At 43.3% G+C, this 60,948-nt stretch overlaps 1 long non-coding RNA gene across 1 annotated transcript; it reads right to left on the reverse strand.

The window, feature by feature from the left end:
• Positions 1 to 52,809: 52,809 nt before the first annotated feature.
• LOC139180347 (uncharacterized) lies at positions 52,810 to 60,569 on the reverse strand. Its single transcript, XR_011564617.1, has 2 exons — positions 60,411 to 60,569; positions 52,810 to 59,133 (listed from the first exon to the last, which is right to left on the reverse strand). It is a non-coding gene; the product is annotated as an uncharacterized lncRNA (long non-coding RNA).
• Positions 60,570 to 60,948: the final 379 nt, after the last annotated feature.

The raw sequence follows: 60,948 nt of genomic DNA on the forward strand, positions 1-60,948 counted from the left end.
ATTCTCACTGAAGCCCTTGCTAAGAGGCTCCAAAGAGCAACTGTCTTTCTCCCGTTCTGCTTGTGTCCTAACCATGGGTTCTTCTTCCAGGGAGAGGGACTCAAGGACCAAGTAAGTGGGCCTTCTTTTCCCTCTGACCTTACATCTGTCATGCTTAGGATTATAAAGATAATAATAGCTCAGGGGGTTCTATCATTTATTCCCAGCCTCTCTCACTCTACCCCCATCCCTCTGCTGCTGCTAAGTCGCTTCAGTTGTGTCTGACTCTGTGCAACCCCATAGACGGCAACCCACCAGGCTCCCCCGTCCCTGGGATTCTCCAGGCAAGAACACTGGAGTGGGTTGCCATTTCCTTCTCCAATGCAGGAAAGTGAAAAGTGAAAGTGAAGTTGCTCAGTCGTATCCGACTCTTAGTGACCCCATGGACTGCAGCCTATCAGGCTCCTCCATCCATGGGATTTTCCAGGCAAGAGTACTGGAGTGGGGTGCCATTGCCTTCTCCACCCATCCCTCTACAGCTCCAAATCTCACCCAGATTCTTTCTTTGGAGTTTATATGTCATTCTAGCCAACCACTACTTTACTTTCATTCTTTTTCCTCAATGGTTCCCAAACCACTTTCACTTGGTTATTCCTGACCAACACAGCCTTCTCCATTGTCCCATCCTAAAGAAGGGATGCTCTTCCAGCAGCTTTGCTTATTTAAGGGCATTATTTCATGGTTTGGTTGCAGGGCTATAGAAGGATTGTTGCAGATGTAAGCAGAGCGAATTATTGTTCTCTTCCTGCTGCTTTGCCTACTCTGATGATTCCTCTTCCATTGCAAGCAAAATCCCCTCCTCCCAGGCCCCCAGTTCCAATCAGCCCTGCCCCTTGTTGGAGCCTGATTATTTGCATATCCAGAATAATCTGGTTATCCTGGACACTTCACCATCCACTTGGATGCTCAATCTCCCTAACCTACACCATGCATATGGAAAACTCAACTCAAATCAGGATATCCTGACTTCCTCTATGAAAAAAATTCATTTTATTCCCACTTTTGGGGACCTTCTCTCATGGCCACATCTTGGATTCTCTTTATCTAGAACTGTTAAAGCTCTCATTTCTAAGTTCAAAGGTCATATCCTTGCTGCTGCTGCTGCTGCTGCTAAGTCGCTTCAGTTGTGTCCGACTCTGTGCAACCCCATAGACAGCAGCCCACCAGGCTCCCCCGTCCCTGGGATTCTCCAGGCAAGAACACTGGAGTGGGTTGCAATTTCCTTCTCCAAGGCGTGAAAGTGAAAAGTGAAAGTGAAGTCGCTCAGTCGTGTCTGACTCTTCTTAGCGACTCCTCCTCCGCCCATGGGATTTTCCAGGCAAGAGTACTGGAGTGGGGTGCCATTGCATATCCTTGCTAGCTTAGTCCTTCTCTCCCACTAGCCAAGACTTCTTCCATGTCTTTTCTCTGTAGTGACTTATCTGTGGACCATGATCTTTTCTCCTTTCATTTTTTATATCTATGGCCCTGGACCACAGGGTCCATCATTTCAGTGAAATTTTTCTTTATATCCTCATCCTTACTCTCCCCATCCTTCTACAGTACCCTCCAGGCCAACATACACAGTCCCATGTATGATGATGGATACAGGAGACTTAGAAAGATGAAAGATAAGTTGAGCTCCACCCAACCTAATTATAATGATAAGGGCTACAGAATTCTTGGCCCCTCCTTCAAAAATCTGCCTCACTCACAGCTTCTACAAAGAAAGCCATTGGTCCTCTTCCTCAACCCCCATTGTCAACTGTACTAAGTTGGGCTCCTGACCCTGTAACCACATCCAGTAGATGACCTATGAGGTAACCTAGTATAAAACACACTGCTCAAACCAGGACAAGCTAAGTTAATCCGATTTGTATTCTCAGGAATTTGAGTTGTGAAATACGGAGAAATCAAGCAGTCATAATGGGGAATAAGGCAATCTAATAGAGAGAAAGCTGAGCGCCCAAGAATTGATGCTTTTGAACTATGGTGTTGGAGAAGACTCTTGAGAGTCCCTTGGACTGCAAGGAGATCCAACCAGTCCATTTTAAAGGAGATCAGTCCTGGGTGTTTATTGGAAGGACTGATGCTAAAGCTGAAACTCCAATACTTTGGCCACCTCATGTGAAGAGTTGACTCATTGGAAAAGACTCTGATGCTGGGAGGGATTGGGAATAGGAAGAAAAGGGGATGACAGAGGATGAGATGGCTGGATGGCATCACCAACTCAATGGACATGAGTTTGAGTGAACTCCAGGAGTTGGTGATGGACAGGGAGGCCTGGCATGCTGCGATTCATGGGGTTGCAAAGAGTCGGACACAACATAGCAACTGAACTGAACTGAACTGAATAAAGAGAAAAACAAATTCTGAGAAGTCCTAATGTAGATCAAGGGCCTTGGGGAGCCACAAGGGCCAAAAACAAGGTGAAACTTTAGGAAACAGAAGTTTCAACAAAACACAAACTCTAAATATACTATTCATTCTTTATATTAGAAAACTTAAACTCATTTTTAACTCTTTTCTCTCTCTCTTCTGAAACATCTCTTTGTTTATTTATTTAGGCCATACCATGCAACACACAGGATCCTAGTTCCCTAACTAGGGACTGAACCAGTGCCCCTGCATTAAAAGGATGGAGTCTCAACCACTCAACCACTAGGGAAGTTCCAACTCTTCTCTCTTTATGCCTCTTATCCAATTGGTCACCAAATCCTATCAGTTCTACCTGCGATTTCAACGCCTCCTTCTCTTTCATCTGTCACTCTCTTCCAAGGCTGCTTTCTTTCAGATGAACTTTATCTTAGAGGCTTCCAATTGGTCTTGCAGCCACTAATCTCTCTTCCACAACCTCCACATTGCCCCTAGAGTTATTTTCTAGAAAACAAATTTTAGTTTTTCCTTCTATCTTTAACATTCATATGTTGAAGCTCTGACCCCAAATATGATTGCATTTAGAGGTGGGGCCTTAGGGAGGTAAAAAGGTTTAAATGAGGTCAATGAGATATAGCCCTCATAATGGGATTCATGTCCTTACTTATAAGAAGAGAAAAAGAAAAAAAGTGAGCTCTCTCTCTCTGTCATGGGAGGATAGAACAAGAAGGTGACCATCTGCAATTCAGGATGTAAGCTCTTACCAGACACCAAATCTGCCAGTGCCTTGATCTTGGATGTCTCAGCTTCCAGGACAGTGAGAAATAAATTTGTCATTTAAGACATCCAGTCTATGGTATTCTGTTCTAGCAGCCCACACTTACTAAGACAGTGCTGTGTGTGTGTGTGTGTTAAGTTGCTTCGGTCACATCCAACTCTTTGTGACCCCCATAGACTGTGCCCACCAGGCTCTTCTATCCATGGAATTTTCCAGGCAAAAATACCAGAGTAGGTTGCCAAGCCCTCCTCCAGGAGATCTACCTGACCCAGAGATTGAACCCACATCTCTTACATCTCCTACATTGGCAGGCAGGTTCTTTACCACTAGCGCCATCTGGGAAGCCCAAGACTTGTACACCCTCAAATGAAACTTTATTTACAAACACAAGCTTAAGCTGGTTTTGGCCCAGGGACTGTAGATAACCAACCTCTGGCCAAACTAATACATGGGGAAAATAAAAGCCACACAGGGTAGCTGTGGTCATTAAATAGATAAAGGTGTAAAAGTCCTTGGAGGACAATAAAGTATGAGACAGTTAAGAAGAGAGGAGGGCTGAGAGGGTAGGGAAAGAATAGTAAAGATTATCTGTCATTTGCTGAAGGGCCCACTTTGCATATTATGGCACATGACATATGAGGTCGCACTGAATACACGCACTCTGGAAGAAGCTACAGTCTTGCTTCTAGAGGCCAAATTTGAAATAGTATTTAAAGTCCTGTCACCTGCAGCTTGAGTTAAGATTTGCTTTATTGCTTTTCAGAGCCTAAAAGGATACAGGCTGTAGCTTTCAAGACTCAATTAAAACATCTGATACAATTAACCATGCAAAAAGTTTTAGACAAGGAATTCTCAGAGCTCTATTCTTTTAGCAATCAACAAAGAATAACTGGTATGTCAGGCACTGTGCCAGAGGGTTGTGGATACAGAAATAAGTAAGACATCACCTTAATGCAAGCTCATGGTTGATCTAGCACAGGATGCACATGTATAAAGACAATGATAGTGAAATGCAAGAACTGTTTATAAGAGAGACTCCCTAGAATTCTGTCATTAATTCTGCCCCCTCCTCGTCTTTCAAATATTTTTTTCAATATTTTTCTAGTTCTCGCTATATTTCTAGTTCTAGCTTTGAATTCTGCCTTCTCAATGTAAAATCAAAAGTGAAAACATTCCAACTCTCCTTTGCTGCTAGAATATAAGCCTGTGACTTTGTTCCTATCAATTGGACATATCTACACAAGACCCAGATTTGGAAGTGAGTTATATAGGAAAATAGGAAAAGGGTACCGGGCACCCATTCAGCAGTACAGGTGGCAGCAGAGGCAGCCAGGTCTGGGACCAGGGGCACAAATTAGCTTCTTTACCAGAACCAGACCATGGCATGTACCTAGGAACTGCTTCTAAGAAAGCGAGTCTGGAGCCCCTTCTCTAGCCTTTCCAACAACTCAGGAAGCTTCCCAGTGTCCTCAATTAATCCATTCCTGCTTAAGAGTAGATTCTGTTGTCTGCCTCTGAGAACCTGAGTGATACATGAGAATGCTCAGGGTTACCTGGGATTAAACAATGCAAGAAAGCATCTCAGAGGCAGTGATGTTAAAGATGAGTCATTCTAGTCTAGTCATTTAGACTAAATGAACTCCATCTGCAAAGGGTCTGAAATACAGGACAGTATTGTTTGGGAATGATGGCAAATAAGGTTGAAATATTTGGAGCGTGAGGAAAAGTGACTAGCAATGGTGCTGAAAATGTGGGCAGGGATCATGAAGGCTTCTCAATGCCTTGATAGGACACTTATATGCTATATAAATGGTGCACCATTGAATGAATTTAAGCAAGAGGCTGTCAGTATCATCTTTGCATTTTAGGAAGATCCTTTGGCAGCAATGTGAAGGATTCAATGCCCAGAGAGAGACCAGGGCAGGGAGAACTAAAAGGATAATATTTGCAAGTCATCCAGGTGAGAGGTAGTAAAATCGAAGTTGAAGCAGTGATGGTTTAAAAGGGGAGAAAAGCTGATTGATTTGTTCTGCTGAGATTTTGATTTAATCAGGAGAGAAGACACACAACAGTTTCACCAATATGTGGCCTCTTGCCTGGAGAAGATAATGTTCCTTTAAAAACAACTGAATTGCAACCTTGGATCTCTATTTCCCCAGGGCAATGTGGCACAAAGCCAACCTGTGCAAACCCCTGTGGCTACTGTCCTGAATGTTTATGTGTCTCTAGAAATGGACTGGGAAGCAGTGAGATAAAAAGCTTTATTTTATGACTACTGCCCAGAGCATTTCTTTCAGGAGGACAGAAACCTCTGGGACAAGCTGTGAGATAAATCTTAGAAAGGTGACACAGTTGTTCATTTCCACAGAATCTCATTTTTCATGGTGTTTCTACACCCAACTTCCATCCTTGTCTAGGGCAACTTACAGAGAAATGTCCCTACCTAAGGATGTTGCGAGTTACTAACCACACATGCTGTTGGCTTATAAAAAGTGCATGACATGAGAGTTGTGATTTAAGTTTTATCCAAAACCCAGGAGACAGCATTTCAGGTAGCTCTGAGAAACCCCTTCAAAGAGGTGGAGGGGAAGGTCAACATATATGTATTTTGGTGAAGGGGGAGTTCATGCAATCAAGTACATATCTTTGCAGAAAGTTTCTGCTAGTCACGAGGAAGAGATGTCACCATGAAGGAATTCAGTGCTTGTTTAGATATGAGATACAAGAATTGGGCTCATAAAACCAGCTCCTGAAAACATCTATCTGAAGGCCTGACAGCGCCCCCAGCCCCCTCCCCCACAGCACAGATGGCCTTGTTTCTGCTCTCCACCTTGACTTTCTCTCCTTGGATGCTGAAGGTCAGCAGCTGCAATAGCACATGATTTAATCCTCCTAGAGGTAGATGGCAAGTGCCCCTGGCAAGTGCCAATTTGTAGCTGACAATGCCTTCTAGCACAAGGGCTGCAGATTTCTGAACAATTTTCTTATTCACAGTAGAGGACAAAGGAACAAGAGCCTGGAATTCCAGGAACAGAAGGGTGCCAAGAGAAAGGAAAGAAAGAAACAATAAAGACGTTCTTAGGTGACCTCCCTGCTACATATTCACGTAATGTCCTTTTTACCCCTTCTCTCTGCATTTCTTTCCTTACTTTCACATAAAAATAATAGAATATTCTTCCCACTTACCAGGTTTTTAGCCATGGGCAAGGAATCTCTCTTAGCCTGAGTTCTCTTAACTTCAAGATAAGGAAAATACTAATGTCTGACAGAGATTTGTGGAAGATCAAATAATGTGTGCAGGATGACAGCACATAGTAAGCACTAAATAAATCAATGTTTTTATGGTTATTAGCACTCAGTTAATCTTTAGTCTGCAACACATTATGTCCAGCTATCATCTTTAACAGCTGCATAATATTCCATCGAGTAGATAATTAAAATATTTTATTTGACCATCTTCTCTTATTTGACATAAAGGCTATTGCCAATTAATCTCTATTAAATATAAAGTAAAATGAGCATCTTTGTTCATGCCATTCTTTTTTTTGGGGGGGGGAGGATAGAGTCCTTAATTTCCTTAGGCAAAAAACACAAGAAATTGTATTGCTGTGTCAAATGATTTTGACATCTTCATGGCTTCTATACAGTCCTAATTTCCCAAGTCATTCTCTGCAAGACTATTATGAATCTCTTCTCTCAATGAAAAGGGCCATCAACCAAAACTTCTGACAGAATTTCAACTGCTTTTTACATCTCAGGCAAAGTGACTGCAGAATTTTTACTCAGAATATAAACTTATGAAATAGCAAACTAGTTGAAGCTGCATTTTGTTTGGGGCCAACTGTGTTGTACACACACACACACACACACACACACACACACACAATGGTTCAGAAGTCTAATCCAGTCAATTCAGAATTTTGATTTCACAATTGGGGTCATTTCCTAGTTTTCCCTATTGTATTAAAACAGTTTATGGTTCTAGCTGCCAAGTCTTAAAAATATACATAAATTTAAATAATATTAAGTGGAAATTGTTTTAACACATTAACACCAAAGAAAATCTAATAAATAACCAAAAATAATTGCATTAGAAAAGGAAAAAAAAAAATGTCACTCAGTCATGTCTGACTCTGTGCGAACCCATGGACTGTAGCCCACCAGGCTCCTCCTCTGTCCATGGGATTCTCCAGGCAAGAAATACTGGAGAGGGTTGCCATTTCCTCCTCCAGAGGATCTGCCCAACCCAGGGATCAAACCTGGATCTCCGTCTGAGCCACCAAGGAATTGTCTTAATAGTGGTTAGTTCTAAATGATAGGAAAATAAGGATTTATCTTCTACAGTCTTTTCAGAAGATATATGTATTTTCCACAATAAGCATTCTTTTTTTCTTTTTTTTTTTTTTTTTTTGGTCACAATGCACAGTATTGTTTCCCGACCAGGGATGGAACGAAACCATACCCCCTGCATCACCAGTGCATATTCTTAATCACTGGACTGCCAGCAAAGTCCCACCACAATAAGCATTCTTTAAAACAGATGTTCACATCCATCTGGGAGAGACTGCAGGTGAATGGAAAAAGTTTTGATGTTTGTCAGACTGATGTGGACACAAGACTGGGTCAGTCACTTACTGGCTAGATGACCCCTCTGAACCTTACTTGCAACTTCACAGGGGTTCTGTGAAGATTAAAAGATACAAAAGCAAACAGGAACTTCCCTAGTGAGGAGTAGGCACTCAGTGAATAGTACCCTCCCCTCCAAAATGAAAGTGAGCCAGGCTCCATCCTGGGTGTCTGCAGCAGTCAGCCTCCTTCCTTTTGGCCAGGTGAACATTCTCCCACTTCACTCCACAGGGGCCACCTTCTTGAAGGTTGTGCCTCAGAAGGTTTAAGAATAAAGAGCAATTACAGAACAGATACTGGGCAATCAGTTAATTAGCATTTCAGAGATAAGGAAACAGAAAATTCAAATCCCACATGGAAAATGAACAGCAGGCAGTGTCAAAAGAATGCACCTCATAAAAGGCTCCATTCAGAGCCTAAGGAAGCCTCCCCACCCCGCCGGTCTGCTCTTCTGCTTTCTTCTCTCCTCTCGCTAAAGTCTTTAACATCCTCTCCCTCACCTCCACCTTCCCTAACACTGTACTGTCTCTTTTCCCTCTTGCCCACATTCCCTCTTCCCAGATTTTTTTCTGTATTCCTCTAGTTTCTCTCCCCTTGATTCACTGAGCCATTGGGGGTTATATTCTTTATTTTAATACCAAGGGAATGGAGCCTTTGATTTTGGTACTCAAAAATGTTTCATAGAGCCTTTTAGTTTAACAGATGTCTATAATATGAAAGGAGTGTTTTATTTGAGTCAGTGGAAAGTCACAGAAGGAAAGCTTCCCCAGTGCGTTAGTGTTGATCCTGGATATTTCAAGCCTGCCAATTTGCTCTGTGAGCTTGATTTCCAGATACATGAGCAAGAAAGCCCTGAGACTACTCTTAGGATTCCCCAAAGGACTAACCCAGGAGACACAGAAGGGATTAGCCTCCCTCCACTTCTGGAAGATTCTGTCACAACTCTTGTCACAGTTTAAGGGGCTTTAGTCAGGGTAATAGATTGTCTCTTCAGACCCAACCAGCCTGGCTGGGGGCCAGAGGGCTGGTAACGATAGGAATCGAGGCAGGTGGCTCACAGCAACCACATGACCCTCTCTTACGGTGAGCTCAAGCCCTCCCTGCCCACATTGTGGGCAGTGAAGGGAGAGGCACGGCTAACAGTCCCTGCTGTTCTCAGGTGACCTGTGGTCTTCTAATCAGATCTAAATTAAGAACACATAATGGCTGGTGTCTCCCATGGACTTCAGACAGCATGGGTTGTTAGCTGCCATTTGCAGTAGAAGAGACAGCGATGGGCAGAGAGGTAAGATCACATAAAAGTACATTTTTAGGACAAGACTTCCCTGGTGGTCCAGTGGTTACGACTCCACGCTTCCCCTGAAGGAGGGCATGAGTTTGCTCCTCGTTGGGAAACTAAGATCCTGCAGGGGCTGCCTGGCATAGTCAAAAAAAAATTTTTTTTAAGTAAATTTTTAGAAGAAAATAAGTCTCTGATCTTTATCTTTTCTTGAGACATCTCTTTGTAATTCTCTTTGGACTGAACTTTGCTTCTTGCACACTAAAGGTCAATAGACACGTCATCCCAGATACTTAGAATAAGAGATGCAAACGTGTGTGTGTGCATATTTGTATTCCAAGTATTCAGAACAGCCTATCAGAACCCCTGGTCTTTCAAAAGAAGCCAATAGTAGAGACCACAGTTCACAAGAAGAGTTCTGCCTTGCTGAGCAGTCATACTCCAGCTCCTGTAATCGGGTCTTAACCTTGATTCCACCAGCTCTGATGACAGGGCAATCCAGACTTCCTCCCCTCAGATCCAGTCCCACTTATAGAAATCCTCTAGAATGTGAACTGGAGCAACCTCAACTCTACTCAAGCCACACCTCCAGGCTTTGGAATCCTGCACCTACTTGCAAGTTCCCAACGACCGGGAGTCCCTGCTCTGGCTAGGTCCTCCTACATCAGCACTGATGATGTGGTGCTGGTCCTGTCTTGACACAAGACTGAGAAAGAACAGTGTGGAAAGCACTGTCTCAGAATGCTTCTGTAGAAGAAAGAGGTCCCTGATGGTCAGCCCACACAGCCCAGTCACCTGACCATGGGTGTGGAAGGTCCCTCAGCCTGGAAGCCAGAATGAAAGGAAAGGGGAAGACGCTGAGTAGACAGCAGATTAGGGCTATGGCATAGTCACCAAGCAGAGAAATAGACAGGCTAGGTCACGTGTCTAACACTGCAGACTCACCATGGAGACTACCCCAAACACAACCGAATGTGTACATACATGTGCACACACACACAGGCACTCACACCATGATGATGACAGCAGGAATTAGTTGGACAAACGCCCACGGAAAGCTGAGTCCCTGGAGGAGCAGTCAAGACCACATGTTCAACTTCCAGAACAATCTCAGCAAAAACTTGTCAGCATCTTGAGTTTGTTTCTGCTTTTGAGGAAATCTGTTTCCTCATGTGATGGGCATTGTCACTGATTACAACAAAACTTTGTTGTTGTTCAGTTGCTCAATCGTGTCTGACTCTTTGTGACCCCAGGGACTGCAGCACACCAGACTTCCCTCTCCTTCACTGTCTGCCAGAATTTGCTCAAACTCATGTTCATCGAGTCGGTGATGCCACCCAACCATCCCATTCTCAGTCGTCCCCTTCTCCTCCTGCCCCCAATCCCTCCCAGCATCAGGGGCTTTTCCAATGAGTCGGCTCTTCGCATCAGGTGACAAAACTAATATGGTTCAAAACTTTCAAGACAATAGCTGGAGTCCAATTATTAGCTGATGCTGCTTTAATCCTGATGTCATTAGGCCTCAAAAAAAAAAAAAAATTCACATGAGAATAGACCCAAGCCTCTCTACTGCCATGGGACTAGCTCTTCCTGGTCCCCATAGTACTTACCCACGTACCCAGAGTACCCACAGTTACTTACCCATAGCAAGTAACCTGCTGAAGCTTCTGAGAACTTAAACTGGCAACTAAGTCAACCTCTGTGTTAACGGAAAACTCAAATGAAAGGGAAATTTCATGTGCCTCTCTACTTACCTCATCACTGAACCATGCTAGGAGAGTTTTGTGGGTATCGCTACTGCATTTTCTACCTTCTATTTCTTTTGTGGGTAGGGAAAATTCTCATACACACACACAAATACATTTAAACTAAAATAAATACTGAGATAGACTCAGCCAAATGCAAGCAGGACGTTTGCAATCCAAATAACAAAGGATTCCAGAACCCTAATCTGGCAGCAATCTAATGAGCTCCACTTTCAAATATACAGGAAATAGAAAACACAATGAGCCATACTGCATGCTTTCAATGTTCAGTCTGATAACTTACTTACACTCTCAGCACAGCTCTTTCCTGCTCCTCACTGGGGTAAGGCAAATGGGAGGGACACCAGCCCAGTTAGTCAGCACCAAAGAAAGATCACTTAAAATCACAATTGATGTTGTTGTTGTTAGTCACTAAGTCATATCCTACTCTTTTGCAACTCCATGGACTGAAGCCCACTGGGCTCCTCTGTCCATGAAATTTCTCAGGCAAGACTACTGGAGTGGGTTGCCATTTCCTTTTCCAGGGCATCTTTCCTACCCAGGGATCAAACCCACATCTTCTGCACTGGCAGGTGGATTCTTTACCACGGAGCCACCAGGGAAGTCCTAATAACCCCAAGTGCTGTTCCAAATTCCCTAGGCAGATGCTAAGTTGGAGACCTTCAGACCATCATCTCTCAGTGATGCCAACCTGGCTGACTTTTCCTCTAGTTTGGGGAGACCTAGCTGTTTCTCCCATTAGACTTGAAGGTGAAGCATTTAGTCTGCACGTCAGAGCCGCGTGATACAATGACCATGCATTCAGCCACTGGACTCCCGTTCCATGCTGTGAGAGGCATCCCCCAGGAGGAGTCATCAGAAACTGAGCCCCAGGGAAGGAACAGAGGCTATTTACCATGTGGTACCACTTTCAAATATATAGGAAATAGGAAACACAATGAACCATACCACATGCTCTCAATGTTCAGTTAGATGAGTTACACAGACTCTCAGCACAGCTCTTTCCTGCTCCTCACTAGGGTAAGGCAGTTGGGAGGGATTTGCCTCCCATTTGGGTCTGGGTCGGGGTCACAGTCACTGAACGGAATGATGGGCTGAACCACCTGCTCTAGCCCTGTCCTTCTCTCCTTCTACCTCCTCCTGACCTCTCTCTGCCAAGCTCACGTTGTCGAGTTCCTACAACCGAAATGCACCAAGGGTGCAACTCCACTGTACTCGGCCTCTTTCTCTCTGCATATCTGACAGCTTTGTCCTAACTTTTAGGAGACAGTATGGTAACTGTTTAAGAGTGGGGGTCTGACTATTCTAGATTCAAACCTGGCCCCTCCACTTATGAATCTGCAATCTTTAGAAGATCCTGAATTTCTCTGTGTTAAGTGTTCTCATTTGAAAAATAGGGATAATAAGGTTCCCTCCATACGGTTGTTGTGAATGAAGCAGTTAATAGAGTTCCTAGTTCACAGGACACCATCAATAAATGTAGTCATGAGTAACAGTAGGAGGACTGTTACTTTTGTTACTGTTACTACCACAAATCAGATTTACAGCCCAGTCTTAGCTCAACCACGCCTGGCCCATCCACAGGCAGAAAGGCTGTAAAGTGTCTCCTCATTGGCTCAACACTAGGTCCATATTGCTGTGTATTCCCCTGATCTTAGAATCTATAGATACTGAACCCTACCGAACAGACATCGTCTTGCAGCTCACGCAGAACCCATGCCCAATCCCCCAGTGCCAGGCTTTCTGCCCAGGACCCCAGTTGTCCTTACCTACTGCATTTTGACCTTGACACCCTCTTATTAGGCTCTCAGCAGCCTCTTTCTTATCCTGCTCACTCCCTCTATTGGGCTTCCTGCACTCATCACTGCCCAGGATCACCTATGATCACCTTTACTGGCCATTCATGGACCTGGTACCCAACTTCCCAGCCCCTCAAAATGATAGTAAATGAAAAGATACCAGTTGCTGAGCACATATTGGGCACTGTTCTAAGAACTCTACATGAAATAATTCAATTCATCCCCCCATCAACCTACTGAAGTATGTACCGTCATTTTTTCACTTTTACTGATAAAGTGACTGAAACACAGAAGTAATTTTCCTAAGAAAACACAGCTCCTAGATAGTGATACCAGAATCAACCCTATAGAATGCACTCTAGCTGCAGAATCTATACTATAGCCTACAGAAAAGTGTTAGTCACTTAGTTGTATCCAACTCTTTGCAACATCATGGACTGTAGCCTGCCATGTTCTTTTGCCATGGGATTCTCCAGGCAAGAATACTGGAGTGGTTGCCATTTCCTTCTCCAGGGAATCCTCCTGACCTAGGAATCGAATACGGATCTCCTACATTGCAGGAGAATTCTTTACTGTCTGAGCCACCAAACATACAAGAAAGCCCACCTCAAAAAAGTATGTGGGTGTATATTTTACATATATATATGTATATATAATATATAATGTATAAGATATGCTATATGCTATTTGTATATGTGAAAATATTTGATATACATTTATGCTATGTTATATATATGTATCATATATATGATACAACATTAATGATACAAAAGGAAAAATATTTTGGAAGGTGCTCTTTTGTTCTTGCCCAGAGTCAACGTCCCTGCCTTGGCATCTTGGTTCCTTCAGGGACTGGATTTTCTGGACCTGAATATCCTTGTCCTCTGGATTGCAATCTGAAAGCCTTCAGATGGACCTCCCAGCAGTGACATCACCTCCTATTGGCATCCTCACTAGTATTCTGCCTCACCACCCCAGGGAGAGATGTTTGGAACCTGGGGCTTGCTGTTCCTCCAGCTTTGCTGAAATATAATTACTGACTTACAGGGCTTCCCTGATGGCTCAGTTGGTAAAGAATTTGCCTACAATGAAGGAGACACAGGAGACGCAGGTTCAATCCCTGGGTCAGGAAGATCCCTGAAGGAGGAAACAGCAATCCACTACAGTATCCTTGCCTGGAGAATTCTATGGACAGAGGAGCCAGGCAGGCTACAGCCCAAAGATCACAAAGAGCGGGACACAGCTGAGCGACTAAGCACGCGTGCATACACACTGACACATACGCAAGCTTAAGGCGCATAAGGTGATGATTTGATAAACGTGTATATTCCAAAATGATTACACACTAAGCTCAGCTTTCATTCCAATCCCAAAGAGGGGCAGTGCCAGAGAATGTTCAAACTACCACACAACTGCACGCATTTCACATGCCAGCAAAGTAATGCTCATAATCCTCCAAGCTAGGCTTCAACAGTACGTGAACCGAGAACTTCCAGATGTACAAGCTGGATTTAGAAAAGGCAGAGGAACCAGAGATCGAATTGCCAACATCCGTTGGATCATTGAAAAAGCAAGAGAGTTCCAGAAAAACATCTACTTCACTGACTACACTAAAGCCTTTGACTCTGTAGATCACAACAAACTATGGGAAATTCTTAAAGTGGTGAAAATATCAGACCACCTTATGTGCTTCCTGAGAAACCTGTATGCAGGTCAAGAAGCAACAGGTAGAACCAGACATGGAATAACAGACTGGTTCCAAATCGGGAAAGAAGTATGTCAAGGCTGTATATTGTCACCCTGTTTATTTAACTTACATGCAGAGTACATCATGCAACATGCCAGGCAGGATGAAGCACAGGCAGGAATCAAGATTGCCTGGAGAAATATCAATAACCTCAGACATGCAGATGATACCACCCTCATGGCAAAAAGCAAAGAGGAGCTAAACAGCCTCTTGATAAAGGTGAAAGAGGAGAGTGAAAAAGCTGGCTTAAAACTCAATATTCAAAAAAAAATGAAAGTCATGGCATCCAGTCCCACCACTTCATGGCAAATAGATGGGGAAACAATGGAAACAGTGACAGACTTCATTTTCTTAGGCTCCAAAATCACTGCAGATGGTGACTGCAGCCATGAAATTAAAAGGTACTTGCTCCTTGGAAGAAAAGCTATGATAAACCTAGACAGCATATTATAAAGCAGACACATTACTTTGCCAGCAAAGGTCCATACAGTCAAAGCTATGGATTTTCCAATAGTCATGTAACAGATGTGAGAGCTGGACAATAAAAAAGGCTGAGTGCCAAAGAATTGATGCCTTCAAACTGTGGTGTTGGAGAAGACTCTTGAGAGCCCCTTGGACTGCAAGGAGATCAAATCAGTCAATCCTAAAGGAAATCAACCCTGAATATTCACTAGAAGGACTGATGCTGAAGCTCCAATATTTTGGCCACCTGATGTGAAGAGCCAACTCATTGGAAAAGACCCTGATGCTGGGCAAGATTGAAGGCAAGAGGAGAAGGGGACAGCAGAGGATGAGATGGTTGGATGGCATCACCAACTCCATGGACGTGAGTTTGAGCAGGCTCCAGGAAATGGTGGAAGGACAGGGAAGCCTGGTGTGCTGCAGTCCATGGGGTTGCAGAGAGTCGGACATGACTGAGCGACTGAACAACAAGGTTAGTTAACACCTTATCTTTTCACCAATAACCATTTAAGATGTACTCTCTTAACAACTCACAAAAATATAATATAGAATTGTTAACCATCATGACCATGAAGTTTCCCTAACAACTGTGATACGGTATATCCCTTTCTGCAGACCTGACAAAGAATTCATGTGCACATCATTCCATGTCTCAAATCCCAACCTTAGACTTGCTCCATGGTTGAAACCCAAGATCTGTCCAGGGTGGATGTGCCTGTCATGCTGCTGTCCAGCTGTCCCGAGGACTTTGACAGAGGCATATGTGCAATCTGCCACGTCTTACAAGCTCCTTGGAAGATGCCAGGTCACTGAGTACCAGCCAACCCTTCCTATTGCTGCTTTTCTTTAGAAATAAGTCCTTTGATGTTTTATTTTTCCTTTTTTATGTTCGCTGCACGTGGGCTTGTCTCTTTTCCCCACACGTGAGAGAGCTGGGACTACTCTCTAATCGTGGTCCAAGGCTTCTCATCTGTGGCGGCAGCGTCTCTTGTTGCAAAGCCTGGGCTCCAGGCGCCTGAGCTTCAGTAGTCATGGTGCCCAGGCTTAGTTGCTCAAGGTGTGTGGAATCTTCCTAGACCAGGGATCAACCTCGTGTCCCCTGCACTGACAGGTGGATTTTTAAGCACCAGACCACAGAGAAGTCCAACGATGTCCTTTTCACAGACACCATCATCACTTATTAAACACTTAGCCTATTTACAGAGGTTTAAAATGGCAACCCACTCCTGTACCATTCCCGGGAAAGTCCCATGGACAGAGAAGCCTGGTAGCCTACAGTCCATGGGGTCGCAAAGAGTCAGACACTACTGAGCGACTTCACTTTCAAAATCCCATGAACAAAAGAGCCTGGAGGGCTACTGTCCAAGAGGTCACAAAGAGTCGGACACGACTGAGCAACTCTCACACACACACACAACCAGATATACATCTCATTCAATCTTTACTTCATCAGGCAGTCTGGAAAGCATTTTCTATGAACACTTAAAAGGTATATTGAAAGTATGCCTTAACATGCCATGTGATTAGAACTCAGTTTAAATTCTAACTAAAATATGCAAATAGCCAAAGCATGCCTTTAAGATGAGATATAGCATCATCATCATCTTCTCAGTCCTGTACTTATTACTCCTTGCTGGGTAGAATCTAATCCAAAATCGATTCTCATCATCTAGAAATCATCAAGCAAAATGACATAAAAACTGTCATTGGGAGGATAAATAATTTGGAGTACAAAAATAAAAAATAAAAACCACATTGAAATTACACAGCTTCTCTGGGAGAAAGATAAACACATGTTTCCAGATGACTAGGTCTGCTTGGAACCACCCAGAGTTTGGGCAAAGATGCCAAGCACTATCTCAGCTCAATGAACATTTATAATAACAGTAATGAGACATTGCAATTACAGAACTCTTCACGAAGAGGGCCTAATCTCCTTTAATCCTACAACGACGCTGTGACATCAGTATCATTATCTTCATTTTAGAGTTCAGAGAACAGAGGTTAGAAGTCATGAGACTTGCCCAATATTACACAGCAAATTAGCTAATCGCTTTAATAAACATTTATTTGGAAATCATCATGTGCCTGACACTGAAGCACAGGCTGGAGAATCAGTGACAAATGAGATATTTCCCCTAAGTAGTATTTGGAGGTTATCAAGCTATGGGATTTCTTCCTACAACACTTTCTCCCTCCCTGGCCTTCCAGTTGTCGTTTACAAAATCCATTGGTTAATTCTGAGCTCGTAGTCTCAGGTGAGATGTTTGGCAGGGAGGAATCAGAGGTAGCTCTTATGTCTTTTTGGTTCTGAAATCCAAAAGCCTAAAATTACTTGGAAAAATCTTAGACATTACAGGAAAATATAGTGTGCCTTGAAAAAACATAAAGGAAAAATTCATCCTAGACTAGACCAAGATTGCTCTTGTGCTTGAAGAAAAGGAGACAAGGAAGAGAGAAGTGTAGGGATCCTGGGAGAGGAGATGACCCGCATCTCCTTTCCAGTAGCACCACAAGGGAAGTTACCAGCTTCTCAGGTGATGCTATTGGTAAAGAACTCGCCTGCCAATGCAGGAGATGCAGGAAATAAAGGTTTGATCCCTGGGTCGGGAAGATCCTCTGATGGAGGAAATGGCAACCCACTCCAGTACTCTTGCAAGGATAATTCCACGGACAGAGGAGCCTGGCAGGCTACAGTCCATGGGGTCACAAAGAGTCGGACACAACTGAAGCAACTGAGTACACATACAGAGGGGAGAGAGAGGTTCCTTTGTCCATCTAAGAACTAAGAGAGTCTCTCACCTGTGTGGTTAGGAGCAGCAGAAAGCCAAGTGACCCGATGAAACCACACTCACAGGAGCAAAAGACCTGTTTGGACCAATGTCTGTGTTATGTCATATGATCCTGGAATTGTGGAGCAAACCAGGAATAAGGAAAGCCCTGAAAGGGCTGTAATCGGGAATTCCAAATAGAAATAAAACTACAGAACTCAAGTTCTTCTATACCCAGTCTGTGGACTGAGATTCAGACCCACTACCCAGGTAATGACGAGCAGTGGGCAAGGGAGTCCTACTTCTGGTAAGGTGATGGAATTTTCCCAGCACACTGACTCTCTTGAAAACAATTAATATAAATTCTGGGCACACTACTAAAATACTGCCTGAATCCTCTGTAGGGTGAACAGAGGCTAGCAGTAGCTGAAATTTGAAAGAAGGCGACTGACACCAGGTAAGTTCCCCATCTTTATGGCTTTGGTCCTAGAGTGAGCTGTGGTCACAGCAGCAGGAAGTTGCTTCTGAAAGAAACATGTTACCTCTCTGTCCAAAGGGAAAAAGAGCCCAGGACTGCCACAGCCACTGGTTGGTGAGGAGGGGGCACTCCAGAAAGAGGAGAACTGAAGAAGGGGAGCCCAGTGTGTGTGTAAGCTCTGCCCCATTCTCTGGCTGACTCCTGAATCACTAATAACAGTGATTAACATCCCAGGTTTAAAAAAAAGTTGGAGGAGGGGAGGGGTGGAAAATTGAACTGAAATTTGGACTTCAGGCCACCTATTATTACTATGATCAATGAAGTAAAGGAAAATACCCTCACAATGAAAGAAATCTTAGCTGAACAGAAAACATAAAAAAGTTTAATGGAAACTTTAGAAATGAAGACTGTAACATCTGAAAATTGCAAACTTAATGGGTGGTCTTAATATCAGGATGGATATGACAAAGGAGTCAGTGACCCTGAAGATGAAAGGAAGAAGGAAAGAAAGAAAGGAATCTAATTTGATGAAGAGAGACATAAATGACTGATAAAAAAATTAAAGGAGCCCAGGGACTTTTGGGAAAACCCAAAGAGCATAATATACCTCAAGAAAGAAGGAATAGAGGGAATGGAGCAGAAAAGAAATACATATGAAACAATGGTCGACCTCCATTCTGGCATCCCCACCATTCTTTTGCCCCACCTCCACACAGAGACAGACCTGGGACTCAGGCTTGCTTTGAAGCTTGGCTAGTAGCCCTCACAAATTTGGTGAAAGATGTAAATTTACAGGTTCAAAAAGTTCAGCAATGCCTAATGGGAAAAATACAAAGAAAACTACGCTTAAGCTTGTTATATAAAACTGCTGAAAACCAAAGATTAAAAGTAAAAATCTTGAAAGCAGCTAAAGGAAATCAACATATCGACTTCAAAGAGATAAATAACTCAAATGACTGCAAATTTCTCATCAAAAACAACGGAAGACAGAAGACTGTCAACCCAGAGTTCTATATCCAACAAAAACACCTCTCAAGAATGAAAGCAACGGGAAGACATGGATAAATAACATAAAACTAAGAGAATCTGACACAAAAGCACACCGACACTGTAAGAAAGGCAAAAAAAAAAAAAAGTTACTGAGGCTCATGGGAAATGATACAGGATACATTTAGATCTTTGGGGAAGAATAAAGAGAATCTAAATATAATAGTAAACATCTAAGAAACATAAAAGGCTACTATTTTCCTCATAATTTCTGTTAAGCAGATACGACACTGCCTTGTATGGTTTACAGAACAGGTGGAAGCCACGCGTGTGGCACCAGCATAAAGATAGGGTGCTGGGAAATGGACGTCTACGGTTACAGGGTTTCCACATTCCATAGTAAATGGTACATCAGTACCTCTGAGCAGCTAAGGATATTTTATCAGTCTGGATCCAGTCAGGAGACAGAACCCATACCAGGGATTTGAAAAGAGCAAATGTAACAGGAAAAAAATTTAATTAGCAAAACGTGGTTAACTATTTAAAGGTGCAAAAGTGTACTGTAAGAAACAGCAAATGCAGGACACAGCTACTACCTCTAGAGCTGAGAGAATTTATAGAAGGGAGGAACTACAAGTTTGGAAGGCCCTACCTCCTTTCAAGGCTGAGATTAAGATCTCATTGAAGAGGTTATGGCCCCCACAGGAACATGCAGCCTTCCAGAGGCAAAGAAATTTGCCAGCGTATATGAGACTCAGCTGGTCTTTGGAACAACCTGTTAAATAGCTTCACAAAAGGTAAAAGCAGGCTGACTATTCATAATAGCCATGACATGGGAGCAAACTAAATGTCCATCAACAGATAAATGGATAAAGAAGATGTGAGATAGATAGATACAAGCAGTAGAATATTCGTGATTTTTCAAACAACAAAATACTGCGATTTGCAGCAACATGGAAGGACCTGGAGATGATCATGCTAAGTGGAGTGAGGCAGAGAGAAACAAATAGCATATGATACCACTTATATGTAGAATCTTTGAAAAATAATGCAAATCAACTTATTTGTAAAGTTGGAATAGACTCACAGATATAGAAAACAAACTTCTGATTACTAAAACGGAAAGGCGAGGGGGAGAGATAAATTAGGGGTTTGGGATTAACATACACACACTACTATATATAAAATAACAAGAATTTACTGTACAACACAGGGAACTACATTCAATATCTCATGACAACTTATAATGGAAAAAGAAGCTGTACATCTGAAACAAACAACATTGTAAATAAATCAACTATAGGGTTAAAAAAAGAAAACAAGTTAGACTTAGTGTATAGGACAAGGCCAGCTGGGATGCTGGTGGGCCTGATCTTGCGGCAAAAGAGGCCTCCTGGGTGGCCGAAGCTCTCTGGACAGAGTGAACACCCCCTGGACCTTCTTAGTATTAATATGCTGACAACCAAGAACCAGGAAAAGCAGCCCTCACCTTGGCCATAGACTTGCAGCCCTCCACTGCCCTCTGTTGGCAAAGCCTAACATTGCACCAGCTGTCAAAGGAGAAATACCCACGAGTTCCAGCTCCAGTTCCATAAAGCAGGAAAAAAAAAAAAAAAAAGGTGAGGAATGGATTTGGAACTGAGCGGCAATAAACTGACAACTTGGCCAAACATATAGTCCAATCCCTAAAGATGCCATTAAAAAATAATGTAAAGAGATATAGCTTAAAAGCTAGTAGATAAATTCAAATTCTGAAAAACATATTTAAATAACCGCAAGACAGGAGGGAAGGAGGAACAAAGGAACAAGAAATAGAAGAAATATACAAAAGATAAAGTTAAATGATAGACTTAAATAATCTCAAAATCATTTTCAGTGGAAAAGCCAGACACAAAAGAATGCCAACTGGATGACTGTATTTATATAAACTTCTAGAAAATGCCACCTAATATATAATATCAAAAAAGGATCAGAGGGGGACTTGCCTGGTGGTCCAGTGGCTAAGATTCCAGGATCCTAGTGCGGGGTCTGATCCCTGCTCAGGGAACTAGATCTCACACGCCACAACTAAAACTTCACAAGCCACAACCAAAGATCCCCCAAGTTCTGCAACTAAGATCCAGTGCAGACAAATAAACAAGTAAATATTTTAAAAAAAAAAAAAAAAAAGATCGGAGATTTTCTGGGACTAGAAGCGGAAGAAGGTTACTAACTGCAGAGCATTCATGCAGCAAATTTCAGGGGTGATGAAAAGGTTCTGCATGTCGACTGCAGTGGTCATTTAATAGGTATACACATTTGTCAAAGATCACTGACTTGTACACTTTAAATGGATGCATTAATGGTACATGCTTTTTCTACCTCAATAAAGCTTTTTTAAAGGCGGTAGATTAAATGTTCCAGTAGGGAGAAAGAGTCTGGGAAACCAGAAATTTGGGGAAGAGCTGACCGGACATCCAGTGGACCCAGACCTATGCTGTGCTGTGCAGCCTCCTACTCCATCAATGGGGCCCGATGTCTTATGAAGCCTAATTCCACCTGGAGTGAGGCACAGCCTCAAATATTCAACTTCCCAGATTTAAGCACGATGGAGCCAAGAGTGCGTAGTAGTATTTCGCTGTCCAAGGTGCCTGCTGTACTGACACAACCGCCTGTGGTAGAATGAGAGCATCGCCATCAGTAGGGCCTGGATAGAGACATCTGGACACGCCTGAGCTCAGACTCGGCCTCTGGGAACTGACTTTTGCTTTGATGGACAGATAACTCCAGGAGCCCACAGCCTCCCTTGGAGGATCGCTGAAATGTGAAGGTATAGTCAGCAGAGACAGGAAGTTAAAGTCAGAAACCACATTTAGAGTCAGCTGTAATAAATAACAAACATTCCCTTCCCTTTCCCCCTTGGATGTCTCTGAAAATCAAAGCAAATAAATTTGTCCTTTTGTGACTCACAAGTATGGCAAAGCCTTACCCACGCCCGCCGGCTTCTGAGAGCTTGAAATTGGCCAATTTGGGAAGAGAATGAGAAAGGTTTTCTCGGCCTAATAAAATAGACTGAGAATTTCTTTAGAGGAAACAAAAAAGGAAGACACTTTCTAAAAATACTCAGTTAAAAATAAAACATATTAATACATTTTATTTTGCACCTATAAAGCCCTGAACTAATTGCTAAGAGGTAATGGAAGCCTTTTGAAAGGACGGACCTTTCAAATCACAGTGATCTGCTTACAGTAATATAAATAGAAGTATGTAAATGAAGCCACACAAAAAATGTTTTTCTTTTAGTAGATAAAATCTTAAGAGGTCCAAATGAGTCCCACTCCTTTCAAAGTTACCATGTTGAGAAATGTGCATTTATTCCCAAATTTAGAAATTCTGTTTTGGAAGTGAATTATCCAATCATCATCCCGACTCTTCTTAATATTCACAAGGCCTCTCTATGCTGCCTGCAAGCTGAACACTAGTCCAGAACAAACAGAGTGTCTATGTATGATGTCATGGTTGGTATATTGGAAACTGTATGAGTTTTAAACCACAAGCCCTGCCTCTTGTTATCTCTGTGACATTCAGCAGCTTCTCAATTTCTCTCAACCTCAATATCCTCTTCTGTAAAAACAGGAATAGAAATATTCATATAATAAAGATGTGGAGAGAGTTTTTTTAAGTCGCTCAAGTATTGATAATCAATAAATGTTGGAATCTTCTATCTGTCCTCAGTAGTGATAAACTTTCTTTTCTGTTTTCAGAAGACTTCATTTGGGCAATATACAGAAATGACTTGGAATCAAAACCATGCACTTGTGAACTCTTTTTATTTTTTTAACTCCACTGTGTTACAGGTACTAGCGTAAGTACTGGGCAGGCCAGAATAGCTTAATGCTATAAAGTGAGTTTCAGAATCTTCCCTGGCAATGTGACCTTAAGCAAGGGTAAACAATTAACTTTCTCTCCATAGGACGTAATAATAGTAATGACCTCAAAACAGTCCCCTAGAACGCTGTGTATTTATTCCAGAATGAAAGGGTATTTGGGTCTGAAATATGGTTGTTCCCCCCCACCCTAAATTCATTCACCCTTAGGTACTGGAGTCCTAACCCCCAGTTCCTGTGAATGTGACTGTATTCACATTCAGGCCTTGTGAATGGGATTGTATTCAGAGAAAGGGCCTTTAAAGAGGTACTTAGGACAAAATGAGGCCATATGGGCCCTGACCCAATATTCTGGGGTCCCCATGAGAAGAGGAGATTAGAACACAGACACGCACAGGCCAAGGGCCGAACATAGCAAGAAGACAGCCATCTATGAGCCAAGGAGGGAGAAAACTCAAAACAGAACCACCCTGCTGCTATTTTGATCTTGGACTCTGAGCCTCCAGAACCATGAGAAAATAAATTGCTCCATTTAAGCTACCCAGTCTATGGTATTTTCTTACAGAGGCCCTAGAAAACTAATATAAAAGGAGAAAATATTTATTCTGACTCTACCTTCTCCAGGCAAGGCCACTCCTCCCCAGCTTCCCCACTACCGCTGGCAAGAGAGAAGAGGAAATCCCAGCACATACACAACAGTCCCAGCCAGATCCCACCACCTCTCCCTTCCTCCCCTACCCTCCAGCCCTTAACGCTTCACCAGTCTGCCTTGATTCCAGCAAAGTTTTATATAGTCATTTTTCTAGTCATTGCAGAAAGTCCACGATGCTCAGACTCCTCACTGCCCAGATTCTCCCCGTAACTGTTTAATTGTAATTCTACTCCAACTCCAGAGCCTTTTCCTCTATGACCTATACAACCACAGTGCATCATCTGCAGGATCCCATTGCAATCACCTTTTCTCTAAGTGTCCCCTTTATTTTTCTGCGTTACTGAAACATGGTTCTCCCTGAGGACCCGGCTTCCCCTGCAAGCCTCTCCAGTGCTTGTTATTTTCTCAGCTCCGTGCTGCATACCACAGAGCCTGACGATGGGGCAGGACTCTTGTTTCTTCTTCGTTACAGATTCTAAATCAATTTCCCTTTCTCTTCCCTAAAAACCCAGCCTTGAGGCTCACACCATTAAAGAACACGGCATTGTGTCTATTACCGTCATCAGATTTTCTCAACCCTTGAATTTTCTCTCCTCATTTCTTGTCACTCTCTCTAAAACTATTCACTATAATTTCTAGTGATTTCAAAGTTCTGGGGAGTAAATCTCTTCAATCTCTCAGGTGCTTGATCTCTTTTTTTCCACTGATTTGTCCTTTACCACCGACCATATATTTTCAAGCCCTACCCTAGACTTTGTCTAACAGTCTCCATAACTATAACATGAGAAACAATCAAAAAAATAAATAAAAAAATAAAAACTAGAGAAAGACTACAAATAATTGTGATAATTATCAGGCACAGATTCTAAAGCAAGTATGCTTCCTAGTTTAAAGAAATAAATGGCAAGCTTAAAAATATTAACAGAAAATAGGAATCTTTAAAACGCCTTACACTCTGTTCATCATTCCCTTTATTTCATTTTCTCATTCAACAGATTACTATGTACCAGGGTCTGTTCAAGATGTGGGTGATGTAGAACTGATGAAGATGAGCAAAACTCTCTGACCTCATGAAATTTGCATGAGGTGGACAGAAGACGGTAAACAAAACATACTAGTTATCACAAAACATATTAGTTTGTGATAAATGCTATAAGGAAAAATGAAGCAGGAAAAGGAATTAGGGAGTACTGGAGAAGTTAAGGTTGTCAAAAAGTGGCCAAGGTTAGCCACGTACACACATACATACAAAGATATTTTGAGCGAAGACTGGGCTTCCTTGGTGGCTCAGACAGGAAGGAATCTGCCTGCCATGCAGGAGTTGCAGGTTCAATCCCTGGCACGGGAAGATTCCTTGGAGGAGGGAATGGCAACCCACACCAGTGTTCTTGCCTGGAGTACTCCATGGACAGAGGAGCCTGGCGGGCTACAGTCCATGGAGCTGCAGAGAGTCTGACACAACTGAGCGACTTTCGCACACACTGAGCAAAGACCTGAGTGCTGTGGGACTGAGCTAAGCAGATGTCTAGAAGAAGAGCGTTCTTCAAAGAGGCCACAGCAAAAGCAAAGGACCTGAGATGGGAGCTCAAGGAAGAGTGAGTAGAGCAGTGTTGTTTGAAGAGGACTGCTGGGGAGAGCAGTTTAAAAAAAAAAAAAAGGCTGTGTGTGCTGTGCTTAGTCCCTCAGTCTTTGCAATTCCATGAACCCCATGGGTGTCCAGGCTCCTCTGTCCATGGGGACTCTTCAGGCAAGAATACTGGAGTAGGTTGCCATGCCCTTCTCCAGGGCATCTTCCCAACCCAGGGATCTAACCCAGGTATCCCACATGGCAAGTGGATTCTTTACCGTCTGAGCCACCAGGGAAACCCTCCCCACCCCACCCCAAAAAAAAGGCTGGAGATGTGAAAAGAGGGTGGGGAAGCAGATCTTGCAGGGCACCCTGATGGGCCATGGGAAGGACTTCTACCATGAGGATGCATCCTCACTGGGGATTCTGAACAGAGAAGGGATGTGATCTTAAAGTACATTTTGTAGTCCCTCAAACCCCAGAATCCTTTAACCCCACTACTACACTGATGGCTCCCCACTGTCACTGTCCCTAACACCTTTATGTCCTTGCTTTCTCCATTCCCAAGCCTGGATTCACTGGCCCATTGTATCGTCACTCACTTGCAAATTCCCTCAACTCCTTCACCTCTCTCACTCTTTATTATACACGTGACAAAAATAACCCCTAGTTAGGTCCAGCTCTGTGCCTACCCTGAACCCGCACCCACGCAGTTAACCACGGTTAGAGACCAACCACAAGCAAACTAATTGTGCTCTATCACAGCTATCATCTAAAGCCAGTCCTGAGCGGGCCCCAGCAATCACACTACACGTCTATACTTCCTTATCCTCTAGGATCATTTTACACCTTCTCCTCCCCGGGCAACCATCCACCACTTCCTCTCCCTCCTCCCAGTGGACGGTCTTGCTTCCATTCCCTAACAAATAGAAGCAAACAGAAGACCTTCCACAGCAGCCCACTGCCATGTTAAACAATCCACTTCATCTGTGCCTGTCTATCTGCCTTCCCCCGTCACTATGGATATGGTGTCCTAACTTCTCTTAGGTCCATGCTTCTGTTTAGTCAGTAAATCCTATACCCTTTTACCCATTCAAGGACATCTCTTGAGTAATTGTCCCTCCTGACCCCGAATCACCAATTTTTCCCTTTTCTACTGGGTCTTTGAAACCAACATACAAACAAGCTCCTCATTATCCCATCTTTATACATATATATATATATATATATATATATATATATATATATATATCTCCTTATAGTAAACTCCATTTCTTTTTCCCATTTAGGGTTTGCCTATACTTGCTGTTATAGGCTGATTTGTGTTCCCCCAAAACTCATAAGTTGACGTCTTAACCCTCACTACCTTGGAATGAATCATATGGAAATAGGGTCTTTGCAGATGCAAATAACTACTGGAGTAGTGCATGCATGCTCAGTCGCTAAGTCATGTCTGACTCTGTGAGACCCCTAGGACTGTAGCCCTCCAGGCTCCTATGGAATTCTCCCGGCAAGAATACTGGAGTGAGTTGCCTTTTTCTTCTCCAGGGATCTTCCCAACCCAGGGACTGAATCCACAATCTGTCTGCATTAGCAGACAGATTCTTCTACCACTGCATCACCTGGGAAGCTGCCATATTGGAGTAGAATGGGCCCCTGATCCAATATGACTGGTGTCCTTACAAAAAGGGCACATTCAGACACAGAAGCACACACAGAGGGAGAATGCCATTTAAAGAGGAAGGCAGAGACCAGGGTAACACCAGAGATTGCCAGCAAACCCCAGATGCTAGGAGAGAGGCGAGAAACAGATTCTCTCTCATGGACTACAGAAAAACCAACCACACTCAGGCTTCTCTCTAGTTGTGGCACATGGGCTCAGTAGCCCTCAGCATGTGGGATCTCAGTTCCCTGACCAGGGATCAAACCTATGTCCCCAAACCCATGTTCCCTATGTCAAATCTATGTCCTCCCACCAGGGCTTCCTTTTTAATTTTTTTAAATTGGAGGAAAATTACTTTACAATGTTGTGTTGGTTTCTGCCATACAATGGGAATCGGTCATAATTATAAATATACATACATACATGTGTGTATTTATATCCACACACATATATATATCCCCTCCTTCTTGAGTCTCCCTCCTCTCCCTGCATCTTACCCTTTTAGGTCATCAGAGAGTAACAGGCTGGGCTCCCTGTGTTATATAGCAGCTTTCCACTAGCTATCTAATTTACACATGATAGCTGCTTTCTCAATACGGCCCACCGTCTCCTTCCCCAGAAAGCAGATTCTTAACCACTGGACCACCAGGGAAGTCCCTTGCTGACATCTTGATCTCAGACTTCCAGCCCTCCAGAACCGTGAGATAATACATTTCTATTGTGTCAATCACTGTCTGTGGTACTTTGTTTGGCAGCCCTGGCAAACTAATGGCTATCTCTGATTTTTCTCCTCCTATCTCTTCTCAACCCACTCAAATCAGGTTTTGTCCCTACTTCTCTAAAAGCAATTATGTCCAAGTTTTCAATGGCATCTACACTGTTGAATCCAGATGTCAGCACTCAGTCTTTGCATTAAATGACTTATCAGCAGCATGTGACACAGTTCTTGGTCCATCTTCCTTGACATGTTTTCTGGACTTACCTTCCGAGACACCACTTCTGTAGGTTTTCCTCTTATCACATCATCCACATGTTCTCAATTCTAATGCAGGTTGCTCATCTGTTCTTTTTTCATTTAATATTTTTATAGTGATATGTAATATGCTTGCAGAAAAGTAAGCAAAGCCTATATGCTTGGTTCAGTAAATAGTTGGAAAGTCTATGACTATGTGATCACCACCTAAACCAAATTATAGAATGTTCTAGAACTCCGGAAGCTCTTCACCTAATGAAAACCTCTTTCTCCTAATGAAAACCTCTCTCTCTCCCCAAAACGTACCAGCAGTCTTAAATTAATGGCAACAACTTCTTCCTTAAGAAACACATTTAAATCTCTACCATGATTGTGTATTTTTCTATTCTACTTGAAGGTCCATCAACTTCTGCTTTATGTATTGTGAAACTAAATTATTAGAACCAAAAGAAATTTAAATTTCCATATCATGTTGGTGAACTAAACCTACATTATTTTGCAGTCACTCATTATTTCTAGTAATACTTTTAGCACTGAAGCCCATTTTACCTGATAATAATTTAGTTATAACAACTTTCTTTTGATTAGTATCTCCATCTTTTTTACTTTCAAATTTTCTAAATCTTTTCATTTTAGGTATATCTCTTATAAGGATCACTTGATGTTACATGCAGTTTTAAGATCCAGTGTGATCCTCTTTGTATTTTAACTTGAACGATCAGTACATTTACTCTAATGCTATGAAGTTTGGACCTAACATCTTATTTTTCACGTTGTATTTGTTCCACCGGTTTTATGCTTCCTTTTCTCTCCATTCTTGCATTCATATGGATTGACAATATTTTCATTTCACTCCTTTACCCCTTCTGTGAGTGAAGAGATCTATTTCTTAGGGTCTGTCTTAGTTTTCTCAGGCCACCGAAGCTGGGAAGTCTAAGATCTAGGTGCTGGCGGGACTGTTGTCTACGGAGAGCTCTCTCCTGGGGTTGCAGATGGCTCCTTCTCACTATGTCCTCACATGGCTTTTCCTGGGTACATGTACATGTGTGTGGGAAAAGCAATTTCTTCTTCTTTTTAAAGGTGACTGATCCCATTATGAGGGCCCCACCCTCATGACCTAATCTAACTCTACTTCCTACAGGCTCATCTTCAGTTACTGTCACGCTGGGGGTTAGGGCTTCAACATATAAACTTCGTAGGGGAGGGACACAAACATTCAGTTCATCACAGCGATTACTCTAGAAATTACAGCATGCACATTCAACTTCTGTTCTTTCCTTCTTTCTATGTTACATCGTGGTTAGTTTCTTCCGATATATATATATGGTAATTCACTAATTGTCTGGTGAGTCTAGTCTGGCCAAAGATATCCAGTGAATTTTTAATGTTAATTATTAAACTTTTTATTTTTGGAAGTTCCATGTAGTTCTTTTGCAGATCTTCTCTGTCATTTTTATAGATTCCTATTCTCTGTTAATATGTTTAAGCTTGTCATTTAGTTCTTTAAACTAGGAAGCATACTTGCTTTAGAATCTGTGCCTGATAATTATCTGAGTTATTTGTATTCTATTTCTACACTTGATTTTTAATTATTTTTTAGCTGGTTCTCACTTACGTTGCCTTCTTCCTTTGTGAGCTTCTTTGTGTGCTGGACACTGCCTTTAAGAAACTTTTTACATAGAGTGAGTGAGGTTTCAAATGAATGTGCTCTTCTCCAGAGACCCATTTAGTTTGCTTCTCACAGATCCTCAGGGAAGAGGACCGCTTCCAGCCAGCCTCACAGTCTGAGGTGGACTGGCCCACCTAGGGTGTGTGTATATACGTGATGCGTATCTACGTAAACATCAATCTGCCATCACAGTTTTTCAGGAAAGAAAGGAGGCTTTTTTGTCTTTACTCCTTTGTTTGTTTCCCACTCTCTTTAGTACAAAAACAAACTTCTCCATAGACCCCTGTCATTGGATAGCAGGGAGGCAGTTTGGTTTGGTGACACATTATCCTTATGCTGGGCTTCCCAAGGGGTGCTAGTGGTAAAGAACCCACCTGCAGAAGATGTAAGATACGCAGGTTTGATCCCTGAGTCAAGAAGATCCCCTGGAGGAGGGCATGGCAACCCACTTCAGTATTCTTGACTCAAGATCTCATGGACAGAGGAGGCTGGTGGGCTACAGTCCAAAGGGTGGCAAAGAGTCAGACATGACTGAAGCGGCTTAGCACACACACACTATCCATACCTTAGATTTACCCTTTGGGAGTCTCAGTATAATGCGGGAAGAGGTTCCTTTAAGACATCTCACCTGCAGTGGACGCTGGACATCTGTCTCCTCTGATCTTTAGGTCACCTACCCAAAGCCCAAGTTTGCAGTAACAGAAAAGCCCTGCAGGTTTCGCATTCCAACAAGGCATTTATCTTTCTAACTTCAGACTTTCTCACAGATTTTAGACTATCTTCTCAGGTCTTTAATGCTCTTAAATTGGGCAAGGTGATTTTTTTTCATAATTTATCCAGCATTTTGTATTGTTTTCAACAGAAGGGTCAGTCAGAACAACCAAGTCCACTTACTAGAAATACGAATCTCTTTCTCCTTTACCTCTTGGTCTTTAAATGCCCCAGGTCCCCATCTCTAGACCGCTCCTTATCTCTGCCTATAGTCAATCCCTCTGTGATCTTTTCCACAGTCATGGTTTTAAACATTGATGTAATAACTGTATGTCTACCTCCATACAGATATACAGATACTGCTATATATACACACACACACACAAGTGTTATGTGTATATGTAAGTTTACTCTCCATCTTCACTTGGATGTTATAGATCCTCAAACTGAACATAATTCCCTTCCCGCCACTCCTCTTACACCCCATAATCTCGAGTCATGCAGATGATTTGCTGGTCTCCAAACTGGTCATACCACTTACCTCCAGACTTTAGCCCACTTCCTCCTCCCTCCTGTCCACATAACTCCTATTGCTTTCTTCAAAGTTCATTTGAGGAGCCATTTGCTCCAGGAATCCTTCCTTGACCATGTATCAGTCTCGATTGGGTGTCCTTCCTATTTTTTTCCCCATAGCACACTGTGCAAATGTCAAACCCACAGTGAAATCTCCTTCTTTACTGCCTATACAGACGAAGGTTTGTGACATTGTACAGGGGACAGGGATCAAGACCATCCCCAAGAAAAAGAAATGCAAAAAAGCAAAATGGCTGTCTGAGGAGGCCTTACAAATAGCTGTGAAAAGAAGAGAAGCAAAAAGCAAAGGAGAAAAGGAAAGATATACCCATTTGAATGCAGAGTTCCAAGGAATAGCAAGGAGAGATAAGAAAGCCTTCCTCAGTGATCAGTGCAAAGAAATAGAGGAAAACAACAGAATGGGAAAGACTAGAGATCTGTTCAAGAAAATTAGAGATACCAAGGGGACATTTCATGCAAAGATGGGCTCAATAAAGGACAGAAATGGTATGGACCTAACAGAAGCAGAAGATATTAAGAAGAGGTGACAAGAATACACAGAAGAACTGTACAAAAAAGATCTTCATGACCCAGATAATCACTATGGTGTGATCAGTCATCAGTCATCCAGAGCCAGACATCCTGGAATGCGAAGTCAAGTGGGCCTTAGGAAGCATAACTATGAACAAAGCTAGTAGAGGTGATGGAATTCCAGTTGAGCTATTCCAAATCCTAAAAGATGATGCTGTGAAAGTGCTGCACTCAATATGCCAGCAAATTGGGAAAGCTCAGCAGTGGCCACAGGACTGGAAAAGGTCAGTTTCCATTCCAATCCCAAAGAAAGGCAATGCCAAATAATGCTCAACTACCACACAATTTCACTCATTTCACACGCTAGTAAAGTAATGCTCAAAATTCTGCAAGCCAGGCTTCAGTAATACGTGAACCGTGAACTTCCTGATGTTCAAGCTGGTTTTCGAAAAGGCAGAGGAACCAGAGATCAAATTGCCAACATCCGCTGGATCATCAAAAAAGCAAGAGAGTTCCAGAAAAACATATATTTCTGCTTTATTGACTATGCCAAAGCCTTTGACTGTGTGGATCACAATAAACTGTGGAAAATTATGAAAGAGATGGGAATACCAGACCACCTGACCTGCCTCTTGAGAAATCTGTACACAGGTCAGGAAGCAACAGTTAGAACTGGACATGGAACAACAGACTGGTTCCAAATAGGAAAAGAAGTACATCAAGGCTGTATATTGTCACCCTGCTTATTTAACTTCTATGCAGAGTACACCATGAGAAACACTGGGCTGGACAAAGCCCAAGCTGGAATCAAGATTTCCGGGAGAAATACAATAACCTCAGATATGCAGATGACACTACCCTTATGGCAGAAAGTGAAGAGGAACTAAAAAGCCTCTTAATGAAAGTGAAGAGTGAAAAAGTTGGCTTAAAGCTCAACATTCAGAAAACGAAGATCATGGCATCTGGTCCTATCACTTCATGGCAAATAGATAGGGAAACAGTGGAAACAGTGGCTGACTTTATTTTGGGGGGCTCCAAAATCATTGCAGATGGCGACTGCAGCCATGAAATTAAAAGATGTTTACTCCTTGGAAGGAAAGTTATGACCAACCCAGACAGCATATTAAAAAGCAGAGATACTGCTTTGTCAACAAAGGTCTATCTAGTCAAGGCTATGGTTTTTCCAGTAGTCATGTATGGATGTGAGATTTGGACTGTGAAGAAAGCTAAGCACCGAAGAATTGATGCTTTTGAACTGCTGTTGGAGAAGACTCTTGAGAGTCCCTTGGACTGCAAGGAGATCCAACCAGTCCATCCTAAAGGAGATCATCCCTGGGTGTTCATTAGAAGGACTGATGTTGATGTTTGGCCACCTGATGTGAAGAGCTGACTCATTTGAAAAGACCCTGATGCTAGGAAAGATTGAGGGCAGGAGGAGAAGGGGACAACAGAGGATGAGAAGGTTGGATGGCATCACCAACACGAAGGACATGAGTTTGGGTAAACTCCTGGAGTTCATGATGGACAGGGAGGCCTGGTGTGCTGTGGTTCATGGGGTCACAAAGAGTCGGATATGACTGAGCGACTGAACTGAACTGATGGTCCCCCAAATAACTGGTAAAAATCTTGGAGGAGCTAGGGTCAACTTGCTCACTATTATTTCTCAAGTTCTATCACTGTCCTTAACACATAACAGGAATTCAACATATATTTTTTAAAGGAATGGATGAATGAACCATATTAAAGAAGGTTTGAAAAATGATTTTTTTTAAAAGCAGCTCTAAAAGTCTGTGATACATCAATGCTATTTAGATATGTGTACAATCTCTCCAGGAGATTCCTTTGAAGGGGACAAATACAAAGCTGTTTGCAGATGTCTACAAGTATTTTTGTTTTTTATAGCATCCCCTTCTTCTATTACAAACCTCCACTAAGGTTTAATCTTTAGTGCAGAGAAAAAATAAAAGCCAAACCTAAAAAACAGCAGGGATCATAAATAGCTCTTTATACCTGGGCAGTAGGAAAGGTATTATTTGTGCCTTCCACTCTTCATCCTATCATTTTCCAAAGACAGACAATTGGATTGCCAAAGAGAGTAATTGCCATCCTTCCTCTGGCCCTTCGGATACTGTGAGGGGGTAAGATGGAGGCCCTGGGGGCTCATTTCCCCATCATCCCTTCTATCAACTTCAGTCCTGCCTCTGCTGGCATTCAAATGCAAGACTCAGTGGGCTGCACTGATCATAAGACTTCCACCCAGTGCTCAAATACAAACATGTAGACTACAAACATTGATACAGGGCTTTTTTATGGTGAAGAATACATCCTTTACTACATGATGTTTCTCCAAGTTAAATGAAGTTCCTCCAAACGCAGAGTTTACAACTTAGAAAGAAAGGGTAAGAGTGTAAGTGAAAGAAGAAGAGTTGAGACCCAGGCACCTGAAGGGAAATTGAATCTTGCCAGAAAGTGAGCACATCATTTCAGCATCAAGGAGCAGCAATGCAGTGCTCTCCTCTGCTTCTTCCAAACTCTTTCGATGCCAAGGATTTACATCCACTGGCTCTTTAGAGGCACTGCATCCTAGAAAAAGATTACCAACAGAAAGAGACAAAAGGAGAGGCAAAAGCAAATTTATTTCCTGTCAGCAGAAGCTCTCCTGTCAGCCAAAGTATCCCATCCAACACCTTCTGTGTATGCCTCCGAAGACTGGAAAATGTGATTCTATCAAATTACTTTGAGAATAAGTTGAATTGTATTCACCTGGCAAACCTGATTATCGGTGACTGTATCCGTCAGGCTAAGCCGCAGTCATAACTCAAGGGTTAATGTAACAAACATTAATTCTCACTCACACCAGACGTTTAATGCAGGTCAGGGGCAGGGGAAGTTTGCATCACTTTAGCCCCTAGGCTGGCAGAGGATTCCTCTCCCCACATGCTTCACAACCATCACAGCCAGAAGGAAACACAGCTGCTCAAGCTGCAGCAGGAAGTGGCAGACGTCCCTCCCACTCATGTCTCATTGGCCAAAGTCAGTCACATGGCCACACCTCTCTTCAAAGGGGGTAAAGAAGTCCCATCCTACCATGTGCCTGGGGGGAGGGGAGAACTGAGCTATTTCTGAATGACATTATTTTCAACCACAGTGACCCTCCCTATATTTTCACATGACCTAACCTAAGCCCTTTGCGTGAATACTCTCTTCAGCAGACACCCGTCAAAGCTGAAAATAGCTGTGGGAGGGAATGCACCCATCAAAGCTGAAAAGTGATGACTTGTCTACAGCAGAAGACAACCAAATAGGGACACATCAGAAGGAGTTGAACCGCAAGAGTTGATGCTGAGCAAGGTCATCCTGAGAGTCTTCCCCAAGCAGGTTCTATGGTTCCAAGATGTACAGGGATGCCAACCAACGCACTGTGTTAATTCAGGCCAAAGATAAAGCAAGTAAAACCAAAGTGGAAATTTGGGGGGTACTTTGAATTGAATCAGTGGCACCCCACTCCCGTACTCTTGCTTGGAAAATCCCATGGACGGAGGAGCCTGGTAGGCTGCAATCCATGCGGTCACTAAAAGTTGGACACGACTGAGCGACTTCACTTTCACTTTTCACTTTCATACATTGGAGAAGGAAATGGCAACCCACTCCAGTGTTCTTGCCTGGAGAATCCCAGGGACAGGGGAGCCTGGTGGGCTGCCGTCTATGGGGTTGCACAGAGTCAGACACAACTGAAGTGACTTAGCAGTAGCATAGCATAGCATTGAATTGTCTAGATAAATTATCTTCCATGCTTAGGCACTCAGTCATGTCGGACTCTTTGTGACTTATGAACTGTAGGTCAACAGGTTCCTCTGTCCATGGAATTCTCCAGGCAAGATTACTGGAGTGAGTTGCCATTTCCTTCTCCAGGGAATCTTTCCAACCCAGGGATCGAACCCGAGTCTCCTGCGCTGCAGGCAGATTCTTTGCCAGCTGAGCCACTAGGGAAGCCCATAAGCTATAAAAGAGGAGAAGGTTGCATTGAAACACTAAAAAAGTGATAAAGCGATCTGGAAGGGAAGATCGACATATAGAGGAAAGACTTGAACACATGTGGCCAAGAGAGGACTAGAGCTGAAGGGAAGAAGAGAGACATCAGCAGTGGGAGAGAAATGAGGGAGGAAGAACAGAAAGCAGGGGAGTTTCCCTGGGTTAAGACACAGGAAAGAAGCCAAGACATTCAAAGGGGATGGAGGGATAACTTTTACTGTGCAAGGTACGTTATGAGCCTCCCCTCACAAAGCCTCCTCTGAGCCATCAATGTTTTTCACTATATAACTGTATTTAGAAGGAACTGATGATGTAATCAAATTGACCCCATGGGTCACCATGGAGACCTAAGCTTTCCCAGGTTATCTTGTAACAGCAGGATGGGTAAAATAAGAGAGAAACACAGGTGCAGGAAATCCAATTCTGTTGAAGAAGAGCAAAGAAAGCAAAAGTGTTAGTCACTCAGTCATGTCCGACTCTATGTGAACCCTTGGACTATAGCCCACCAGTCCATGGAATTTTCCAGACAAGAATACTGGAGTGGGTAGCTATTCCCTTCTGCAGGGGATATTCCCAATGCAGGGATTGAATCCCGGTCTCCTGCACTGCAGGCAGATTCTTTACTGTCTGAGCTACCAGGGAAGAAGAGTGATGTAATGGGATGATTTTTCAGAGCCCTTGCGATGGAATGAATGTATTTGCATATGGAAGGATGTGAATCTTTGGAGGCTGGAGGGCAGACTGTGACAGACACACCCCAAGGTAACTCCCAGAGAGTCACACCCAGGTATATCCCCTGCCCCCTGAGTGTGTGTTGAATCTATGACATGCTTCTGCCCCGTAACTCCTCTGCTTCTGTAACATTATATAAGACTCCATCATAGCAGACTGTAGTGAAAAATATTCCTGCTGCCCTTGAACATGTAAGCCACTATGTTGTGAGGGGGCCACGTGACCAGAAACTGTGGGAGCCTCAGGGACCTGAGGGTGGCCCCCGGCTGACCACTAGCAAGAAAGCGGGAACCTCAGTGCTGTGACCACAAAGAACTACATTCTGCCAGTATCTTCATGCTGGGGAAAGATCCTGGGCCCTAGAAAGGAAGAGCACCCAGGCTTGATGAGAGGACTCGGCTAAGCCATGCCTAAACTACTGACCAATGGAGCTGTGAAATAGTAAGTGTGTGTTGTTTTAAGCTCCTAAGTCTGTCATCACTTGTTACGCGGCAATAGTAAACCAATACGAGAAAGTGAAAGTCATGTCCGACTCTTTGCGACCCCATGGACTATACAGTCCATGGAATTCTCCAGGCCAGAATACTGGAGTGGGTAGCCTTTCCCTTCTCCAGGAGATCTTCCCAACCCAGAGATCAAACCCAGGTCTCCCACATTGCAGGCAGATTCTTTACCAGCTTAGCCACAAGGGAAGCCCAAGAATACTGGAGTGGGTAGCCTATTCCTTCTCCAGTAGATCTTCCTGACCCAGGAATCAAACCGGGGTCTCCTGCATTGCAGGCAGATTCTTTACCAACTGAGCTATGAGGGAAGCCTAATGTGAGAGGTGAGCATCAAAAACAGAACATGATCTCATCAAGTGTGAAGAAAAAGGCCCTCCAGGCAGAGGAAATAGCACAGGGGCATGGAAAATCCTGGCTGGTTTGGGCAACTGTTAGTGTAAGCAGATAGGGTATGGGGTCCCTGAAGAAAGAGAACCAGGCATGGCTTTCTTGACATAAGAGAAGCCATTTCTGATCCAAGCTATTTTTTAACTAAGCTTGGCCACAATGGTTTTCCTTGAAGAGGTCTCACTAATTAATGATCTTAAGAGAATAAAGGACTTCCCTGGTGACTCAGATGGTAAAGCATCTGCCTACAATGCGGGAGACCAGGGTTCGATCCCTGGGTCGGGAAGATCCCCTGGAGAAGGAAATGGCAACCCACTCCAGTACTGTTGCTTGGAGAAATCCATGGATGGAGGAACCTGGTGGGCTATAGTCCCTGGGGACTGATCGACTTCACTTTTCACTTTCAAGAGAATAAAAGAATGCAGGAATGTTGCCTGCTATTAGGCAAGAGAAGTAACAATAGAAGAGATAATGTATTTGTTGTAAAGACTCCTAGTTCTCTTTTAATGATATTAACTTCAAGCTCTCCATGACCAGATCAACTGGAACCTAAGGGAAGATGATGTTGACCTTTTCTGACCCTTTAGACATCAGTCAACTAAAGCTTGGATTCTGTCAACTGCCCAAGCCCCTTTGTGAATACGCATGTACCCTTGGTTTGAAATGCCTTCAATTTTGCTGTTCAGGGAGACACTGCTTTGGGAAAGAACCCCAGGGTTCTCCTTACTTGCTGCAAGTAGTAAATCCTTCTTTCTCCCAATCTTTGGCTTGACTGTATCTTTTGGCTCTACACCACCAAGAGGTAAACCTAGTTTTTAGGTAACATGAATAGTCAGGAGTAGCTTGTCTAGAGGAAGGCCAACAGAAAGAATGGGGTACAGTGGGCTACAGAGAGGGGCACGGACAAGACTGTGAAGAAGCTGCTCTTTTTGCCAAAGTGGGTGTTTAGGCTTTATTATCAGGTTATAGGGTGCTCTTAAAAGATACTTTTTAACTCTGTTTTCAGATTTTTAGGAAATCTAAACCTGAAACAAAAGACAAATATGGATCTCAGCTACCCCAATTCCATCATAGCTGACGCTCAGGCTGCTGCCACACTCCACAGAATCACTACTCAATGGAGCAACAACATACGATGAACAATGCACCCAAGTTCCTCCAAGGCAGACAGCAATTTCTTGTTTCTGAGCCCAACATCTAAACTTTACTTACTTTATTACATATATTTATTGAATAACTATTATATGAATCCAGCACTTTTACAGATGCTGGGGGCACAACTGTGATTCTATTAATTCTATTAAGTGACATTATTAATAGTAATCAGTGCTTCAGCTTTCAAGTATCAATTTTTCACTCTAAGCTTTGATAGTTTTTAAGTGCTTTTACATAGAAATTCAAATTTATGACCATGCCCACATTCACTTTTTAAGTGAAATGTACTTCTCTGTGGACAAACATGTTTTATATCACATGACACCCCCACAACATGCAACCCCACCACAGCTGATTGGACCTAGTGTAAGCTCTCGGTTCAAAAGTAGCCAGTTCAGGGACTCCCCCAGTCCAGTGGTTAAGACTCCACACTCCCAATGAAGGGGCCCTGGATTCATTTCCCAGGCAGGGAGCTAGGTCCCACCTACCACAACTAAGAGTTCATGTGCCACAGGTAAAGATTCCGCATGCCGCAATGAAGGTTGAAGCTCCTGCATGTTTCAACGAAGACCAAGCACAGCCAAATAAATATTAAAAAAAAAAAAAAGAGTAAACAATTCATTGGTCACCAATGACAACATTCCCACAAGTTGGACCAAACAGATTATCTCAGGAATTTTAGCTTCAGTTCAGTTCAGTCACTCAGTCATGTCTGACTCTTTGTGACCCCATGAATCACAGCACGCCAGGCCTCCCTGTCCATCACCAACTCCTGGAGTTCACTCAGACTCACGTCCATCGAGTCAGTGATGCCATCCAGCCATCTCATCCTCTGTCGTTCCCTTCTCCTCCTGCCCCCAATCCCTCCCAGCATCAGAGTCTTTTCCAATGAGTCAACTCTTCCCATGAGATGGCCAAAGTACTGGAGTTTCAGCTTCAGCCTCATTCCCTCCAAAGAAATCCCAGGGCTGATCTCCTTCTGAATGGACTGGTTGGATCTCCTTGCAGTCCAAGGGACTCTCAAGAGTCTTCTCCAACACCACAGTTCAAAAGCATCAATTCTTTGACGCTCAGCCTTCTTCACAGTCCAACTCTCACATCCACGAGAATAAAAAAGGGAACAAAAAATTATTCAAATTAGGCAATCATAATGACCGCAAATTATAAAAGTGTTATCAAAAATAGAGTTATAGAGGTATACCACACAGTAAGTTACAAAACCACCATAGTAAGAACATCAGAATGTCCTTGATGGGCATTGTACCAGGACTACTCAGCCTCTATTTTCTGCACCTAATTCACTTGAAGTCACCTATAATTTCTCCTAAATATCCCAATGACCTGATGACAGCTGTGTACATCTCACAGGCTCAGGCCACAGCACCACCAGCTGGTAGGAAAAATGACCGGCAGAGGTAGTGCTGGAATACTTCTAGAGCCAGCCAGGTCAGAGAGTTAGTGTAGCTGTCCCTAGCTAAAGCACATACTTTATCAGTGAGCACCCTACATACTGACCTTTAAGAGGGGTGTTAGTTATATCACAACTAATACTAGAGGTCAAGAAAAGAGGAAGATTATCAAGGACTCCTTTCCGATTTAACCTCAGCTTAAAATGATACTGTATTGCACTGGAATCTCACATTTTACACGACAAGACTGTGGTAAAAGCAAAAAGTTCAAAGTAAACATCTGCCAAATCTATTCATGTTTATTGCAGTTATTCATTAAGAATATTTCCTTAAAAACGAAAAACTTCAGGATGCATGCTCAACCAGAAGGGATGCCAGGATAAGAGATATAAATAAAATAGACTATGCACTGTGGCATCTGATCACCCTAATGGAATGGCAGAGTACAGATCACAATTACGAATTACAGAGCAGATGCCCACAGTGACCCAGAGATATGAGAATGTGTGAGATCGTGGGAACACTGAAAGGGTAGAGAGAGCTACTATTTCCTAGAGTTACACCTTGCTGGATTCTACTATCACTCCATGCATAACCTTATATATAGTTCACCTTCATTTTCCCAAGGTAGCTTGAATATATCTTGATTTAAAAACAAAAGAACCCAATTACCATGGAACATTATATGCAGTAGTTAGAATTGTTTTGGTTACAAGCAACAAACTCGTTAAGGTTAAAAGAGAAAGTATTGGGTCACATAACTGAACAACTCGGCTTCAAACATCTGCATCTAGACCTCACACGACATCAGCAGGACTGGCTTGGCTGCCTCTCAACAGGCTTCACACTGAGGCTTATGACCATGTCTTTCAACAATCCAGGCTCTCTCCTCATGGGCAGAGCAGCTCTAAACCTCCTATCATTACCCCGTGGACAGAGCCTGTATTCTGGCATTCTTTGCCGAGGTCCTGAGATTCACTCCAGTTGGATAAGCTTAGATCACTTCCTCAACTCTGAACTGACTGTGATGTCCAAAGAGATGAGATAAGCTGGTTGCTCTGAACCAGGGGTTACAAAACCACCATAGTAAGAACATTCAGAATGTCCTTGGGACATTCTTGGATCTAAGCCTGATGATCTGAGACAGAGCTGATGTAATATTAGTAGAAATAAGGTACACAATAAATGCAGTGCTCTTGAATCATCCCGAAACCATTTCCTGCTTGCTGGTTCTGTGGACAAATTGTCAACAAAGACAGTTCCTGGTGCCAAAAAGGTTGGGGGACTGCTGCTCTAAGCCACACAGGGCCTTGCTCTGGAACCCCAGGCGGGTTTAATTCTACCTAGCCCTCAGGGGACAGACCCTGGCTAGTCATCCACCAAAGGGATTTCCTTTTCCTCAGGGGCACAGTTTCCCTCGTGAAAAAGTGACTGACTTCTAGCCAATGGATTGGGAGCAAAAATGAAGTTCACCCCCTTCAGGCCTAGCCCATAAAGCCTCCCATGTGTTCCTCAAAGTTGAAAAGTTTTTACGTAACTGAATTAAATATCATTCTGAAATTTTTAACTTCAGTTCAGTTCACTTGCTCAGTCGTGTCCAATTCTTTGCAACCCCATGAATTGCAGCACGCCAGGTCTCCCTCCATCACCAACTTCCGGAGTTCACCTAAACCCATGTCCATTGAGTCGGTGATACCATCCAACCATCTTATCCTCTTTTGTCCCCTTCTCCTCCTGCCCTCAATCTATCCCAGCATCAGGGTCTTTTCAAATGAGTCAGCTTTTGGCATCAGGTGGCCAAAATATTGGAGTTTCAGCTTCAACATCAGTCCTTCCAATGAACACCCAAGACTGATCTCCTTTAGGATGGACTGGTTGGATCTACCTACAGTCCAAGGGACTCTCAAGAGTCTTCTCCAACACCACAGTTCAAAAGCGTCAATTCTTTGGCACTCAGCTTTCTTTATAGTCCAACTCTCACATCCATACATAACCACTGGAAAAACCTTAGCCTTGACTAGACAGACCTTTGTTGACAAACTAACGTCTCTGCTTTTCAATATGCTGTTTAGGTTGGTCATAACATTCCTTATAAGGAGCAAACATCTTTTAATTTGATTCTGAAAATTTTAATTTAAATAATTATAATTCATTAACTCAATTAGAAATTTAGCTTCTTGATTGCATTAGCCATGTATCAAGTGGTCAAAAGCCACATATGGCTAGTGATAGTCTATTGGACAGTAAGGGTCTCTACTTGACAAATTCACCAGATATTCTCCCCCAGATCCTTTACTTTGCTTTGCCTGTGATATTGGGGGAAAAAATGGGGGCTGAATTTCCTATCTAATTCTCTCAATTCTCCTAGTATTTCTTTGTCAGTGCAGAACTGAGCCCAAGTGGCTGATGCTATTTTTTTTTCCATGCCACACGGCTTGTGGTCAATTCCCTGACCATGGATTGAACCTATGCCCTTGGTAGTGAAAATGTGGAGTCCTAACCAATGGAACAAGGGAATTCCCTCTGGTGTTAAATTTTGATCACTGCCCTAAGTATTCAGATCAGAGAATGTAATAAAATCCAGAATAAATTCTAGATCCCTTTTTGTCTATCAATATCTATGCCAATATTCTATCATGATTGTTGTCTCTTGGTATATAATTAAATAGAAGAAAAGAACAATCACCATTAAGGGCATGCTGGGCTTCCCTGGTAGCTCAGTGATGAAGAATCTGCATGCCAATACAAGAGACACGGGTTCCATCCCTGATCCAGGAAGATCCCACATGCTGTGGAGCAACTAAACCCATGTGCCACAAGTACTGAGCCTGTGCTCTAGAACCCGGAAGCTGCACCTACCACATGCCCTAGAGTCAGTGCTCTTCAACATAAGAGAAGCCAACACAACGAGAAGCCCACATACCTCAACTGGAGAGTATTGCCCTCTTGCCACAACTAGAGAAAAGCCCAAGCAGCAACAAAGACCAAGCACAGCCAAAAATAAGAAAAGCCAACACAACGAGAAGCCCACATACCTCAACTGGAGAGTATTCCCCTCTTGCCACAACTAGAGAAAAGCCCAAGCAGCAACAAAGACCAAAAACAGCCAAAAATAAGAAATAAATAAAATAAAAGGACATGCCACATGAGGGGCTTCCCTGGTGGCTCACATGGTAAAGACTTTGCCTGCAATGCAGAAGACCCAGGTTCAATCCCTGGCTCAGGAAGATCCCCTGGAGAAGAGAATGGCTATCCACTCCAGTATTCTCGCCTGAAAAATCCTATGGACAGAGAAGCCCGGCGAGCTACAGTCCATGGGGCCACAAAGAGTCAGACACAACTGAATGACTAACACACACACACACACAAGCCACATAATGTAGTAAAAGGGTGAGCTCACTAGAAGGTAACAGAACTGAGTCTCAATGTCCCCTATAGTACTCAGTCACGTGGTTGTGTCTTACTGTCTGCAACCTCCATGGACTGTAGCTCGCCAGCTCCTCTGTCCATGGGATTTCTCATCTCCTTCACTGGCAGGCAGATTCTTTACCACTGAGTCACTTGGGAAACTCTCGATGTCCCCTATGCAGCCTACCATTTACTCTCAGCTTCAAATCACTGCCCTACCTAAGATGCTGGCGTTATCTCCTCCACCTACAGCACAATAATAACCTTTGACAGTAGAGAGCGCTGTAGGAACACTGGGATAAGGGTAACCTTTTCTGCTGTTGCTTCTTGCTCTTGCAATGTGGGGCTGGAGTCATGACACCAAATGAAGCTCTCCCCTAGCAAACGTAAGTGGAACCTCTGCAGATGGAATCCCAGTGAGTTCTAGGGTGTTCCAGCTAGCTTCCCAGAGGTTTTAAAGGAAACTTCAGCTGCATTCCTGCCCAGCAAATGGATTCCCAGTGAGTTCCATGGGTGCCCCAGCTGGTTTCCTTGCAGTGAGTTCAGCAGCACCCCTCCATAGGTAGCTTCCCGGGAAATTTCATCAGCATCCCAGCAGTTAGTTTCCTGTCAGTCTAGGGCGGTTGGCTCCCTACTGTGGGTATTTCCAGTTTATCAGCCTCAGCCCATAGCCCATAGCTCCAGTCAATTATAGACCAGTGCTGGCCCAGGCAACCTGGTGAAATTCTCTCCCATTCAGTGGGTTATAGCCACATCCTCTCCAATGAGGTCTGAGTCCCTCTCCCCTTCTAAGTTAGTCTTCTCTGGGTATTGTCCCAGAGCCCAAGAGTTATTTTAGAGTTTTTTGCTATCCCCCTTACTAAAATTGCAGTAAATAATTCTTTATATGAAACTTCCTTTTTCAAATTACTATTTGGCTTCCATCTCCTAAGTGGCCCCTACTGATACACCTGTTTTGCCAATCCTTGCCCCACGTGATTTTGGGTAAGACACCTCACTTCTCCAGACTCTGTGAGGCTATTCTAGAAAATAGGAATATGAGATTAGCTCAACGTCAGATGGATACAATCCTTGGGGATCCCTGAAATGCCTCTTGATACCTATTAAGAAGCAACTTCACATTTTCAAGCAATTATAACAACCACTGATTTTTTGGTTAGAGAGAAAACACAAAAACTATTACAGTTCATGTTTTGTCGTAACCTGTGCAAGTTGAGAAATGTCTTGCTTAAGTAAATGGTGAATGAAATTCTGCTACGGTCCCATTTGCAAACCCACTGGTAGCTTTTTCCCCACGTTTAAGATTGTTGAATGGCATGTCTGCCAGTGTGGGTCTCCAGGGACCATGAGTAGCGTGTGTAAGAGGAGCTTCGTGCAAGGCTACAGCTATTTTGAGTTTTCCTGTGCTACCAGGAGGCTTAGCAAGGCAGGTGTCTTCAATTATTCATGCTGACTTCCCTGCAAGACAAACCTTATTCAGGCTCTTAACCTGCCCACCTGGAAGCCCAGTGTTGTGGAAACTCTTTGTGAAGGCAACATGGTATTCTCTGGGCTGAGTGCCTGCTTGGTCCTCAGGTCTCAGGCTTAGGGGGCTCTGCTTTATGGAAATTTCAAACAGAAATTGTCCTAGGGTAAAAACATCATTACGCTTTCAAAAATAGGAGTCATTAGATGCAGAAATTACACTGCTATCAAGTAGAAATCACCAGTCCTGATCCTTAGTGTACAGACTATAGAGAAAAAAAAGCAGAAGGAGAGGATAGAATGGGATGGGCTTAGGGAGAACGGGTTTGAGCACTTAAAAGAAACCAGTAAATAAAAGAATCTCTGCAGGGAATTCCTTGGTGGTACAAGGATTAGGACTCTGCACGCTTTCTCTGAGGGACTGGGTTCAACCCCTGGTCAGGAAACTAAGATCACGCAAGCCATGTGGGTGTGGCACAGTCAAAAAAGAAACCAAAACAACAAAAATCCTGCTGTTAACATAAGAGAGAAAAAGAGAGGGAGATTCAGATCAGAAAACATGAGAGCACCAGGACACCAAGCCCAATCCAAATTCATTTTCAATACAGTTGACCTTTGAACAATGCAAGGGTCAGGGTCGCTGACACCCCGTGCGATCAAAAAATCCATGAATGACTTTGACTTTTGACTGGAAGCCATATTGTAATTTATGTGTATTGTATACTGTACTCTTGCAATAAAGTAAGCTAGAGAAAAGAAAATGGAAAATCATATGTAAGATACACTTACAGGAGTGTACCATATTAACGGATGCCGTAACCCTACATCACCATTTACAGGAAGACTCGTCTGTCAGTACCTACACAAATGTTGTCTTGTATAATACAAACTATGGATGTTATACATATTACTAACACTGGACATCAAAAATTAAAAGATGATGAGAAAAAGAAATTCATATTTATTGTAGGTATTCACGCATTGATAACAGCAATTAGAAGCAATGATAAGCAGCAGCAATACAACTGCTTCATGGCTGTCTAGCCTATACACTAGCGAACCAATGTTATAAAACTTTATGGCATATAATATTACAGTCATATTTCATAGTACAATATTGAAAACATTGTTGCATTTTTGAAAACCACTTACCTGATAGGCTGATACAAATTCTCTCCAATTATGAGAGAGGGAGAAGGGGGATGGAAAAGGAGGAAAGGGAGAAAGGAAAGAAACTGTACTTGTGGCATTCTCAAAGAAATCTTGACGTATATTTTGTTTGGGGAGTTATTTGTTCCAGTCAACGATCAGGGGAACGCCAGCGACTCGGAGAGTTTTCAAGCCACGAGTCGCTTAGTTTTCCATTTCAATGGTGACCTTGCCCTCTCCTCAGTTTATATGTTTTTCATGCACAATTTATTATTCCAGTCAGAAAGCTTTCTCAGAAATGTGGCTTCAAAAGGCAATGAGAAGCACTTTTCATGATTCAATGTCAAAGTGATTTTTTTTTCTCTTCTTTTACCTTTTACTTTATTAGATCTCAAATTACAAAAGCTAGGCATGTAACAAGTTGTAAAATGCAAATATGGGTGTTCTAAGTTAATTATCTCCCCACCAGTCCCCTAATCTCCAGGGGAGATGGCTTTAAGATACATTTTTAAAGTAGAAAAGACAGAATTTGCTAATAGATGAAATTAAAAGGTGAGGGACTAAGAGGGCTCTGGTCAAAGTGGTGCCATTTACTGAGATGAGAAAACAGCAGGGGAGGATCAGTTTAGAGGAGGACCAGGGATCCAGAGCGCCAGTGTGGCCACAGAACACTCGTAAGGCATTCAAGGAGGAGAAGGGGGCGACAAAGGATGAGATGGTTGGTTGGCACCACCGATTCAATGTGCATGAGTTTGAGCAAACTCTGGGAGACAGTGAAGGACAGGGAAGTTTGGCATATTGCATTCCATGGGGTCACAAAGAGTCAGACATGCTTAGCGACTGAACAACAACAAGGCATTCAACTGACTGTTCAGAGTAGGCAGTTATCAATCTGCTCTAAAGAAAGAGGCTCAAAGCAAAAGTTCCACTTGTGAGTCACTGGCATGTAAAATGCATGCAAAGCAAGGTGTCTGGCCAGAGGACAGCAGGCGAGCATGTCCTGGGAACGATTCTAAGGACAATAACTTGGGTATTTCCCCACGTATAGTGAGTATTCTCGGAGAAGGCGATGGCAGCCCACTCCAGTCCTCTTGCCTGGAGAATCCCAGGGACGGGGGAGCCTGCTGGGCTGCCGTCTGTGGGGTCACACAGAGTCGGACACGACCGAAGGGACTTAGCAGCAGCAGCAGCAGCAATTATTCTTAGTTTCTAGTAAATAGTCTATGTGCTATGCTAGGTCCTTTTGGTTTATTTTGGTTTTACATTTTTTTGTTTTTTTTTTTTTAGAATTAGCTGCTCAAAATTTTATCAAATTGCTTTCTGGAATTAAGAACATGGTCACAGTTTGTTGGTATAATGAATTATGTTAACAGATCTCTTAATATTGAAACTTCCTTGTACTGATAGAAAATAAATCTTATTTTTTTATAAGTATAGTTGATTTACAATGTTGTGCCAGACTCTGCTGTACAGCAAAGTGACTCAGTTTTACACACATAGATGTTCTTTTTTTATATTTTTTTCCATTATGGTTTATCACCAGCTATTGAATATATTAATAGTTTCCTGTGCTTATTTATTTTTGATATATTATTCTTTTAATGTGTTAGAACTGGTTTATAATTTAGCACTCTATATGGAAGTTTTATCTCTATTAATATAGTCATGAGTGAAACTGGCTTATAGTTTTATCTCTTGTGTTATTTTTTTCAGTTGTTGTCATTAGCTTGCACCAGCTTTATAAACTAAAAAGAAAACTCCTATTATCTAGAAAAGTCCTGTTAACTATATATATAAGTATATATACATATATGTGTGTATATATGTGTGTATATATGTGTGTACACATATATATGTGTATGTGCTGCTGCTGCTGCTAAGTCGCTTCAGTCGTGTCCAACTCTGTGCGACCCCATAGACGGCAGCCCACCAGGCTCCCCTGTCCCTGGGATTCTCCAGGCAAGAACACTGGAGTGGGTTGCCATTTCCTTCTCCAATGCATGAAGGTGAAAAGTGAAAGTGAAGTCGCTCAGTCCTGTCTGACTCTGAGTGACCCCATGGACTGCAGCCTACCGGGCTCCTCCATCCATGGGATTTTCCAGGCAAGAGTACTGGAGTGGGGTGCCATTGCCTTCTCCGTATGTGTATATATATGTATGTATATACACATATACACATATATGTGTGTGTATATATATGTATGTATATATATACATATGTATGTATATACACATATATGTGTGTGTGTGTATATATGTATGTATATACACATATATGTGTATATATACATATATGTATATATACATATATATACACAAACATGTATTTCAAGGGTAAAGCCATCTGAGCCTGGTGCCTTTTTAAACGGTGATTTTTACTAAAGTTTCCAATTTATCCTGTATTATTGGTCCCTTTCAGTTTTCTGTCTCTTCTTCAATCAAAACTAGTAATGCATGTTTTCACAGAAAATTGTCCATTTTATATACATTTTTAATGTATTTCTATAAAGCTGTACGTAACATTCTCTTACACTTCTAGAAATATTTTTCTATGCTTTGATCATAGCCACTTTCTAATATCATCTCTCCCTCTCCTTCTCCTCTTCTTCCCCCCAACACACAAGGAGCTTCCTATTTTGTTTTTTTAGTTTTAATAATGCCTATTATTTTTCTTCTATATTTCCTAAATATTATACCCCTCATTTTCTTCTAGCTTATTCTGCTATCATTTTCTAGTTTCCTGAAAACTTAATTCATTTATTTTTTAATCTTTAAGTTATAAAAGCATCTAAGGACAATGTGTTTTCCTCTCTGCATATCTTTAGCTGTATCCCATATGTTTTGTTCTCTTTTCTGTCCATTTGTAAGTACTCTGTCATACTGATTTTATTTTCTCTTTGAATCAAGAGTTAGTCAGAAGAGTGCTTCTTAGTTTCAATGGGTTAGTTCTTTCTACCATACAGATAACATGTTTTGTCATAAAAATAAGTGTCAAAGTGCTGGGGTCCAGCCCTGGTGGATCCAGGGAACTCGAAGGGGGGATGGCATCAGCGATCAGGAGACAACAGCTTACTTAAGTGTTAATTAGAGATATAAAGAGTGGTTAAATAGGGATAGCTCAGTGGGAAAATTCAGTGGAGAAAAGAGGCTGAATAACTTGGTTTACATGGAAAACCAATAAAACTCCAAGACAAGGAGTTTGCGCCACCCACGTAGGCCGCAGGCATCCTCCCGTTCTCCCGAAGGAGAGGAGACACTAAGGCCTCCCCAGTCAGATCTTAGAAGCCCAGGCAAAATTAGTAGGCTTGGCGAGCCTCCACGCTCCAGATGGGAATTCAGCCAGAAGGTGAGAGAAAGAACGACATGAGGAGACCAGTCTTTCCAGGAACTGATCCATTTCTTTATTTTTCGGGTCCGCTTATATACATATGGAATACAAAGTCACGCGGGGTCAGCAGTCCTGACTTTTATCAAAGTCAGGCGCTTCATACAAATGTGTACAAAGGTCTTAGTGGTGTTACATCATCTTCTGGCCAGGGGGCCTGCTAACATTTTATGACCCTTTCTTTGTGATAATGGTCAGTCAGCCAGAAAACTTATTCTTCCAGGGGTGATTTATTCCTAAACCAGGCACCGCCTTCTGAAGGCACCAGATAAAGTTGCATTCCCATAGAGTGAGGGTGCAGTGGGTTCTAATTAAGAAAAGATTTGCTTAGCCTAAGGTCTGACGTGATTAATATCAAAGGTTAATACTTATTTCTCCTATATGCTAGTTATATTCATTAATGTATATAAGGGCAGGGGATGTGGAGACTTAGCAGCAAACATTGGCCCAATAAATGAAAACCCTTCACCAATATAATTTCTAATCAACCCAGTATACTATACTAATAATCTTCTAACTGCTCAAAGTAATCTGTATTTAGAAAGTTTAGAACATCTCATGCCTCTCACGGTTGGGAGGCTCTGAACAATCACATGTGGCCAGAAGAACCTGTTCAGGCAGGCTAGAGTACTCCCAAAGGAGTTCGCGAACTAAAACACTCTTGTCACGCCCAAGAACTTTATTAACTGGAGCTGTAAGTTAACTCTTTCTCAGAGAGAGAGAGATGGTGGTGGGGGACAGCCCCCCATAAAGTCAGAGGTGTAGGTGAGAGCACAAAGCAGTAAAGTAGGCAGACTCTGGTTTTGGGGGGTAGATGCTCGAGAATTTCCAGGGGGACTCCTGAGGCTCGATCCCGCCTTTGCGTATGCCGAGCCTCCTTCCTCATGACCTTTGCCACGGGCGGAGTTCCTCATGCTGGCTCCCAGCATCAAAGCTATGGACACCCATAGTGGCAAGTATATATGAGAACTTCCAGGGATTAATAAGGGAGAGCTTCCAGAGATTCATAATATGTGGTCATTTGGGATCAAACATAGCTATGTTTGGGCTTCCCCCATCAGTGGTAAAGAATCCGCCCACCAATGCAGGAGATGTGGGTCTGATCTCTCAAGTCAGGAAGATCCCCTGGAGAAAGAAATGGCAACCTACTCAAATATTCTTGCCTGGGAAATCCCATGGACAGAGGGGTCTAGTGGGCTACAGTCTATCTGGGTCACAAAACGTCAGACACTACTTAGTGGCTAAACAACAACAACAAATAGCTCTGATCAACCTAACGCCACTCTTTACCAGCTATGGCTTTCCAGACAAATAACCTCACTGAGTCACGGGTTCCCATTTATAAAATGGGGGTGGGGATGATAATGACATCCTGCCACCGCCTATCAGGGTGATTTGGAACTCAAATAAGGAAGCGGCTGCAGTCACACTTTGGCAGCGGTAGCTTTCCCTGTGTGTTAGTGTTAAACTTAAAGCTAAGTCATTAGGATATGCAGTGGAAGTGAGTGATTTTAATTTCTGCTGTCCCAGCAAGAGTATAACAACTAGAGCTAATTCATGGACACAAGAGAGCACCAGAGGGGTTCCCTGAAATAATCAAAGTCGTTGATGCTGAAAAAGACAGGACTTGAAGAGACTTAGGGGCAAGAGCCAATGGAAGGTGAATGGCAGTGCCAAAATAAGTTTACTCTCTGACCAGTGACACCTGAGTATTTGGATCACACTCTTAACTGACACAGCAGAGTCTACTGACCCAGACCTTGGGTGCTCATGGTGACAGAAAGCCTGGGATGGAACCTTGCCACACTGCTTACCATCAGTGGGACCATGAAGAGTTGCCTGCTATCTCTGGGCCATGTTTTTCTCATCTGCAAGTTAGAACAGCAGGTACACAGTACTGATATTTAGAACAGTGCTTGACACAAAGTACATAATCAAATCAATGTTAATAAATATTAACAAATCATTCATGAAATTACCTCTCAAATATCCCTGTACTACAGTAAGATATGTATATGAAAGTGCTGTGTGTGTTATTTTTTGTTATTTCCTTCACAGAAAACCCATCAATCATCCTAAACTTTAAAAAAACAAAAAAGAAATATATGGAATTTAAAAGTGGAACCAAGATGAGGGAAAACTATTTTTCCAAGCTACAAAGACAAAATCTCATCTTGATATTGAGATGTCGCAGGGGGAGAAAGAAAGAAAGACAACTGGTACATAAAGATTCTTATCCTTTTACTCCTTCTAGCTTCTATATTGATGGACGTTCAGTGGTTAGGAAACAGGAATATGTGTCTGAGCCTGGGACAAACGCAATAGGGTCTCCAGAGACTGGCAGGAACTGAGCTCCAAAGCACCAAAAGAAAAATGCCAATTCATGGCACACTATGTTCCCCTCTTCAAGGATACCCACTGCCAGGATGAAGAGGATAGAGCGGGAGCAGGGCAGGCTCTGGAACCCAGCGCCTGCTTCATGGAACCCTCCTGCTCACACCCTGAACATCCCCCAGCCCCGCACCTTCAGTGTCTTCCCCTCCCTGCAGCGCTGGCCGCAGACTCTCCAGACTCGGCCAATCCTGGGCTGGCAGGAATCACATCATTTATTTTCAATCACTTAAAAAGACTCCAATGTGTCACCATCGGCAATGAGCAGCAGGAGCTGCAGGCTTTGGAGCCAGGCGACATTCCAAGTGGCTGGCAGTGCCTCATCACATCGCTTTGAGTCAGGATTCCATGTGCTCTCTTTCCTTGCCCAGTTCTGGGTTTTTGCATGCTCTCCGTCTCCATACCCATGCAACACATTTGCATTCACACACACTCTCATACCTATGTGCACATCCCCACGGTCACACAACTCACACACTCATCTTCACATGCTTATGCACACACTCACATGCTTATGCACTCATTTACAAACATGTACATGCACGTGCACACATGACCTCACAACAGCAGCCTCCACGGTGCTCTGGCCCTGTGAGAGGCATGGTGGGTCCTAGTATTAAGGAAGTCCATATTGACCTAGGAGCTGGGGGCAGGGAAAGAGGTCTGCACTGTTTATAAGGAAGGAAAGTACAGACAGTGGTCACCTTTTCAGTACATTATCTATGCATCTCAAGGTGCTGCTGTTAAATGGTTCCCTCCAGCTTCATTTCATCACGGCTGTAACAAACATTATGTCAACGTATTACATTCAAAATGTTTGCAAAGGTGCCACTTTTGGAAGACGGCTCAGGGAGAGACGATTTGCGCCCCCCCCCCACCTTGCTCCCAGAACCCCAGACATATTTCTGGGACTGTTAATAGCACCTGTCTCTGCTCTGGCAGGTGGCAGCAATTAAACCTTCCTAATTTAGGATTTGCCAACATGCACTGCCGGTGGTCAAGATAGAGCTGGGAAAAGTGATTAATTTTATACCATGATTGTCATCGCTAAATGATGGCTATGGATTCTGGCTTCTCCTCCCATCAAGACATGGAGTGCATATCCTTTGCCCTTGATTCTGGGCTACAGGGAGATCTTTCTTGATTCAGCAGAATGCGGCATGAGAGATACCATGCCAGCTCCAGGTCTAGGCCCTAAAGAGCCTGGCAGCTTTCTATTTTGCTCTCCTGAAGTTCTCAGCCACCCACTAAGGTGGGCCACCCTGCTGGAGAGACCACATAGAAAGGCACCCGGCCAGCCCCAAGGTGTCCTACTCAGCGCAACAGAGGCACCAGATGTGTAAGTAAAGCAATTGTGTCTGCCCAGCCAAGCTTCAAGTGCCTGTCGCTATGTGAGTGACCCCAGCCCCTGCCACCTGGAGCAGCAATGAGCTGTCCCCACTGAACCTTGTCCAGGTTGTAGAATCCTATGTTTTAAGTCACTAACTTTTGAGTGATTTGTTAACATGGCAATAGGTAGCTGATATATAAAATGCCTATGGGGACTACTGAGGGTCTGCAACTGAAGGATGAGTGTGCAGATTAACCTCTGTCCTACGTGATCCACTATGGTGACACCTTATATCTCAAGCCACTTGTAAATATTTTAGGAGATATACATACTCCTCTACAAATCCAATGTATTTATTCCAATCTTATAGCTCAAGAAACTGATGCAAAGACCAACCCAGGGCCACATGTCAAGAAAATTACAGAACCAACCACTGAACAACCCAGATCTCATTCCAAAGCCTGTGTTCCTTCTGATAGAGCCCAACACCCCTTAATCATGTGATTCTTTTGGTACCCAGGAGCCCACTGGCATTTCTAATATATGAAATAAAAGGGTAGTCCTGGATGAAGGAAACCGTTGAGTAAACAGATGCTTTCCAAAATCCCCCGGGAAATCCTCCGAGGCAGTGGCGGTGTCTGCTCTGTGACTGCAGAGCCCAGTGCCGTGCCCTGGGTACCACTTCCAGCAAGAGCCAGCCGTAAGCATTTGGTTATCTTACTTCCGTGTGTAAGCCTGATCTTTCACCAGCTATTACAATGTAAGCGTGTTTTGGATCCTCTGGTTTCTTTGTTTCACTTTCGTGGAGCACACTCTGGGTTTTAAGTAGTCTGAAGTTCTCCAAAATTGATTCATACTTTTCCCCATCATTTCACGGTGAAAATTAAAAAAAAGGGATAGCAGTCTTGCAATAAATGTACCCAGAAAAAGGAGAGAGAGAAAGAATGGGAGAGAATGAGAAGTAGAATCTGGAAGATGAACTGACAAACGGTGCCTCCTTGAAGATGAAAGCCAGACGCTCCTTTAATAAACACTTGGAAAAGCACTTCTGGGAGGCGCTTTTCACCCTCAGCATCCCAGGAGAAGCTTCTTGGGGAAAGCTCCAGCCCCCGAGACTGGCCCATCTGACCCACATGCACCTTGCCTGCCACTAGAGGCATGGGCAGGTGTCTACAGACCATGCCAGAGAGGATCTGCTAGGCTGAGGAGCCATCGTTCTTCATTTCCGGAGCACTTTGCCTGGGGAACACATGTGGACATTTGGACGGCCTCACAGTCTTGCAACCAGTGAGCCTTCCCACCTCACCAGCTGCCTTCCCAAACATCACACTGAAAGTTTCAGTCCTTAGCCAGACCCTGAAAACACCATGTTTCTATGTTCCCATATGCCCTGGTATCTAAATCTGAAGAAGGTGAAGTGAAAACCCTTCAGAACTGCAGGGCAGACAAGGGGATGTTCTCTGACAGACTTGATTCCTGAATTCCAGGGTCCTACGTCTGAGACATTGCCCTCCCTGGGGGAAAAAAAAAAAAAAGTGTCTTTGCTTCCACTGACTTCTTCCCTGAGACTCTCTCACCTCACATAAAACTTTCCAAGCTGGAGGCAGGATTTGGATCAACACCTGCTCACACTTGATTTATAATATTTCATCTCAAACCCCATTGATCTAGCTAGCATTGATAAACCTTCTGAGCTTTGTATTGGTTCCTGAGATTAGTTTTGAATCATGCATCCATACCCTCAATCATTTTAAAAGCCCCAACTGCAGGCTCAGTGATAAATTCTATGCTGTTCTCTAAATTTATCACCAGCTTAATTTGGAATTTGTACTTGTCTCCACCTGAGTATCCTGGACCTCTAGTTAGATGCCAAAGTCCAGATCCTGACTCTGGGTCTGCCCCTGAATCTCAGTAAAAAAAAAGAAAGAAATCTCGATGTATAAAAGTATAAGGTAAGATTAAAAATGTGACCTTTTATATTGCAGTCCAAGATGACTTGATGTTAGACAAAATTGATAGATATAGAAACTTTCATTCCAAAGTAAAATAAATTATCCTGAAATATCGAACCTCAAAACAGTAAATGAAACACGTGGAGTACAAATGTTCCTCTGACACGCACCCAGAGTACAGTGCTGATGGTGCCTTAAGGAGTTAAGGGGCAGAGAGTCCTGAACATTCACAGCTGAGGAGATAAGAATGTTTTGATGGAGGAGATGGGGTTAATTCCCTTGAGGAAGGCTGTCTGCACTAGATTTGCCTCCCCTTGTCAGCAACAGTCATGAGCATCTCCCATTTGCAGGGAAATATGCCCAGTGAGCTTGGGCCAGTGTAGCTGCTATGGTTTGCAACTACCCTTGAAATATGAGCGATCTCAAGCTTTGTGTATTAGCAACTGTGTTCTGCCTGACCCGCTTTAAGCTGGTGTGCACACAGTCGTTTGGAACAGGAAGGTGTAGATTGCTCCAGATGCGTCTATGTTTACCAGCTCACGAACAGGGAAGGAGACCTCGGAAGCCCATAAATTAATACCCCAGGCACACTGAAGCCACCGATATTCACAGGAAATTCATTAATTCACCAAAAATGAACTGAGCCTATACTATGCATACCACATTGTTCTGGCTGCAATCTATAAATCAGACAAAACTCCTGCCCTCATAGAGCCTACATTCTAGAGTGGAGATACAGACAATACAGAAAATAGATGAGCAAATATACAGTGTGTGTGCTGGGGTTTCCAGCGGTTAAAACTTCCCTTTCCAACACAGTGGGGTGTGGGTTTGATCCCCAGTTCAGGAGCTAAGATTTCCACATAGCTCATGGCCAAATAAACCAAAATATAAAACAGAAGCAATATTTAATAAAGCCTTTAAAAATGGTCCACATCAAAAAAAAAAAACTTAAAAAAAAATATATACACACACTGTGAGTGATGAGTATCCACTGCAGACGCTTTGGGTGCTACCTCCATATCCCCAGGGCATCTACTGTTCAGTACAAACAGCACTTCTTATCACAGGTCAATTAATCGAGGGCTTTCTCTAGCTACATATGACTGGCTTGTACAGGATGTGGCCAAATGTACTGGTGAATTAATGTCCCAGAAGTGATCTTCAACCAAAGAAGAACAGGAGTTGATGTATTTGCCTCTCAATTCCAAATCCACTCTCTGTTGGCCTCCTAGGATGCTGGGACATTGTCTCCCTATCAACTGGCGCAATGTAAAACTTTGTTGCCGGAGGGTACTGGGCGGGGCCTGGAGGAGGAATGGCCTCCTCTTCCTGGTTCTGGCGTCATGCCCTCTGTTTGCTCCTTTAGGGCAGCCATTGGCTAGAGGCACTCACACTGCACTCCCTTCTGCCCCCAAGAGCCTCAGCAACACCCGCTCACAAGTCGGTCCCTGACAAGTTCTGCACAAGGCACATCCCTGGGGACAGCTTCCCGTTACCCTAGAGGTTAGGTGGCCAGTGAGTCCCTCAGGCGCAGCAAAGTTCACCACCCCGTGGACGCAGCCACACCCTCTCTAGTGAGATCTATACTTCTGCCCTAATGGGGAATCTCTTCAAGATCCTTTTATTCCTTAGCTCTCTGTCACAGCTCTAGAGATGGTGATTCTTCCCTTTTATCTGTCATCCATGTGTTTTATATGGCTCTTACTCCTTAGTAGGTAAGACACTAATATCGTTAATTCTTTACATTAAAATTTTCTTACTTAAATAACTGTGTGGCTACGGTCTCCTTATTGGACCTTGATTGATACAAAACTGTTTTATTTTGTGAGTTTTTTGTTTTCTTACTCTTTGGGCTGGGCCACACGGCATATAAGATCTTAGTTTTCCAGCCAGGGATCGAACCTGCACCCCCTCCATTTGCAACACAGAGTCTTAACCACTAGTAGATCAGGGAAGTCCCATAACTGGTTTTGTATTTGTTTATTTCTGGCTGTGCTGGGTCTCTGTTGCTGTGCCAGAGCCTTTTCTAGTTGCAGCAAGCAGGGGCTACTCTCGTTACAGTGTGTGGGCTTAATGCAGTGTCTTCTCCTTTGCCCAGCACAGGCTCTGGGGTGCGGGATCTTCGGTAGTTGCAGCACGTGGGCTCAGTAACTGCAGCCCACAGGTTTAGTTGCCCTGCGGCACGTAGAGTCGTCCCAGACCAGGGATCAAACCCATATCCCCTGCGCTGGCAGTCAGCTTCTTAACCACTGGATTACCAGGGAAGTCCCACAATTGTTTTTTTAATTACTATTTCCTTCTTTAATTCCTAGCTCAAACTATTAGGGACACACAACCCCCCAAATCCTAAACTTCTCTGAATTATAATCTCCACCTAAGAAACCCTTAAAATATGTATTCAGAAGCTGGAAAATGATCACCCTTTTCCTGACAATTCCACTTTTAAGAATCTATCATAATCTGAAGAATGAGCAAAATCTGAGGCATGAGATAGTCACAGCAGCATTACTTATATCTCAGCCTCCTTCCTTTTACAAAACTTTATCATAATTTGTATTATTTTATATCACTTGTCAATCTCCGGTCTTTTGAATCTCTAGCTTCAGTGGAATGTAAGCTTAGTGAGGGCAGGCAGCACTTCTGTCCTGTTCATTGCTAATTGCCATGAGGCTGGATGTCACCTAGAGAGCCAGGTAGAAGAAAGAAGAGCTTTAAGGCAAGGAGGAAAGGGATGGATAGAGAAGAAACGCATGGAGACTGTGAATGGGGCCCCTGTGCCTTCACCCTCACCCATTAGGGAGACCGCAGTCATGTGGTTAGAGAGAGTCCAGCTCAGTAGCAACCCCCCCTCCAGATGCATCTCATACCCACAAGACATGAGAACGAGAGAGGAAAGTTAGTAGAAAGGTGCAGCTGGACAGGACGGGCAAAGACAACCCCAGATCCACCTGGGTCCCACAGAATGAATCAACTTAGAAAACATCCATGAGGCTCCAAGGTCCTTTCAGAACAGCAAAGAAACTGTCTCTGAGGTCTGTGTGTGAACACTCACTGGAGGGAAGGGTGGGTGTGTGTGTGTGTACACTCATGGAGTGGGAGGGGAAACTGCTGTACACCCAGGAGGTGTAGGTGGGCAGAACAGACTACCTGCATCACAGGCTGGATGGAGTGATGCCACCTGTGCCAGGCAGAGCTGACTAAGCAGTGTAGAGATAACCCCGGAAGAGAAACACTGGAGGGCAAGAGGAAGCCCTTCTCCCCTCTTCCCAGCCCTAATCAATCACCAAAGGAGGCCCTCAGGGGAAGCCAGTGGGGTACCACACTGGGACTAGAAAAGAATCCCAAATCCACCTGGGCAAACCACTGGATCACAGTTGCTGTTTGTGAAAGGGCCGGGATGAAGTCCCCCCATTCACGGGAATAAAAATCTCAATTATAATTATAAATTAACTGTGGGCTCCATTTGTTGTGCTTTCAAGCTTTGCAGACTGTTAGAATTGTTCAGCTGATACAAGTTACATGAGGCTTCAATAAGTATTTCCCAAATTATAGACATGTATGTAGATGTGTAATGTCTGCTCTAATTTTTGCCAAATTTGAATACCACTTAAACTTATACTGTTATTTAACATTTTTCTTTAATCAACTTCCTTTTATAACTAGCTTCACTCTAAGCAAGAAACTGTTATAGGTTTGTTGTACTAATTATATTTGCATTATAGATTTATTACACACATTAAAATAAATACCTCTTTATACCTACTAATAAAATAAAAGGTCTGATCTTTATCCTACTTAAAATCATCTCACAAACCACTGATGAGTGCAATGCGTTTGGTGAATCATGGTACTACAAAATGTTTAAGGCCCTTCATTTGTCCAAGTCATGAGAGTTGGACTGTGAAGAAGGCTGAGCGCCGAAGAATTGATGCTTTTGAACTGTGGTGTTGGAGAAGACTCTTGAGAGTCCCTTGGACTGCAAGGAGATCCAACCAGTCCATCCTAAAGGAGATCAGCCCTGGGATTTCTTTGGAGGGAATGATGCTAAAGCTGAAACTCCAGTACTTTGGCCACCTCATGCGAAGAGTTGACGCATTGGAAAAGACTCTGATGCTGGGAGGGATTGGGGGCAGGAGAAGGGGACAACAGAGGATGAGATGGCTGGATGGCATCACTGACTCGATGGACATGAGTCTGAGTGAACTCCGGGAGTTGGTGATGGACAGGGAGGCCTGGTGTGCTGCAATTCATGGGGTCACAAAGAGTCGGACACGACTGAGCAACTGAACTGAACGGAGAAATGTCAGGAACCCTAAGAAAGATGCTGTGAGCTGTTGGCATCTTCCTGATAGAAAGAAAGATGTTCTGTGCCCTACTGTAAGCTTTTCTCTTCAAACAAATGCTCATCACTGGAGACATTTGGAAACATAAAGAACTTAAAACAAAGCTGCTACCTACTTCCATTTCCCTTCTGTGATATCAATATCCCAAGTGATGCCAGCCAGCTTGTACAGAATGAGACCCATAATCTTTGGTGCTTATCTAAACAGATAAAGGGAAGAGAATATTAAGGCAATTACAATATGTAAACAACTTAGAGAATCAGAGCACATTGCTGTGGTAAGTGTATTCGATGCTAAAATCGAGACCTGGGAGAACCTGGGTCCCTGTCTCACCTCTGCCACTTACAGGCTGAGCTGAGAGCCTGCAGGTAAACTGTTCCCTGTCTCTGGAGCATCTTTCTTCTGTAGTAAGAGGGTTGGATTAGACAAGAGCTTCTTAGGCTAAGATGGCTGGACAGATACCATTACTTAGTGCTACCCTCACAAGGAGGCAAAATACCCAGTAGCCCTCATCAACTTTTCTAAATTTTATTCTTCTCCTAGAAAAAAACAAAATAGCAACCACTGGACAATGTGGCCTCTTGTCACATTCAGAAGCTGACACTCCCTCAATGGTTTTGAGTCAACGCTGGATAAAGAACTCTTTAAAGGCGGGTATCTTCTCGTGAGAGGTTCCTGGGCAACAGATTGGGGGCCGGGAGCCTTGTGCTCACCCAGGACAGAACTGATGGGGACCTTTCTCCTGCCCTTGAATATATGTTCACCAATGGCTCACCTCAAATGCTTTCCCAGGCTTTCATTCCCTTCCCGATCCTTCCGCTGAACCCTGGGCTGGCTCCCTCCCGGGACACTCAGAGTCAGCCCGCAGGAACTGTGGGAGCTTAATTCATCCTGGGCTAATTCATCCTGGCCAAGCTCATTCTGGCCAGTGAGCTGCAGTTGATGGGCAGCCCTGCAGGCTCCAGGGCACTGATTTTCTCTGAGGTAATCTTACTTTTTTACATTTTCTGCTCGGCAAAACTTGTTCAGAACAGCAGTGTAAGCCTTTTGTGTTGACTAAGGCAATACCTTCACGATGCACAAAATGGCTCAAAGATTTACAGTCAACCTGAATTTTCACTTCTTACTCCTTTAACCACGGTCTTGGGCTTTTAAGCTTGACAAGCCTATCTCCCCAGACAAGTGTTTGTATCCTGTAATCCCTGGCACTCTTGTGTGACCTGCCTTAGAAGGGACACTTTCTGGCACATGATGAGTCCTTAGGAGTCATATATATGCCCCCACCAGCCACTCCTGCAATCGCAGGCCACTTTATCGTATGAGAGGCTTCTGCAGGACACTGTGTCCACAGCCCTCCTCCAGTAACCATAGAAACCACGGGAGAGGGACCCAGTTTTCCTGCGGCACCTAGAAAGGGATTAGCTTCACTCCCAGTCTGCTGGAAATAACCTCAAGCTCAGAAATAAAGACACTCACCCAGCCTCAGCTCTTGTTGCAGCAAGGACGGCTCCTGCCTCGCTTCCTGGCCTAACGTGCAAGACCATCCACAGGTCCGTCAGTGCTCCTCCTCCCTCCAAGACTCCTCCCCACGCTCTGTTGCACCAGCGAGAGCAGAAGTCAGCAAGCCTGTTCAACACTTTATACTGTTAACACACAGGGAGAAAATAGTATGGCTCCCACCATGTTACAGATGAGACAACATTGAAACAGAGACTAAGCTACTTGCCAGAAATCACGCAGATTCTAAGCGCTGGAGCCCATATTCACACCCATGCTCACTCACTTCCCAGGATGAAGAGTGGTGCCCCAAGGACAAAAGAACAAGGTGAACGAGAAGTGTCTTGGAATGCAGGAATGGAAAAAAACCAGACCCTTATCACCCTTTCCACCATGGTGTAAGAGTTGTGGAATTTTTGAACCCTCCTGAGTTGTAAGGCCTGTCTCCCCTTCTACCTCATATAAGAAAAAGGTATTTACCTTACTCTTCTCCCACCGGGTATACCTACCTCATCCA

Source organism: Bos indicus, chromosome 28, assembly GCF_029378745.1.
Source record: "Bos indicus isolate NIAB-ARS_2022 breed Sahiwal x Tharparkar chromosome 28, NIAB-ARS_B.indTharparkar_mat_pri_1.0, whole genome shotgun sequence".
In the NCBI taxonomy this organism is placed as follows: domain Eukaryota; kingdom Metazoa; phylum Chordata; class Mammalia; order Artiodactyla; family Bovidae; genus Bos; species Bos indicus.